The following is a 61,587-nucleotide window of genomic DNA, read 5'->3' as shown; positions in this document are numbered from 1 at the left end:
GGCTAAAAGAATATCTTTGCTTCTCTCTTTCACAAACTTCCTGCGTTCTTCATTTCTTTCCATTATTTCACGATAGAGCGGAAGGAAGACAGAAGCAGGCACAGGATTGGCTCTGAATTTCTTTTGACACTCTGCTTCTTCCTCTAGTTGTTTCTTCAATAAACTATTTTCCATTTCTATCTGTGACTTTGATTTGACATTCTGTTGTTTTTTCTTAGCTTCTCGAATAGTCATCTGGAAAGGCTTAGGCACAGTGACCTTTGGTGACCACTCTTTCTGCTTCTTTCCCATCATTCTGAACGTTGGTGAATTTGGTAAGCTACGTTTAGTGTGATAGACATAGTCCTCCACAGAAAACCCATCCCACATTTTTTCGATCTGCTCCTTAGCAAATCTCAGTGACTCAGTTTCACTACCATTTTCTTCTTCCAACTCTAATTCTGCATCAGACCCATCAGATAAACTTGAATAGGATAGATCATTTAAGTCAGGCTCAGAAAAAGATTTATGCAAATTCAGAGGCCGAAATGAGCTCTTATCCCATATTGATCTAAAAAAGGAAAAAAGAAGAAGTTTTGGGTGTAACAGGCTTCATCTTGAGACAAAAGCCAACAATAAAATCATTCCACTCTTTTTCCCATCTGTAAATTGCAAGGCACTTTACCAAAGATGGCAAGCAGCATTACTCCACTTTTTGCAAGAGTGTGGAGGCTGGGCAGCATGGGATGGACAGAAACTTGTATTTACTATGTGTGTGTACAGCACCTAGCACAACAGACCCTGACCTAGCTGAGGCATTAAGACACTACTACAATTAGTGTTTAAAAAGGAGAAGGCTGTTTTAAGATCAACAACAACAATCAGATGCATCATCTCTGGCTGGGGCTGTTAGTTCAAATACAGTAAAAGCTTTGTTATCTGGCATGTTGGGTGAATGTGGGGGCCGATAAGTCAAAAATTCCAATTAACTAAGAGGGAGGAAGTTTGGGTGCAGGAGGGGGCTCAGAGCTGGGGCATAGGAGGAGGTGCAGGGTGCAGGCTCTGGGAGAGATTTTGGGTATGGGAGGGGACTCAGGGCAGTGGATTCAGGTGCTGGATGTGGGCAGTGCTCACCTTGGACGGCTCCCTGCAAGCGGTAACATGTCCTGGCTGCTTCTAGGCGGAGGCGCGGCTAGGCGGCTCTGTGTGCTGCCTTCACCTGCAGGCGCTGCCCCCCGCAGCTCCCATTGGCCACGGTTCCCGGCCAATGGGAGCTGCGGAGCCAGTGCTCGAGGCGAGGGCAACACATGGAGCCTCCGTGGCCCTTCCTCCGCCTAGGAGCAGCAGGGACATGTTGCTGCTGCAGGAGCCACGCGGAGCCAGGTAGGGAGCCTGCCAGCCCTGCGCTAACCAGACTATAAACCAGACTTTCAATGAAGATCAGAAATGCTGGTTTATAGAGCTTTCTGGCTGGTAAAGTGCCGGGTAACGCAGCTTTTACTATATATTGAAAACAGCTTAGGACTAGGGTCATTAAGATATTTACTAGTGATCTACAACAATCAGAAGATCATTTTAGACCCAAAATCTTGTAATATCTACTCTATAAGAAGCCCAAATAAGGGGCATCCATTTTAGTCAGTTTTTGCCACAGCAGAAGACATGGTTCTAGAGAAGAGTGTTTTAGCCAAGCACTATAAGTCTATATTGAACTGTTTTAACAAAGTAGCAAGTTTCTTTTCACATTGTGTACTGGCCACAGGCAATATTTCATTCCAAAATGTATTATAGAAGAGATACTGTAAACAGCATTGTTAATAGCAGGGATGGGGTGAGGGGGAACAGTGTTCAGTGGGGTGGAGGGCAGGGAGTGAGTGCCACCCAGACCCACCCCTAACTCTCCTCCAGGCCCATCCCCAGCAACAGTTTCAGCTCCTGGCCCCACCCCCAGCCTCAGCACAGCTCTGCACCTGGCTGCAGGCCCAGCAGCTGGCTCCTACTGAAGCCCGCCTGTGGTTCTGTTTCCAGACCTGGCCACGGATCCACCCCCTAGCCCTGGCCCCCTTACCACATCTACAACCCTTCCCACCCCTGCCCCAGGAGTTGCGGCCCCCTCTTCCAGCCGGAGGGGTAGGGGGTAGGGAGGGGCAGCTGGACAGAGGTTAAGAAGGTTGCTACCCTGAAAATTTGGGGTACCACTGCTGTAAAACAAGCAAGTCCTCCATCCAGAGCCTGCATGTGGTTTAAATAGTCAAGATTAATATAACATATGGCTGTGCTTGCCAATAGAGAAGGGATATCACTTGAAAGCCAAGAATAATGTTTGATAGAATTTGGTTCTTGTTTCCTAAGAGGCAGAATTGGGGGAGAAACATGATGGCTAGACAGAGGAATGGGAGTCAGTATTCACTGTGTGCCCTTGGACAAGTCACTTTAACCTCAGGTCCTCATCTATAGAATAGGGATAATGTCTACCCTGCTAAAGGAAGTTGTGAGGCTTACTTAATACTTGCAAAGTGTTTTAAGATCTTTGGATGAAGGATGATCTGTCACTCTTACTGCATGGCCTTGAGGGAGTCACTTATACCTTGATTTTCAGATGTAAATTCAATGGAAGCTAAGGGTGTTCAGCACCTTTGAAAATTAAGTCATTAGATTTTCTGTGCCTGAAATCCATGTGTGGAATGAGCATAGTAATACTTCCCTGCTTCAAAAGAGTGAAGTGTTCATTAATATTTCCAACGTGCTTTGAGGTCATCTGAGTGTGTCTCTCACTTAACCAGATCCCTGCCATTACAGGGACTTTGGGCACTGGTGCACCTTAGTCCCCCCTGTTCTTTGCCTGTGGCTCACAATACTTTAATCTTCTGAGGATTGTAATACTTTGGTCTAATTCTGGTTGTTGCTCGTAGTGTGAAGGTGTCTGGGTGGTATTAGTGGCCTGGCATATACAGGAGATCAGACTAAATGAGCTGGTAGTCCCTTCTGGCCATGAACTCTATGACTCAGATTAAAAGCAATACAGAAGCGGAGATAATTATTACACTTACCTATAACACAAACTAGGAGCAGCATCCTTATTGTCCAGGGGCTGTACTCCTTTCAAATGCAGCTTATTCTGATACATGTTTTCCAGTTTTGCCATTGTCTCCAGGTGGGCATTCTTCAGCTCTTCCAGCTTCAAGTAATATTCCTGATTTGAGTGGCACATTTTGGGAAAGTCTATCCAGTCCTCACAGTCCCCACTTAGAGTCGGGCTTTGCTGTCTCTCAGTATTACAGTCCAAGTCAAACTCATCCTAAAAAATAAAGAATTGTATTATTTTCCTTCTAAACATAAGAAAAGAGTTAGTGACCAGCAAGCAGTTTGCTTAGGTAACAGGTGCTGCATTACTCAACAGACACAGCTCAATGGTTTAAACGTTGGCCTGCAAACCCAGGGTTGTGAGTTTAATCCTTGAGGGGGCCATTTAGGGATCTGGGGCAAAATCAGTACTTGGCCCTGCTAGTGAAGGCAGGTGCCTGGACAAGATGACCTTTTGGGGTCCCTTCCAGCTCTATGAGATAGGTATATTTTTATTTTTTTTTATTATTTTACTTCCCCCAAAGTGAGGAACAGCTTCTAACTTTTGTGCCTAAATAGCCTCTTATCACTACATCCCCCCGAATCATATGCTGAGTGCTGTGAAATGTTGTCCCAAAACAGTTATGCAGTCAGTAGCTTTTGTATAGCTTCCTCATCTTTCCTCCCCCTTGAAAATATTTTGAATCCTAATCTATAGCACATTTTATTAAAACAAGATGTTACATGGTTAAATCTTCTCTGCACTAGCCCAGGAAACAATTCTGGTTCTTTTCTAGTCAGAAAAAGTCATTGACCATAGTTCTGAGATAAAGATGCCAACACCATTTCTCTAGATAGCATAGACGGGCTGTGTGTTTCAGACAGAGATGGGCAAAAAGCAAGCCTAACATAAAATGAAGAAGCCTGGAAGAACTGTAGTCACCATTAAACTCTTTAGAGTCGCTGCTGGCAGACAGTACTGAAAATACCGTATTAATATTAGCTAACTATTAAGTGACATTGATCAGGGAAAAGGTAAAAATGTACATGTTTTGAAGTGAGGTCAATAGCAGTCAGACTCTGCGTGTATATATTTCAGAAAAGTCAAAATTACACTTACCAGTAATTTTTTCATAGAATCATAGAATATCAGGATTGGAAGGGACCTCAGGAGGTCATCTAGTCAAAGCAGGACCAATCCCCAACTAAATCATCCCAGCCAGGGATTTGTCAAGCCTGACCTTAAAAACCTCTAAGGATGGAGATTCCATCACCTCCCTAGGTAACCCATTCCAGTGCTTCACCACCCTCATAGTGAAAACGTTTTTCCTAATATCCAACCTGAACCTCTCCCACTGCAACTTGAGACCATTACTCCTTGTTCTGTCATCTGATACCACTGAGAACAGTCTAGATCCATCCTCTTTGGAACCCCCTTTCAAGTATTTGAAAGCAGCTATCAAATCCCCCCTCACTCTTCTCTTCTGCAGACTAAATAATCCCAGTTCCCTCAGCCTATTCACCTACTGGATACTGCTGTATAAACACAATAGGGTTTTTTGTTTTGTTTTTGTTTTAAACAAGAATTCCTCTGGTATAAAAATAAATGCAAAAAGACTAAACAATGCATGAGGAGCCTTACTTTCTATTACCACAAGCATTTTGAAAATAAGTAGCCATCTGACACGAAAAGATTTAAATCCCCATTTTAACAACATATTATGGAGATCAACTTTTGGAATGGTGGGGCCTACACTAGACTATCAGTTTACATGTTCTTTTGCCAACAACTACTTAGGTCCAGATAATCACGTTATCCATAACACTTTAAGGTTGTAGGAAGTTGGAGAAAGATGTACAGTAAAAACAGGGTAGTGTATATATTTTAAAAATGTTTTCTGCAATTATTTTCAATGATCCATTTTAAAGTTAAAGGGCCCATTTGTTTCTTCATCTATGAAATGGGATTCACATTTACTCTGCTTTGTAAAGCACTTTAGAGTTCTATCCACAAGTCCTAAGTTTGGGTGGGTTTGTTTTTTTTTTGTTTGGTTGGTTGGTTGGTCGGTCGATTGGTTTTTATAGAATCTTAAATTCTAACTGAAAATTCTTGTTTGGCTATATTTTTAGTTAAGTTTTCATCCCAACATTCTATTTCAAGTTTCATATAGTACAAACGACTTGACACAAACTATACAGTCACAAGGAAGTGAAGCTGCAAGGTGTCCAGATAGAGATTGCCCATGAAAGACCAAGCATAAATACTGCTTAATATTCTACTACTTGCTGGTATCTTTGTTTCTTTTGACCTTGAGTATACAAATGATGGTGATCTCAGCTTTGGATCCATGGAAGGATACTACATTATTTTCCACTGAGTTGCATATCAACTCCTAAATCCTCTCTTCAGACACTTCTGTGTAAAAAAAAAGCTCATTAAGAGATTTATGTGGGCACAAGTGATGCAGTACTGCCATCTGGCAACTGTTATTCTAAATTAGGAGATACCACATTGTGTGCTTACTACGCTGTCAATAACAGATTTTTAGAAACACTTGCTTCAAAGTCTGTATTTATTGTAAATATAAAGGACAAGTTAATCAGCCACTATGGCAATGCACACAACTTGGCTATTAAAATTAACTCTACATGAACCTATCCTTTTGCAAGGGAACTCTGGATGATTTTTGGCATTTGGCTTGCCTTATTTTAATCAGTGATGAATGAACCATTGTACAACGTTGCTGCCTCAACAGAGCATCGTTTGGAGCTTCGGGTACAAGGCTGCCATTTGATGGGCCTACAACTGAGGTGGTTTGTTGGTCCAAGACAGCTGGGCACAGTAGACAAGGTTTGCTAAGCTGCCTGCTATGGAAACAGCTGAGGCATTTGGGGGGGAAGGGAGGGGCTGTGAGTGGCACAGAATGTTTGTCCAAGGTTCCCTGCTGAACTGTGTCTTTTTGTTTTTTAATTTACACTTCACTTCTCTGCTCTCCACAGTTCACACGGTTGCCTTTTTTTGTGATTCAGTGAACGTGTGCTCTTAGGGAGAGTCACAGACACAATACACTGCTTGACTAGAAGAGCGAGCTATAAGGATTTCTTAAGAAGAAACAGCCAAATGCAAATTGTAAGAGTTCATAATCTGCATCAATACAAAAAAGGACAAACATTTTTCTTTGAATTAACAGAGAAATTGCTACCAGCCTGGAAACAGCTTAATGCCTGCTCTCTTAATGCCTCCCATTAATCAACGACAACTCGTCCTACTTCCTAGCAACTTGTCCTAGAAATCTCTGTCAGAATTCCCTGTTTCTGACCACTCCAATACCACACATTCAGATGCCTCCTTGTTTTATCTTTCATGCTTTCTCTGATCTTCAGGAAACTTGTCTGACTTCTCTGCTACTCTTGGCCCTCTCTTTTCTTCTTCCTCCAAACTCCCTGCAGCTTCGTCATCTCCTCTACTCTTGATTCCTTTGATCTTCTTTCACCATCCTGTTCATCTCCCTCATTCTCAAACTTGGCTGTCTACCTGCATTTACTGTTTCCACACTTGCTCCTGTAATGCCTAATGCCACTGGGAGAAAATCTGAGGAGTTGGACTACACCAACATCCTCCACTAAGTTGATTCTCTTCCTTCTTTCTAAAGCTTTTCTCCTCCTCCATGGTCAACTCTAGTCAATTTCTTTCTATCTTCTGTCCTAGAATTTATTTCCCATTTCCCCTTCTCTTCTGCATTGTTCTCTTCCTAGGAACTTGCATTATTCCTCTTTTAATCCATCCAGAACATTTCAGCTGAAGTCACTCAGTTCATCAGTCACAGAAGCATGGAAACGTAGGGCTGGAAGGGACCTCAAGAGGCCATCTAGTCCAGTCCCCATTTCTGAGGCAGGACCAAGTCAACCTAGACCATCCCTCATAAGAGTTTGTCCAACCTATTCTTAATAACCTCCAATGACAAGGGCTCTACAACCTCCTGTGGAAGCCTATTCCAGTGTCTAACTATCCTTGTAGTTAGAAAGTTTTTCTTAACATCTAATCTAAATCTCCCTTGCTGCAGATTAAGCCCTTTAATTCTTGTCCCACTTACAGCAGACATGGAAAACAATTGAACACAGTCCTCTTTATAACAGTCATTAAACATAGCTGAAGATTTATCAGGTCCCCTCTCAGTCTTCTTGCCTGGTGGTTTTTAATCTTTCCTCACAGGCCAGGTTTTCTAAACATTTTATCATTTTTGTGGCTCTCCCCTAGACTCACTCCAATTTAGCCACATCTTTCCTAAGGGTGGCACCCAGAACTGGACACAATACTCCAGATGAAGCCTCACCAGTGCTAAGTGGAGCAGGACAAAGATCTCCTATTCTCCTTGGTCTTACATATGACATTCCTGTTAATACACCCCAGAATGACAGTAGCCTTCTTCGCAACTGCATCACCTTGTTGACTCATTCATTCAATTTGTGATCCACTGTAACCCCAGATTCTTTTCAGCACTATTCCTGCCTAGCCAGTTACTCCCCATTATGTATTTGTGCATTTGATTTTTCTTTCCTAAGTTTAGTACTTTGCACTTGTCTTCATTGAACTTTATGATGTTGCTTTCACACCAAGTCTCTAATTATCAAGATCATTTTGAATTCTAATCCTGTCCTCCAAAGTGCTTGCAAGCCCTCCCAGTTTGGTGTCATTCTCAGATTTCATAAACATACTCTCCATTGCATTATGCAAGTCATTAATGAAAATATTCAACAATACAGGACACAGGACAGACCCCTAGATACACTCTCCCAGTTTGACAGCGAACCACTGATAACTACTCTTTGAGTATGGTCTTTCAACCAGTTACACACTCACCCTTATAGTAATTTAATACTATTTCCCTAATCTGCCTATAAGAATATCATGTTGGACAGTATCAAAAGCCTTACTAAAATCAAGATATATCACATCTACAGCTTCCTCCCCTTCCAGTAACCCCATCAAAGGAAAAGATTAGATTGGTTTGGCGTGATTTACTTGACAAATCCATGTTTATCCATGCTATTATTTATTACTCTATTATCCTCTACATGCTTACAAATTGATGTTTAATAATTTGTTCCAGTATCTTTCCAGCTATCAAAGTTAGGCTGACTGGTGTATAATTCCTCTTTGTTCCCCTTTTTAAAGATATGGGATATGTTTTCCCTTCAGTCATCTGAGACTCAGCTGTCCTCCATGAGATCTCAAAGATAACCATTAACGTTTTCGAGTCTGCTTCAGCTAGTTCCTTAAGCACCCTAAGATGAATTTCATCAGGCCATGCTCACTTGAATATGTTTAACTTATCTAAATATTCTTTAAACTGTTCTTTTCCTATATTTGCTTGCATTCCTTTCCTCTTGTTAATATTAATAAATTGTGTTATATATCTGGTTCATTAAGCTTTTTAATGATATCATCCATTACTACCTCTATTCCCCCCCAAATAGCAAACCTACACTTTCCATTGTCTTTCTCTTGCTCCTAACATATTTATAGAACCTCTCTTATGTCAATTACTAGGTGTACCTCATTTTGTGCCTTAGCCTTTCTGATTTTGTGCCTGCTTGTTCATACTATTCTTTTGTACTCATCCTTAGTAATTTGTCTCCATTTTTGTAGGATTCCTTTTTACTCTATATCCTTGAATCCCTTCCATTAGTGTCTAGTGTGTTAGTGCATCAAATTCAAGGTCATCTACTCCTATTTCTACCTCTCAATATCCACATGTCCTGTTGCTTTAAAGCTTTGCCTCCATTCTTGCCTTCATACCTTTCAACATCTTTTCCCTAAACTTGGAACCACATCCCACTTCCTGCCCATCTTTAAAACCCATTTCTTACAGGATAAATCCTTCCTTTCTTCTCATCGATAATCTCTTTATCATCTCTTACAGTTCTCATAGCATTTTGTTTTTAAAAAGTAGATTGGGAATGTAGCTGTCATTATATAGAAGAAATTACTTCTCATACCAGATAGGAAAATACTTTAAAACTAAGAGACAAAACTTACATTACTTTTGGTTTTAAAACCTCACTTGAAGACAGCATTAAAAATACACCATTAATCCAGAGGCTAATCTTCAGAAGATCATCTTGCCCTACTTAAAATATAAATCCTTTCCCCTCCAGTGTTTTGTTCCTTAGTATTATTACAGTTGCCAAGAGAATGTTATAGCAACATATTGGGGGTCAAGTGACCAGACTGGCAGTGGCCTTGGGGAACTTTCAACTTCCTCTGCAGCATGGGATGTAAGTTTCCTGACAGGATCATCTGTGTACAGCTTTCAGTCAATTTCCTGCCATTCCAGGGGCCTCAGGCATTAGTGTAACTTGGTTCCTCCTATTCTCTGCCTTGCCTGAAAGCTGAAATACCTTAGCCTAATTTTGGTTGTGGGGTTTAGCATGCAGGGTGGCACTGGTGGCCTGTGATACACTGGTGGTCAGATCAGATGATCTGGTGACCCTTTCTGGCCTTAAAATTCTATGACAAAGAGCAGCCATCTCTACACTAAACTCTGGTCTTCCTAGCAGGTCTGTATGCCTCCACGGGAGTTGATGAAACATCATAAAGCACAGCATCAGAGCCACGAAAAGGTTATTACCTGCTGGTCTGAATGCCAGCACTTCCACGTTTTCTAATGCATCGCCTCCCTTACACAACAGATATGTGAAGATACAGGAAGTGTTAGTAGTGGCCAGATGCTCACAGACAGGCTGTGCAGCTTTGCACTCCCAGGTTAGCTATTGAGCCCCAGTGATATGCTCGGCGCTGTACAGAACCCATCCTACAGCGGGCCTCTGCCCTGGCGCGCTTCGCCCAGGGGCGCAGTAGCTCTTGTTAGCTCAGGCGGGGGGGTGGGTGGCAGGCTCCCCACACAAGGCAGAGGCGAGCGGGATCTCCCTGTCCCCACCGCAGGGACCACAGGGCCAGGAGACAGCCAGTGCCAGCGCTGCCGAGCCGGCCCCCGGGCGGAGAGGGGCCCCGCAGGCTCCCAGCACACAGCCGAGCCCCCGCAGTACCTGCTGTTCCGCCGCGGCCGGCGGGCGCCTCTCCCGCTCGTACAGAGCCAGCGGCGCCCTGGTGCGCGGGTTCACGGGTGTCCTGAGGCAGGAGGCGGTGAGGAGCGCAGCTCGCTGCGCCGCGTCCATGGCTCCCGGGCTGGGGCAGGCTCGGCCGCCGCCGCCGCCGCCTCCTCCTCCCCCCCCCAGCGCCGGGCTTAGTTACCAGCTACACCCGTTACCCGGGACGCTACGGCGCCTCCATTGGGACAAACCTGCCCGGGTCGGAGCCCTGAACTGCAACTCCTCCCCCTCCACAGAGCTCACCCGGGGCACGACGGGAAGCCGCCCCCCGCCCCCAGAGCAGGCGGAGGGGGAGCCCCGGAGGCGCCTGCCCTGCCCAGTGTGGCTGTCAAGTCCCTCTGAGAGCTGAGCATGCCTAGTAACCGCTGCTCCCCCATTCTCTGGCTGTTCCCAGGAAGGCTGTCTGCAGCCCCGGGAATGCCCAGGCGGTCTCCCGTCCCATCCAAGTACCAGCATTCAGTGCAGTAGGGCTCCCGGAGATTCTGCTCAATCTGCATATGTCAAGCAGGCTGCAAACCCACCAGGCAGAGTGCATCTGGCCCATGGGCCACATGTTTGTCTAAGGGCTTGTCTACATCACAAAGTTGCAGCGCTAGTGAGGGGGTTACAGCGCTGCAACTTAGGAGGTGTACACATCTGCAGGGCATCACCAGCGCTGCAACTCCCTGTTTGCAGCGCTGGCCGTACTCCCGTTTTGTCTCGGGTGTAGAGGATCCAGCGCTGGTGATCCAGCGCTGGTAATCAAGTGTAGACACTTACCAGCGCTTTTCTTGACCTCCGTGGAATAAGCAGGTATCCCAGCATACCTGAGGAAGCCTCTGGTAATCAAGCTGGTCTCCTTCCCCGGTTTGCTCTCGCGTTCCCCGAACCCCGAGCAAGCAGGTCTCCTTCCCTGCGGTTTGCAGGGTGGTTTGGGGAACGCGAGAGCAAACCGCGGCGAAGCTGGTCTCCTTCCCCGGTTTGCTCTCGCGTTCCCCGAACCCCCGTGCAAGCAGGTCTCCTTCCCTGCGCTTTGCAGGGGGGTTCGGGGAACGCGAGAGCAAACCGCGGTGAAGCTGGTCTCCTTCCCCGGTTTGCTCTCGCATTCCCCGAACCCCCCTTGAAGCCGCCCAACAGCGCTGCAGTGTGGCCACATCTAACACCACTTGCAGCGCTGGTTGCTGTAAGTGTGGCCACTCTGCAGCGCTGGCCCTATACAGCTGTACTAATACAGCTGTAACAACCAGCGCTGCAAAATTGTAGATGTAGACATACCCTTAGAGTCCTAGTAGTACCTACTTGTGGAAGCTACCAAACTTCTCACTCCAAGGAGCACATCTTTCTCCTTGGGACCCAATTCCCAAGCTCAGATGTGTCTACATGTAATGTTTTTGGAACCATAGATAACTGACCATTAAATAAAAGGAGTGATGTCAACCTGTTACAGTCAAAATAGTCATCCTAAGGAAATAATATTGGGTGACTCACACGTTATTTAAAGTTGTACAAGGCCATGAAGAAATAAAGTGAATGGGAAAATGCTGCATTGTACAGGTCCCAATTCCCACAAGGTGAGGATGATCAAAGGGTCCAGGTGTAGAGAAATCTCTGTATTAAGTATCTTTATCTTTATGACATTGCATCTGGCATGATGTTATCTTGTATTTCATATGACTTGGCATTGTGCCTCTTTATTTTCATACAACTTTGTATTAGATCCCTATATAGAAAATTGGTAGAAAACTTTGTATCAAATGTTATAGCCCCTAAGGATAGTATAGAAAACTTTGTATCAAATGTTATAGCCCCTAAGGATAGTATAGTTAAAGTAAAAGAAACATGTGCCTTTTTGCTAGAAGTAGAATAAGATCTTCCCCCCACTCTGTAATCAATTGCCCTATTGACTGAATGAGGTGTGAATGAGTGAGGCTTGGAAGAAAGACACCCACCTCCAGACAGCTACAACAGTTGAAGAGGGAATGGGAGCCAGAGCAAAGGACAATACAACTTGTTAAGTGGGCCCAATAAAGAAGAGCAGACATATTGACGGCCTCAGGGATTAGAAGCAAGCACCTTCTTTAGAAAACACCCTCTTTGAGCAGCATTGGGACAACACCCAAAGAAAAACAGCACAAAGACCAATGGACACAGACCAACGGAAACAGACCCAGATTTTGAATCTGGTCTAGATTTGCATAAGAGGGAAACTGCTATAAATACAAGGTGCCTTGCAGAAGGACCCCGGGTCTCGTCTTGTCACCATCGGAGCATCGATCTTGATCGGCAGAAGCCCGGCTCCACCCCTCCCCCATCTAACTCACCTGGCCAGTGCAGTTAAGGGGAGCAACTAGTTGGTAACAACAGCAAGACGGAGTGTGTTTGTGTCTGTGTGTGAATGCATGACTGTGATATATATCTCATATGCATATCATAGAGTATTAATTGATATCTGTATTACTAATAAATGTGGCGTTTTGCCTTAATCCCCCTGAAAAGATCCTGTATAGTACTTTGAGTACAACACAGGTGAGGCCATAGGCGGTTGTGCAAAATAAATAAAGTGCACAAAAAATAGTATATTTTACATTATTTTAACTCTTACATAAGGATGGACATAGTGGGTGAGACCAATGGTTCATCTAGCCCGGTATCCTGTCTTCTAACAGTAACCACTGCCAGATGCTTCAAAGGGAATGAACAGAACAGGGCAGTCATCAAATGATCCATCTTGACACCCAGTCCCAGCATCTGCCAGTCAGAGGCTCAGGATTACCCAGAGCATGGCATTGCATTTCTGACCAGGTTGGCTAATAGCCATTGATGGACCATGAACTTACCTTTGACCTTTTAAAAAACTTATTCCAAATGAGCCCCAGAATAGTATGGCCTTTTAAGGCTACCAGTGTTGTAACCTGCAAAACCCACCCAGTGCTTTAGTGCTAACTAGTGTAGAATATAAGGATATGCAGCAGGCTGCTAATGCCTCTACTAAAAAAATTATTAAATATAAATGTGTATGTAGTTGGATTTACCTTATAAAAAGTGTACAAGGCTCCTTTTGAAATTTGTATAGATGCCAATGAAGTGGAAGTATGCATGCACACAGATTGTAACAAAATGTTACTGGAGTACTAGGTATCTTGAATGTAATTATTAAGGACCAAGGCAAAGGCACTGCTGAGCCTTAAAGGATGGCATGGTGGTGCGGTCCCCACTCCATATGTGATTGTGCCAGTGCTGGCAATTGCGTCTGATCACAGCTCCCTTGGTTAGAGAGCTAGCAAGAAAGTCAGTTCTGGCATCCTGCTGGCAGCTTTCATTTAATGTGGACATGGGTAGGGCCAAGCTCTTTCTCTGGAGTGACATTCCCAGCTGGGGAAGTTAATTGGCCAAAGGCCACCTGAGTAGCTCTTAAAGCTTCTTTGTGCTATATTGGTTACTAAAACCATATCTGAGGAAGGGGAAATTTGTTTTAATGCTCACTCATAATAGCAACAGGGCAGGAATATGGGTTCTAGTTGCACCTTTACCAGCCCCTTACTGCTGAGTTGGAATACTTCATTCTATTCTAAAAGTAGCAGCCCGTTGAGCAGTGACATTGTGAAGATTTTTTGAAGTAAACATTTTATACTTGATGCATGCAAGGATTTCAACTCATCTCTCTGGAGGTAGAAATGGTATACTAAAACTCCCTGTTCCTTTAAGTCCCCAGTGAACACTCAAAAGGAAAAAACCTAATTAAGAATACCGTAAAAAGAACAAAAGTAGTGGATTTGAATGTTGTTTAAAACTAAGTGTTGGAAACATACTCCTATCGGAATTCTGCACCACTGCACAATGCAGAATTTGTGCAGAATTCCATGTTTCTCCTGCAGAATTGGGGCTGCAGAGCGTCTGGCCACCACTAGGGGCTTTTAGACTCTGCAGGCCGTGATAGCTATAGAGGCTGCATGCTCTGGCTACCCGACTTGATCCTTTGTCTTGGAAACAGGAGAGGGCGCAGAAGACATCTCTGGCAAAGGGGGAGGAAGGGCAGGGCACGGTCGCACCATACCACTTCTCTCAGTAGGACAATAAAAAAAAGCTGGCGAGGAGGGAAGAGTAAGTATGGGCTCTGGGGGATGCAGTGGGGTGTGAGCGTCTGGACTCACTCCACAGCTGGGGTCTATGGGAGAGGGGTGCAGGTGTCTGGACTCTTGGGGCCCCATGCAGGCCCCGCCCCCTGCAACTGGAACTGGATTGTCATAGGGGTTTCTTTAACTCTATTCTTAGGGAAATCTTTTTTGTTCTAGTGTGTATTGTTGACAGGTATTTTGAAATAAATTATCAAAATAACTGAAACTGTGAAAAATTTTAGTCCATTTTCAATTAGCTACAAGAGGATACTCTCTAAGATAGTCATGCTTTTAATATCCTCCACATCTAGGACCAGGACTGTCCCTAGGGGGATGCAGGGCCTGGAACACAGGTGTTGAGGTTCTAATCTGCCAGAGAGTGTTCCACCCCCACTCCACTCCTTCCCCACAAGGCCCCACCCCTGCTTTTCCCCTCCCCCGAGCATGCTGTGCCCTCACCCCTCTCCCCTCCACCTCAGTGCCTCCAGATCCCACAAAATATCTAATCCACAGCAGGCAGGAAGCACTGAGAGGGATAGAAAGACCAGCTGAATGATTAGCAAGGACTAAAATCAGGCTACATTATTGTTTTCTTAGAAGAGATTATACACCAGTTAATACACTGCTGCTATTCCACAGGAGTCAGAAGCATCTTCCTATATCATGCTGCACTACAATAATGTGGGTAATAGTCCATTTGTGTAACTAATTACTACCCTCATCATTTAGTAACTATCAAATATGGAAGCTGTCTTATTAACTTATCCCCATTCAGCAAATAATGTATCAGAAACCAAGAATTGATGCTTGGTATATTTATCAACTGCTGAGCACCTACATAAAAAAAGGTGTTTAATATTAAGAAATCTAAGATTGAGCAAAGTCCTGTATAGTCAGTATGGGATTGGTTTTGGCAGCATATTTCCATAAGGTCAAAACATGAAAAATTAGAAAATATCTAAATTAGTATTTAGAAGATTAGATCAGCTTTTCAATCCTGTATTAGGCTGTGTTTGGCAGGTTTATTACCAAGATACCATGGCAACTAATGACCAAACACTAGAATGTGGCCCTGAAACTTATTGTTTAAGAATCTCAACTACTAAGTATTTCCATTTGCAGTTAATGAAGGAAACTTTAGCAATTAAAAGCTAGAAGACATTGTCCTAGGTAGCTGAACTACAATGAAGTTTATTGAAGGGCTGTGGACTGAGAGGAAATACACTTGTATATAGGCATTAATGGATGAAGAGACATTTGCAGAAAGAAATGTACATTTGAAATTACAGGGCACAGTACAATCCTATACTTGCCATGCACCCTAGTGGCTGTAGCAACTGCCTGGGTAAGAGGATGGATGTTTGTCAGGCTTTCTGGATAGGAAATATTACTCTGTTTTGGACAACCTTTGGAGGAAAACAGCTCTGAGGTACTGCAGTTACTGCTAAGATTCCATAGTAAGAGAATTATTTCAAACTAGATATTACAGAAGCTAACAACTTGCACTGAAGATTTCTTACTTATCAAAAACAGGATTAGTGTGAATGAATGTGCATGATTTAATACAGAGCAAAAGTGGTAACATTTTCATTTGTTTTAGTACTACTCTGGTGAGAGTTTTTAATGCCAAGTTTCAGTTATAGAATACTGCACCTTCATTTACAAACAAAGTTTGCCTCTTGAAACCAGAGATTTTATTAAATTAAGTTGATAAAAGTACATAAACTTAAGTGGGTTTTAGAAGAATGCTTGACATAGGTTTCTTCACAGAATCCCTTACTCCAAACTATGCTGTGGTACTCTCGCCTGTACTGCCATTTCCTTTAGTCACCTTATCGAGTGTTCACCTGCAAAGACAAGTTAACATGATCAGGCATGTGGATGGGAAACAATTATCAACATCCCTCACTTTAAAGATACAACTCCATATCTAATCCTTTTGTATTCTGTACTTTAAGTTGGCTGCTGTATTTACCAATACTTGGTTTTGGTTATTGTTTTCCCACAACGATTGTTTCATTTTTCATAGTTTCAGTAATCAGAAGACTGATGAATTACATGTAAATGGCATATAACTCCTAGGACTATAAGGGCAAGAAATACAATAATCGTAAAATATTTACTTTAAATACAAATCCTTAACGTAAGGGATATCTTAAACAGAACACGAAAGTAATAATCAAAAATATTACTTACCACGTCATCAATCTTAAGAATACTGCGGACAGTTTCTGTAGCTAGTGTCAGAGCACTGAGAGACACCAACAGAGGCTGGACCACTAACTCCTCCAGGATATTGGAAATTCCACCCTACAGAACCAGAACTGTATCCTCAGTTTGTATAAAAGCGGATGCCACAAATCTGATTTAAACATACTTGTAAATTATCCCCAGTAGCCCCCCTGCCTACCATAGTTTAAAGAGAAAAAAAAAACACTTTATGAGCAGATGGCCATGTACAGTTCATTTGAACCCATTCAGTCCCCAGCAGGAATGCTGTGGTATAAAATTTATGTTGCAATACTCAGGAAATCCACTCAACACCAGATACTTGTGAAGCTATGCCCACCCAATGCTACTGTCCGGTCCAATGCCCAGGCAAGAAACTAGATACTCCAAGCTACTAAGGAAGCAAAGGGGAGGGTGTCAAAAAACAGGCCAGCTCACAGCAGCGGACTGAGCAGATATTTTCCCTGGTGGGTACATCCTGTGCTCATGCATCTAAAAATATTGGGGGGGAAAAAAAAAAAAAAAGTGATACTCTAGTTCTTATGGCTTTGAAAAAAGAAAAAAAAAAAAAACTACTGAAAGTACCATTGCACTGGATGTCATGGCAGAGTCTGGAACTCATCCTCTCTACACACCTACACAATTTTCTGAGTGCACCTGAGACTTTTAGCAGACAAATAAATTGCTAACTAGCAAAGATGGCTGGAAAATACAATTTCTAACCCATGGAAAACTGATATTTTCCCATTGTCCCAAGATATTGTCCCATTTAGGACAAAAAATAAAAACTGTGAAATTTCTCATGGGACAGAAATTCTGAAAAATTCCATTTCAGGAGAACACAGAATTTTTTGGCTTGTTGGCTGCCCATAAAGATGACAAGAGAGGCATCCAGGTTGCAGGAGAGGTGGAGAGCTGGGTTGAAGTTTTCAGTTGAAATATTTAATTTTTGCAAAAAGGGCATTTACCATCAAAAAAAATTCTGAAAAGATTTCTAACCAGTTCTTCTGATTAGTTTTTAAAAGCACTGGTTATCTGGTGTGTCAGACTATAAAAATGCTCAATTGTTATGTTGCAATGATACAGGAGGTTGACGGAGGACAGTCTTGGGCAACCTTTATCTGTCTTTATTCTCAATTAATTTTGCCCAAAAAGAACTGAACATTTTAATTTATCATCACAGATGTATAATCCTTTTGTATATTACCTTTCTGATATTAATGCCTGCTGTTTTCTCTCCTTGTGCATGTCTGTTTCTCAGCTCTGTTACAGTAGAAATAGGGTTAAGGCCTGCATTTTCAGCCAATGTAGATGGGATGACTTCCATTGCATCTCCATATGCACGGACACAGTATGAGTCCATACCACTCAAAGTGCGAGCATACTCATTCAAGCGCAGTGCTAATTCGATCTCTGGTGCTCCACCTCCCGCAATTAGAGCTCTGAGGGAAAACAAAAAAACCTAACATTTTATTAAAAAAATACAAGCTGTGGCCTTTGACAAATGTTTAAGTGATTACAGTTTACTGTATTATTGGTATATGAAGCCACTACATAATAGAAAGCATTACCTTTTTTTTACTAAACAACGTATGACACACAGAGCATCATGAATGGAACGCTCAGCTTCTTCCATTACTAGTTTGTTGGATCCACGTACCACAATTGTAACAGTTTTTCCAGGGCTTGCACAGCCTGTAATCTAGAACATAGAAACATAGCTGGACCAAAAAAACCCCAAACCAAAACAAAAAATAGTAAGAAAACTTAAAATCTGGAATATTACCCATTATCAAGGAATGAAAGTTATATTGGATTAAGGCTCGAGACTTGACATATTCAGTTACCTAACAGAGATTGAGCTCTGGTAAACCACACTAAGTTTACAAAGTCAATACAATCAAGTCAGCCTACAGGGACAGGGACTGTCTTTTTGTTTTGCATTTGTGCAGCATCTAGCACAATGAGGGGTCCATGACTAGGGGTCCTCTGTACTACAGTAATACAAAATGATAATAGAAGTAAATACTGTTGCATACTACAGAAAAATCTAGAAGTTTCAGCTCTCATTCATTTCTAGAACAGGCAAGTTTTGAGGTACCACCCTTTAAAATTATATTATCTTATAATCAGCAAAGAAAGATGTTAATTTCTGTTCCTTACCTTTATTAGCTTCCCAGAACCATTTAGATTGACTTCCTCTGCCAATTCAGCAGATCCCAATGTATCAGCAGTGAACTGATCAATGTGAGCAACTGGCTTGGTTCCAATTGTCTACAGGAACAAGTTAAACAGGCAAAATATACAGTTTAGTGTACTTTTCTATACATTATAGTTGGTTCACAATTGCTTTAATATAGATGCCCTACTCTCCCATTACCCCCCCCCCCCCAAGAGCCTGACCATTTGCTATATTTCTTGGAGATAAAAGGGAATGAGAATATAGTTAAGTTTTTTGGAGATATTTATCCTGTTTATTCATACGTGGTGTGTGTGTGTGTGTGTGTGTGTGTGTGTGTGCGCACACACGAGCATACACACAGGGGAGGGGGAGAGAGAGAGAGAGAGAGAGGGTATGTGTCTGTATGTGTGTAGGGAGGGGAGGGTTCACAAAGTCCACTCCAATAAAACAAGGTGTTATGGTTCATTTAAGTTATATATAGCAGTGACAGGGTATAGATATCCTTCAGCACAGCTATTTAAACAAAACACTTCCTTACCTTACATATAAATTCAATGTCTTCTCTTTCGATATCTTTAATCACCATGATCTTCATTTTGTTCAAGAAATGTAGTGCTAGATCACTAAGAGCATCCCTAAAATCAAAGACAGTTCAAAAAGTGAATGCACAACACTATAAAACCAATAGTGCTAGCATGTGATTATTAGTTATAATTAGGATTTGTGTCATAGTAATAAAAATCCACTGAAGAATTTCAGTATTGGCTTATAAAAAACAAAAATTGTGAAGTCGGAGGTATGTTATTGTTCAGAGGGTGTGACACAGAATCTGCATGCTCACTGAAAGTACAGGGGCTTCAGAAGGAACCAGTTTTTGAAATTTCCTCCCTTGATGTTAATGTTACAATTCAGCTTCAGCTTATGAAGAGTACCGATGCTTTAATCTAATAGTTACTTAGGAAACAAAAGTGTTATTTTTTCAGGCAGTTAGCATACCGTAGAATAGACTTCTGAATGAGCAGAACATTGCATCCAGCCTTTTTAATTTGTTTAACTAAGTTTAGAATGTAGGCTCTCTCTTCACGTAATACTCTGTCCATTTGAGCATAGTCAGAAACAATGATCTGGTTGTCCATCTATAAAAGAGAAAAATATTTAATGTCTTCAAAAATTACTGAATGTAAGCTCAGAAGTACATTTCTTCTTGTTCACGCTGTTTCTATAATTCAGTGCAGTTGTGATGTATGGCAAACAAGACTGACTACACTATTGCATCTATACACATTTTAATGCTCCAATACAAGGACTTGTGGTTTTAAGTTACAACCTTTTACTACTACATGATTAGTTTTAAACTAATGGGGTTCTGATATAATTTGTGAAACAGGAAAGTTATGTGTGACTATAACAGACTTAGGCTTGGTCTACACTAGATTTAGGTTAACACAAGGCAGTTTACATTGACGTAATTATGCCAGTGTCTACACTAGAATGCTGCTTCCGCCAAAGTAAATGGCCAGCTAACTGACATCAGAACTCCACCTCCATGAGACATAGCACTTATGTTCCTGTAGTTAGGGTGACGCAACTTACTTGGGCTGTTGGCTGTCATTCTTGTCAGTTTCATGGCTGCTGAGCTCACACAAAACTGACAAGAATGTTAATTTCGCTGCTGGTAGGCTCAATACTGGGCTAAGCTGGCCCTCCCACAGCTGTCAGCCGGGTGCCAGGCTCAAAGCTGGAGCCCCCACCCTGGGGTGACAGCCTCAGCTGTGAGCCCAGTGTGGCTCAAATTCACAGCATAGAGCTCCAGCTGTGAGCCCTGACCTGCTGCTCTGAGCCACAGAGCACCACGAAACTGATGCCTGGCTCACCGCTCAGACTGTCATCCCGCTGGTAGGTGGGAGGCTCCTGCTGTGAGTCCCACACGTCTGTCAGTGCCCCACTTCAGTCAGTGCAAGTGCTACTGGTGAGGATGCACACCACCAGCAGAGGGAGGGCAGTGTGGACACCGAAAGCCGACTGAATTACTGCGATGGCTTCTGCAGCGTAGACAAGCTCTTAAGGAGTATTTTTTTTCTTCACTGTCTAATTACATGTAAATCCCCATGCACAAAGATGATATTAAATTCAGCAGGATCAGGCTAACTCACATCAGTCTTTGGAGCAGACAAGCAAAACTGAATGAGTCCAATCTTGGCTTTTTCCACTCTAGTTACACCAGTATTCGCCAGCTTCTGAGTGAGGACTAGTCCTTCAACCAGTTCACAATCATCAATTGTTCCACTGGAAACAAGAGTAGTAAAACATTAATTTAATGTTTTAAGGAAACAATTTTTAAAAGTTGGACAAGTTACTGTAATTAGCAGAACTGTTAGATATGGATTGCTACTTACCCAAGCTTTTTAACAATTTTAATGTCTCTAAGATCTACACTGCTAGCTGTAGTTGGATCAATCACCTTCATCACTGCATCCACACTCATTGGAGAAAGGAGACTAGAATACTGAGATACAACCTAAAGGGATTTAATTAAGATAAATAAACTTAGTGTGCGGAAGAACACTTCAACTTAGTGGCATAATCAAAATTAAGAAAATATCAATTTCAAAATTACACTAGCAAGCCATTCATAATCTCATTGCTTTTCTTTTGTGCTTATAACCCTATATAGTTTGAAAATGACATCTGATTTCTTCATATTTTCGCTTCCAATGAGCAGTTTATTACTGTAGTATTACTCGTACATGCTGGGTTATCAACAAAAGGTAGAACAATTGCTTCTGTGGTAAAAACCTATGCTCAGGCCTAGCACAGTCATTCTTAATTGGGGGGCAGGCACATCAAACTTTATAGAGGGTACAGCAAGCCTTCCCACTTACTCATGGGGTTGCAAGAGCACTTGCATTTGGCTTGTCCATCCCCCATCATGGAGGGGGTGGCCGGACCAAATTTGAGTGAGTGGTATTGCGACCTGGCACACAGAAAGAACATTGAAGGGAACCTCAGAGCTCTGCCCCACATTTTTCTGTTGGAGGAAGACCCCTCTTTGTCTTCAGTCATCCCAAGGAATTGCCTTTAAAATGAATTCCCCAATGCACAGTGACTTCTAGAGAAAAGGAAGTACAGCCTGGGTCCATATTATTCTTTTTTTGCATAGACTCTACTGGACCCATGGGGAAAGTGACCCATGTATACATCTCCTCTGCTGCCCAATGTGGACCCTTCCAAACCCCTTCCTTCTCTATAGATTCTGGTGTCGAAAAGCTCTTCCTGGGACCCTGCAGAGGAGACGGATTGTGCCACAAAGGCAACCAATATCACTTCCACAATAGAAGGGTAAGATCTGTGCATGCAGGCCCCTCCTCTGTGCTGATCAGGGGATGTCATGATCTCTGACTCTCCCCTCCCCCATTAAAAAAAGCAAATAAGAAAACATTTAACTCGACATAAAAGAACAGCATGGATTATGCAAACAGAGTCGGAGAGCAGATATGGTAGGTAAAGCTTGTAATCAACTGCAATATTATTTAGATATGGAGGAAACATTTTTTAAATAAACTTATGATTCAAAAGTGTAATAGAACTATAAGAAAATTGTGTCTTCATAGTCTTTGCATTTAAAGGCATAGTAAATGTGAAATCTCATCTTTTTAGGGAACAGAAGTAAGCTGCTTTTGGGAGCTTTCCCTGACAATTTGGGGAGTTAGGCTTAAAATGACTGTTTAAAAAAAGTTTCTCCCCAGTGCAGTATGAAAAACCCACATGGACAGAGGAAACAGTGTAATGGACTACATACAAGATGACGTTAAATGCCCAAAGTAAGCCAACTGAAAGAGGGGACAATTTTTTTCACTGTTCTTTCAGTTTTAGAGTAGCAGCTGTGTTAGTCTGTATTCAGTTTTATTAATCTTAGGTGCTACCTAAATATAGTAGATAAAAATTTCAGATTGAAATGTGACTAAGATTAAATTCAGTTAAATTTTTAGGTTGCGAGTAAATACAAATCATAGAATCCAAGAATATCAGGGTTGGAAGGAACCTCAGGAGGTCATCTGGTCCAACTATCTGCTCAATGCAGGACCAATTCCCAACTAAATCATCCCAGCCGGGGCTCTGTCAAGCCTGACCTTAAAAACCTCTAAGGAAGGAGATTCCACCACCTCCCTAGGTACTGTAACCCATTCCAGTGCCTCATCACCCTCCTAGTGAAAAAGTTTTTCTTAATATCCAACCTAAACCTCCCAAACTGCAGCTTGAGACCATTACTTCTTGTTCTGTCAGCATCAATCAACTGCAGCATCATGAAAAGTCTGCATGCTAGATGACCAGGAACAGTTACTGAAATTATCTATTGTCCCTATTAATCTGGCACATAGAAACAATAATATAAACCACACAAAAAAAGTCAGTACAAAGAAAACAGTCTAGTTCAAAGAAGATCTGAATTCAGCTAATAAATGAATGAATTACTGGATTTAAAAGAGCAGTACTTATTGTTTGTATTATGGCAGCGCCTAGAGAATTCATTTTGCTAAACACTACAGAAATATAGAACAAAGGGACAAATGACATACAAAGAGTGGGAAAATGTGTAAAACAATACCAGTGAACACATTACAGTTAATTTACGCAGTAGTTAGGCTGAATAACCCCCCCATTCACCCCCACTAATTGGATAATTACTACCTTTGAATTCAGTGAAGTAGTTGCACTATTTAGCAAGGTTTCTCTGTCGCTTAGTTCAACTGGCTGTCCCATGTCGGTCAAGACTTCAGTACTCTTATCCAAAGCTTTCTGGAATGACTCCGAAATGATGGTGGGATGGATTCCTATTAGAAGTTTAAATTCAAGTTTTCAGACTAATTGTTCACTTAACTTTATCATTTGATTTTCTTTAAATTTTAGAAGCTGGTTCATTCCACTTACAATCTCATCCCAGCTTCAACTTTTCCCAGAAGCTGGGAATGAGCTACAGGCGATGGATCACTTGATGATTACCTGTTCTGTTCATTCCCTCTGGGGCATCTGGCACTGGCCACTGTCAGAAGACAGGATACTAGGCTAGATGGACTTTTGGTCTGACCCAGTTGGGCCATTCTTATGTTCTTACAATACCATTTGATTTTTGGACTGATAGTGACAAATTATCTAAAACTAACATTTCAACAGAAACAGTTTTATTATTTGTAGTTTTCTCTACTTGAATAATGAAAGTGAACTAATCTCAATTTTACTTATTAATTCTCATTCTCTCTCTGAAGTGTTTGAAGCCCAAATACTTACATCCCACAAAACCGTATTCATCAGTTTTAAGAGTGTTATGAAAACAAATATATTCATATTATGTTTATAAAACCTTTACGAACAAAACAGGGTTCAGACCTAAGTAACCTTAACAGTTGTTCTTTATGGTGCCCCATCACCTACAAAGAGGTTTCCCAGGTGACTTTAGGATGCACCCAATATCCCTTTGCCTTGTCACAAGGAGCTGCTTTCGCTGCCAATACCAGCTGCACATCCCCTACTTCTGCTCTTGGTGTTACACACACACTTCCTGTAAAGCGTACTTCTTGCTTTTATAGCAACAGACTGGCTGCAGACAGTATTGCTGGCTAGCACCAGCAGTGGGAGAAATTTAGAGAGAATGGGCAGCTGGCAGCAGTAAAGAGGGAAGAAAAGAGAGCAGAGCCTTTGGGAAGTGGGACAAAAACTGAGGCAGGATGAACAAAAATGAGAATGTAAAAATAGAAAGAAAAGAAGGAAAAAAAGAAAAGGACAGAAACTGACAAAATAAGGCAATAACTGCAAGGAATGCTGTAAGGGTACACTGGTAATAAGTCCAGATGTCAAGCACAAAGGGAGAGTGGGTGGGTGTAAGACAAGATTGGAAATTGCTGCTATAATTGTCCACTAAACATGCAAACTCAATACTACCGAGCTTGAAAACAGATTTTGATTGGGATCCTTTTTACTATTCTATGGTAATTTCTCCCCAGTTTCAAAAGGTTTCAAGATGATAACTGAATAATTTTATTTGAAAAATGATATTGCCACATATTTATTCTGCTGTTTGAGAAATTAAGGAGAGAACAATGGGGAATTCAGCACATTACTGCAAGCTTACCTTTCAAAAAGGCCAGGTTTGTGCCGAATAACCCTGTTCCTAGCTATCTGGGTATTGCACACAAATTTATGTCAAAATTTTACAAAGAGATATCCAAGTATTACCTAGAGATATTACATTAATAAGGACCATTCTAGGCTAGGTTATATTGAATAGATTTATACACAGAGTTACAGACTTTTTGTATATTTGATCTAATCAGATATTTATATGGCCTTCCCATCAATACAGTATGCCTGTGCTTCATAGTCATTAGCGGATTTACCACTGAGGTAAGGAAGTACCAACATTCCCCAATTTATACATGTGGAACTGGGGCACAAAGAGATTCAAGTGACTTGCCCATGGTCACATGAAGTCATGACAAAAACTGGGAACTGAACCCAGATCTCTCAAGTCCCAGTCCAATGTTTTAACTACATCCTTCCTCTCAGACAGTAATGCGGTTCACTTCAGGTCTGACAAGTTAGTTCTGCCTTAATATAGGTGACTACTTATAAGTATCCCCCTTTGATAATTCCAATGTGCTTATTTAATAAAGTGACTTGCCTTGCAGACCATTCCACTGTTCAGCACCAGTATCAGTGCCTACTGTACTTTTGTGATAGTAAGGTTAAGAGCTGATAGGGCTCTCCTGCCCTGTGAGTTGACCAGCATGAGCACTGTTGTGGCAGAGAGGCACTGCATAACTGCCATGTATACAGACGGAGAGATCAAACCAATCCCTACTTGAGGCAAGCTTTTTTTGATTTAAGTTGTTCTGTTTGAAAAACAAGCCTTTAAAAAAAAAGGGGGGGGGGTAAAATAAAAAAATCTGTTGAAGCAAGGAATATAAACTGTTCTGTTCAGCCCCAATGGCTTCTTCACACAGCATCTGGTTGCTGCTGGCATGCTGTTAGCCTCACTGATTAGTACAGCAGAAATGCTAGTCCTCACAACAATTTATACTGCTTCACACATTCCAAGCCTTTTACAAACATCAATCTTCTCAACAGTCCTGATAATAATAAATAAACATCTCTGTTTTACAAAAAATAAAGACCAGGTGATCTGCTCAAAGCCCAGCAAGAGTTCCTAGCTCCAAATTGCGGGTTAATTTCTTCATACCACATTATTTCACCCATCATAAACCATTATTTAAAAAAAATTTCGGAATACCTAAATAGCTTTAATAGCTATACTTGATTGGTAATACTGGAAGCAGATTCGAGCTCAAAAACATGAAGCTAAATGATTTGAGATTGCCACCAGAAATAAGACATTAACAAGTACAGAAACAAAGCTCTTTTGAGTTACTTTTCAAATCAGTGTTTTACCACTAAGAAGTTATACAATTAATGGACTTTCATTAACCAAAAACCAATCTTATTAATATTCAGTTTTATATAATTAACTCTTCCAGGCATCTTCCCTTTTCCCCTTTAATTAAAGCCAAGCAGTAAAACGTACCCTTCTGAAGAAGTCTGGAACAGGCATCCAAGAGAGCACCAGCAATGACAACGACAGATGTGGTGCCATCACCAGCCTCAATATCTTGTGCCTTGGACAGCTCTACCAACTAAATAAAGACAGTTTGAGAACTTGTGACATGATTTATTGGAACCAGTTACTTTTATGCACCACTGGTACTTAATTAAGAAGGAAAAATATTTAATATTCCACTGGGGATTGTATAAAGAGTGGTTTTACTTATTAACTTTAAATATACAGATTGGTTCTCCTTAATTTTGTGCATATAAATCTTTTTCCATGGTCATAAAAAGGTACAAATACATATTTTAGCCCATTATATGTTCTGTATTGTTCATACACAAGTATAAGTGTCCTGTGAGGTCCATACAGCAGGAAATTCCTTGCTTCTTGACTGATCAGCAACACTGCTCATTTATACAGGCAATGTTACCAACATCTCCTTGTCCCAAGGTATAACTTTAACCCATGACATTATGACAAGGATTAGAGTAAAGATGCCCAGTGTACTGTCAGTTAATTGGAATCTAAGAATCCTCCTATAAACCACTGTTGTGCAGAGTACATAAAGCTTAATCATTGCATTGCACCCAAACCATCATTTGAAGTTTAGATTTTAGGCTGTCCCCACCCCCAAGATTCATGTAAAGAGCATCAAGGTCAGAACTTCAGTGCATTGCAGACTTGCAGTGCCACAACATCAGTGTACTTTAGTGCCCTGCAGCTTTCTAAAACCACATTTATCCTCTCCTCAGCTCCATGAACATCCTGAATTAATCTGGTACCTCCTTAGATTCTTCTGCCAACCAGGTTGGGATATACTGGTTTACAGGCTGAAAGTTACTTACCATTTTGGCTGCAGGATGTAGAACCTGCATTTGTTTCAGAATAGTTGCACCGTCATTTGTAATTGTCACATCTCCTTTACCATCTTGAATCTGAGGGAAAACAAAAAAACCCACCACATATTTATAACTAAGGCTGACAGTTTGTCAAGGAGGTCACGGATTCCATGACTTCTGCAGTGACCAGTGTACTTGGACAGGGGGCTGCCTAAGCAGCTCGGGCAGCCCCTGGGCCAGTTGCACCAGCCATTGCTGGGGCAGTATCCAGCCATCCCTCCCCCATCAGAAGCAGGAGTTTGGATGTGGGAGGAGCAGGAGGTTGGGACATGGGACAGGGCGAGGTGGGCTCTGTGCAGTGCTTACCTAGGGGGGCTCCCCAGAAGCTGCAACATTCCCCTCCCTCAGCTCCTAGGCGGAAGTGTGGCCACAGGGCCAGCTCCAGGCACCAGAGCAGCAAGCAGGTGCTCAGGGCGGCCAATGGGAAGGGACGGCATGTCCGGCTCTTTGGCAGCGGGTCCCTCACTCCCTCTCGGAGGGAAGAGCCTGCTGCCGAAGAATGAAGCGGTGGCGGTAAAGCTACTGCCGATCTTGGCTTTTTTTTTTGGGAGCCGCTTGGCGCAGCAAAAAAGCTGGAGCCAGCCTTGTGTGGCCAGACAGCTCTGCGCACTGCCACCACCTGCTGGCACTACCCCTACTGGCCACGGTTCCCAGCCAATGGGAGCTGCAGAGCCATTGCCTGGGGCAGAGACAGCATGCAGAGCTGGCTGGTCACACCTCCACCTAGGAGCTGAGCAAAGAGGCTGTTGCCGCTTCCGGGGAGGCATGGAGCTACGTAGGGAGCCCACCCAATCCCCCCAAGATTTAGTCAGGGGTATATAGTAGAAATCATGGACAGGTCATGGGCCATGAATTTTTGTTTACGGCCTATGACCTGTCCATGACTTTTAATAAAAATACTCATGACTAAAACGTAGCCTTATTTATGAGTTTAGATGCAGAAGACATTTTTTAACATTAAGATCCATAAAATATTTGATGTTCCCTTTAAACCAAAGAACTTCTTACTACTATTAAAGTATCAGTGCATTGCCTTTTCCAACAACAATCATCAATACATATTCATGTAACTACAAGTTATCTTAATGATTAGCGAATATAAAAACACAACTAGGAAACTATTCTTGTAAAAAACCGTTGAAATTTGCTTAAGTATTTATAATTGGTTTAAAAATAATTAGACACTTGTCTCAAAGCTTACCATTTTATCCATTCCTTTTGGTCCAAGGCTTGTTCTAATAGCATCAGCAACCGCTGAAGAGGAAGTGAAAATGAGATGCTTTTATGCAACACTCACTGACATTCAGCTTTAAATTAAAGCTGGTAAATGCTAAGGAAATTTACAAAAAACTTTAACAATCTGAACATAATCAGTTCTTTTATACAGAAAAGGACAAACAACTCTGATAAACTCTCACATGGAGCCATTTAGTTCCACTTCATTAAAAGTCTTACTGGTTTATTAAAAAAGTCTGAAAACTTACTGATACGGCATAAATACACTTAGGAAAAAATAAGGGGTATGGCATTCATGGTTGATTCTAACACTTGGGCCTTGTCTACACTACAAAGTTTTGTCACCAAAAGCTGCCTTTTGCCTACAAAACGGGTGTACACACTACAAAGCTATTTTGGTGGCAAAACTCTGCTGTCTTGCCAACAAATTAAAGTCACCTCAATGAGAAGTATAAACCTTTTTGCCGCAAAGTTAAAGTGACAAAGCATTAGTGTAGACACTGCTGTTTGTTTTGTCCACATAACTGGCTTCTGCCAGTATCCCACAATGCCTGCCCTGACCACTCTGCTCACTGTTTTGATCTTTGCTGCCCTGCAGGCATGCGCTCCTCCCCTTTCAAAGCTCTGGGAAGTATCTGAGAGCTGAGCATGCTGCTGCATTTGGGGAACAAAGAGCAAATCATTACCATGAATGCTTCTGTTCTGCCCTGCACTAGTAACACAGGGGCAGGCGGACTGCTGCTGCAAGGAGCAAGGTGCGGAGGGAGATGGGGCAGACTGCTGTGCTGCTTTGACATTCCTCAGCAGAGAGAGCTCACAGAGCTGCTCCCAGCAGCTGAGGAGGCTGTGGAAGAGCTCAAAGGGAATCAGAACCACAGGCAGGCAGAAGGAGTTGCTTCAGACAGCTGTGCATAGGTGGGGCTGATGAGGGGGGTTCCTGTCCCCCAGGACAGGTTGGCCAGCCTGCTGTCTTCCATGCCTCAGACACAGCACTCTCCTCTCCCTACACTTCCATTGAAAAAGCAGCTCACAATCTACGAGGGCATCCCTGGAACCATGGGATTGAGAAACAGGGATCATGTGAAGCTGTACCTGCCCCAAGAGGCATTGCAAATCCTTCCCAAAGCACCCTGCGGCCAGTTGCACAGTGGGATAGGTACCATGGTGCACTGCTCTGTGTCGATGCCACAGCTGTTAGTGTGGCTCTCTGTCGACACAAGCAGATAGTATGGACATGCAACGGTACTTTTAATTAAAGTGCTTTAATTAAAGTGGCATAACTTTTGCTGACAAACCTTTGTAGCGTAGACCAGACCCTGGGATGTAATAAACACAATCAACACTTGATTTGTATGAAGTATTTTAAAATCCAGTGGGGGTACTAATGATATTACATGACACATAGGCTTAAAAATACTGAAGGGTTTCACTCATCTAGCAGTGGGTTACAATACTTTTTCTCCAGATACTCTGACCAGGACTTGTGTCAATAGCCACCTATAGCCTTTCCCTCCCAACAGCTTCTGATCCTGGCACCACAAAATTACATTTAAATAAAAACATCACACTAGCAAAAAACAACAATAAAACAAACCACGAACAAGTCTAGCGGAGTGGGAAGAAGACTCTTCCCAACAGAAACGGCCCATGCCCTGTTCACTAAAGGGAAGAACTGGCCCAGCGGCTGTGCCTGAAGCTGTCAGGCCCACGTGAACAGGAAAACCGTACACAATGATGGAGCAAAACTGACCCGCCGCCTTCAAACGCCTGGGGAGCGCCGAGCCAGCCTGACAGCGAAGGGCCCCGACTGCCCCAGAATTCACTCACAACAAGTGGGGGGAGGGGAGGGGGGCAGGGTCCGTGCGATGGGAGCTCCTCCCGCCCCCCTCCCCGACTATGGGGCTGAGGGGGATCAGCGATTTTAGGAAAAAGCTGCAGCATCCTCATATTCCCCACACAGAGACAGGAGGAGGAAAAGGACAGCGAGCGAGCCGATCCCCGGGACCCTCCCCCGCCCTGAGCTGGGGGAGAAAGATTCCCTCATTCCCCTTCCTTGGCCGAGCCAGGCCAGACCAGGCCACCCCGCCCCCCCAGACCCGCCACAGCCCCTCCCGGCCCAGGCCGCTCTTCCCCTACCCCAGCTCCGCTACAGCCCCTCCCGGCCCAGGCCGCTCTTCCCCTTCCCCCGCCCCGCCACAGCCCCTCCCGACAGGCCGCTCTTCCCCTCCCCCCGCTCCGCCACAGCCCCTCCCGGGCAGGCCGCACCTTTGCCGGCGGAGATGTTGCTGAAGCGGATCTGCGCGGGCTTGTCCCGGTCCTGGTAGGCGCTTCTTTTGCGGCCCCCGTTGCCGCCCGCGAAAGCTCTGGACCCCGCGTTCTCCGGCATGGCGACTGCTCCGCGCCCCGCTGCTGCTAAGCTCCGGATGGAGACGGATCAGCCTGACTCGCCCGCGCTAACGATCCCCGCCGCGAAGCTTCCAGAACGCGCCGCCTCAGCCTCCCCGCACTCCAGGGCCTACAGGAGAAAGGGGGCGGGGCCGGGCCGGCGCGGCGCGTGACGTCACTGGAGACCGCCTCTCCCGCGCGTGCTCGTCGGCCTGGGCCAAAGGCAATGTCTGCGCGAGGGGAGGGGGGCTGGAGCCGCCATCTTGCGAGGCGGGGCTTTCGCTACTAGCAACGTTCGCTCCAAGTCTGCTACGTTACAGCGAGCGCAGCCTGCCGGCTGCCAGCAGCAGCGGCTCGCGCGGAGTGGTGGCTCTCAGGAGCGGTCCGAGCCTGGTCCGTGCGGAGCGGGACTGGGAGGGCGGGTCTGTCAAGAGTCAGACGCTGCCTGGACCTGGTGCAGTGATTTCTCTACACTCACCCCCCCCCCCGAATTTCCCCAACACCCCCTCCAGTTTTGGGAACTAGTTATATGCCAAACACGGGGGCTGGATTTTGTCCTCACAACTATTTCACACCTTGGGACAATATATGCCTTCAAGTCAGCAGCACTGCTGTGGGTACCCGCATGGCCCACAGTCTGCCAACATTTTTATGGCTGACTTAGAACAACGCTTCCTTAGCTCTCATCCCCGAATGTCCCTACTCTGCTTGCCCTATGTTGATGACATCATCATGTCGACCCACGGAAAAGAAACCCTTGAGTAATCCCAGACTCTGGGCACCCTAGATGCCCAGTTTAAAATATACATTGAAGTAAAAATGTACCTTCAATTATGAACAGAGCACAATATCTCACTATATGCTGGGGATTATAGCCAATGCACCAGCCAGGAAAGGTGGACTCCCCCTCCATACAACAACACAGTTCTACTTAGTACTTCCATTAATGAAGATGCAAAGCAACCCATAACAGTATCACCAGCCCATAGAGGTATCAGCTCTCTCCCCAGCCAAGGCTTCCCCCACAACCAGCTCCTGGTCCCTGTAGATATCTTTCTCAGGCTTTTCCAGCTAAGAAGTGCAGAAAGCCAAGCCTGGGGCTCCCTTGTCTGTTGCCTTGAAGCCATCTGTGCAATTTGCAATAAGGCACATGACTAGGAGCAGGCATGTGACCTAAAACTAAATATCTGAAGTTTAAAAGACTAAAAGGGACAATAGGCACACTCGGCCTATTTGAAACTCCATGAAGCCGTTGGAGCATTTAAAGGGGGTCCACAGAAGCAAAGCCTAAACATGTCCGTTTTTTAAAACTTTTTCTCATAGATCAGGTTTTCTAAACCTTTTATCATTTTTGTTGCTCTCCTCTGGACATTTCAGTTCATCCACATTTGTCCTACAGTGTAGCATCCAGAATCAGACATAGTACTGCAGCTGGGGCTGCCCTAGTGCCAGTAGAGCAGGACATGTCCTACATTCAACACGCCTGCTGAAACACCTCCGAGTGACATCAGCCCTTTTCACAGCAGCACCACGGGCAGGCTGGCTCCTGTTCACCCTGGCTCGTTCCAGTAGCGCTACCCTGGCCTGTTCTTCCACACCTGGTGGCTGTGCATGTCTAAACCGGCTTCTCTAGGGACCTGCCCGCGACCTCCCTGGCAGCCCTAGTAGCAGCGACGCTGTGCCCTGATGGGGCTGAAGGGCAGGTGATAGGCGAGGTCTGGGTAGGCAGGGAGCAACGCCACCCATAAGGCCCACCCGGAGGCAGAGCCTGGGCCGGCAACAGGCCCCTACTGGCCCTGACGGCTTGGGGGCTTGCTACACCCAAGCCTTGCCCATGTGAGCCCCACAGGCACGCGTGGAAACAAAGGAACCGCCACCGCGCTCAGGCCTCTCCCGGCCCGCCCCTGTTAACGCGCACACGTGCGACGGGGGGAGGGAGAAGAGCGCATCGATCATCGGGTGCGCGATGTGTCGATTATGCCTGAGCTCGGCTCTTCTGCCTGAGTACGTGAGGTCCCGCGTCAGGGTGCGGCGTGCGGCGCTGGGAACGCGCGCGGGCAGCGAGTGCAGCCGGGTGAGGGAGGGGTTTGTCCCCCGTCTGCCGGGCGATGCGGGGCGGGGGACCCCGTGCCTGTGTCCGGGGAGGTATCTGGGGCTCTCCCCTCTGGGGGCAGGAGCGCTGAGCCTGCCTCGGCCGGCGGGCGGACGGGCTCACCCGGCCGCGGTCGGGATTGGCCCAGACTAGCCACGAGCTGTGAATTCCTCACAGCCGGGTGTGGGGCAGCTGGGGCCAAGGTGGCTGGGCGCGTGGTCGGGCTGCGCTTGGAGGGGCTGGCTGTGGGGTATGGGGGGGCTGCGCTTGGAGGGGCTGGCTGTGGGGTATGGGGGGCTGTGGTGTATGGGGGGGCTGCGCTTGGAGGGGCTGGCTGTGGGGTATGGGGGAGCTGCGCTTGGAGGGGCTGGCTGTGGTGTATGGGGGGGGGTGTGTTGTATGGGGGAGCTGCGCTTGGAGGGGCTGGCTGTGGTGTATGGGGGAGCTGCGCTTGGAGGGGCTGGCTGTGGTGTATGGGGGGGGTGTGTTGTATGGGGGGGCTGCGCTTGGAGGGGCTGGCTGTGGGGTATGGGGGAGCTGCGCTTGGAGGGGCTGGCTGTGGTGTATGGGGGGGGTGTGTTGTATGGGGGGGCTGCGCTTGGAGGGGCTGGCTGTGGGGTATGGGGGGGCTGCGCTTGGAGGGGCTGGCTGTGGGGTATGGGGGGGCTGCGCTTGGAGGGGCTGGCTGTGGGGTATGGGGGGGCTGCGCTTGGAGGGGCTGGCTGTGGGGTATGGGGGGGCTGCGCTTGGAGGGGCTGGCTGTGGGGTATGGGGGGGCTGCGCTTGGAGGGGCTGGCTGTGGGGTATGGGGGGGCTGCGCTTGGAGGGGCTGGCTGTGGGGTATGGGGGGGGCTGCGCTTGGAGGGGCTGGCTGTGGGGTATGGGGGGGGCTGCGCTTGGAGGGGCTGGCTGTGGGGTATGGGGGGGGCTGCGCTTGGAGGGGCTGGCTGTGGGGTATGGGGGGGCTGCGCTTGGAGGGGCTGGCTGTGGGGTATGGGGGGGGTGTGTTGTATGGGGGGGGCTGCGCTTGGAGGGGCTGGCTGTGGGGTATGGGGGGGGCTGCGCTTGGAGGGGCTGGCTGTGGGGTATGGGGGGGCTGCGCTTGGAGGGGCTGGCTGTGGGGTATGGGGGGGGCTGCGCTTGGAGGGGCTGGCTGTGGGGTATGGGGGGGGTTGCGCTTGGAGGGGCTGGCTGTGGGGTATGGGGGGGGCTGCGCTTGGAGGGGCTGGCTGTGGGGTATGGGGGGGGCTGCGCTTGGAGGGGCTGGCTGTGGGGTATGGGGGGGGGGTGTGTTGTATGGGGGGGCCTGCGCTTGGAGGGGCTGGCTGTGGGGTATGGGGGGGGCTGCGCTTGGAGGGGCTGGCTGTGGGGTATGGGGGGGCTGCGCTTGGAGGGGCTGGCTGTGGGGTATGGGGGGCTGCGCTTGGAGGGGCTGGCTGTGGGGTATGGGGGGCCTGCGCTTGGAGGGGCTGGCTGTGGGGTATGGGGGGGTGTGTTGTATGGGGGGCCTGCGCTTGGAGGGGCTGGCTGTGGGGTATGGGGGGGGCTGCGCTTGGAGGGGCTGGCTGTGGGGTATGGGGGGGCTGCGCTTGGAGGGGCTGGCTGTGGGGTATGGGGGGGCTGCGCTTGGAGGGGCTGGCTGTGGGGTATGGGGGGGCTGGCTGTGGTGTACGGGGGGCTGCGCTTGGAGGGTCTGGCTGTGGGGTATGGGGGGCTGTGGTGTATGGGGGGGCTGCGCTTGGAGGAGCTGGCTGTGGTGTATGGGGGGCTGCGCTTGGAGGAGCTGGCTGTGGTGTATGGGGGGCTGCGCTTGGAGGGGGCTGGCTGTGGTGTATGGGGAGCTGCGCTTGGAGGGGCTGGCTGTGGTGTATGGGGGGCTGTGGTGTATGGGGGGGCTGCGCTTGGAGGGGCTGGCTGTGGTGTATGGGGGGGCTGCGCTTGGAGGGGCTGGCTGTGGGGTATGGGGGGCTGTGGTGTATGGGGGGGCTGCGCTTGGAGGGGCTGGCTGTGGTGTATGGGGGGCTGCGCTTGGAGGGGCTGGCTGTGGGGTATGGGGGGGGCTGCGCTTGGAGGGGCTGGCTGTGGTGTGTGGGGGGGCTGCGCTTGGAGGGGCTGGCTGTGGTGTATGGGGGGCTGCGCTTGGAGGGGCTGGCTGTGGTGTATGGGGGGGTGTGTTGTATGGGGGGGGCTGCGCTTGGAGGGGCTGGCTGTGGTGTATGGGGGGGCTGCGCTTGGAGGGGCTGGCTGTGGGGTATGGGGGGCTGTGGTGTATGGGGGGGCTGCGCTTGGAGGGGCTGGCTGTGGGGTATGGGGGGGCTGCGCTTGGAGGGGCTGGCTGTGGGGTATGGGGGGGGCTGCGCTTGGAGGGGCTGGCTGTGGGGTATGGGGGGCTGTGGGGTATGGGGGGGCTGCGCTTGGAGGGGCTGGCTGTGGTGCATGGGGGGGCTGCGCTTGGAGAGGCTGGCTGTGGTGTATGGGGGGGCTGCGCTTGGAGAGGTTGGCTGTGGGGTATGGGGGGGCTGTGGTGTATGGGGGGGCTGCGCTTGGAGGGGCTGGCTGTGGTGCATGGGGGGCTGCGCTTGGAGGGGCTGGCTGTGGTGCATGGGGGGCTGTGGTGCATGAGAGGGTCTGTGCTTGGAGGAGCTGGCAGTGTGAGTGCAGTGGTGGGTGGGTCCGTGCGGATGGTGGAGGGCATCGATGTTTATATATGACGATGATAGGGGCCATAAACACCTCAGAGTGTTATTGATGAAAAGGGCAGTGAAAGAACTGTTTGGGGATGATCGTGGAACAACTCCTGCCCATGCAGAGCTTGGTGCTTTCTCAGTGATTTGGGCCCCTGTAGTAGTCTATATCTTTCTGTACCTTGAGAGGTGATGGACCTTTGTTAGTATATGAAAAGTGCATAGTTTTAAAACCTGTGTACTAGAAAGTGCTTCCTTTTTTACTGTTGAGTGAGACAGTTCTGATCCTGTTTTATATAGGCTGATTCTGGCAACACCTCTTTGACCTTAACAAACTCAATAATTATTATTATTAATTAATCTTCATAAATGTAAGTATTTTTAACACATTGTGCTTGTTTCTCTTTTTCTAGGCTCTTGTATAAGCAAGTTAGAAGATGGATATCAGACCAAACCATACCATTTATATCAATAATATAAATGACAGCATTAAAAAAGAGGGTATGAATAATTTAAAGTTCATGTTTTTCATCAGTGTGTTGGTAAAGCTATCTCAGTAAAAATATACTATTCTGTCTTCTAGAAGAATAATCTAGACATAAAATGCACTAGCAATCTTGTAATGTTAGCATGTTTATGCTATGCCTAGCCCAATAAAATCCCAGTCTGTTTTGATCTCTAGGTACTACTGTAATACAAATAAATAATTACAACCAAAGCAGTCAGAAACTATAAATTTAAGATATCTATGCTTAACTACTGCCAAAGGGGAAGAAGTTAAAATTGGTAAATTCAGAACAAAGTGTAAGTCTTAATGCACATTTGGGTGGTTTTTGTTTTGTTTTTTAACCTTTCTGGCTTTCTTCTGTTTATCATCTTACGGTCCAATTCTACAAACCCTTATAAATGTAAGTAATTTAGTTGTGTGGGTAGTCCCACTGAATCTTGTGTTTATCTTCAGATTGAGATTCATGGCTCTAGTCTTGCAAACCCATACTTACATGAATAGTCTTTCAGAATACAAGTGATTCTACTGACTTTATTGATACTGCAGTACTTGTGAGTAGTCGGTTATCAGATCAGGCTCTGGTGGTGGTCTGGATGTGCTTTTCCAAGAGTGGTGATAATTTCTTTTTTCATAAACACACTCCCTGATGGGATGTAAACAGTGTGGAATTATTGTGTAACTAAACCCAGTGAAATAAGTGGTAATTGATTACCACCTGGGTTTCTATATAATGGAACCTGGCAGCCAGGTGATGTGTTTTGGGATCCTCCATATGGAGATGTGTATTGGTATAAAATCATAAATGAAACTAAAAGCATTTTAGAGTTGATAGCAACCAGTGTAACTAGTTACCATTATACATTCAAATTTAATACTACTGTAAAGTGGTGCTCTAAATGTCTGAAAATTTGAGTCCTGAAGATTGCCTCACAGTAATGCGAGGATCAGAGAGTGGATTAAAAAAAACCAACCCTCAGACAAACATAGTGCAAGTCTCCATGGTTCTTAAATCTCCCAGTGGGATATTGAACATATTGATGTATGTCAGGAAAGCCAAGTAGGAAAAACTAGAGAAACAGGACAATGGGGACACACAATGTGCTGCCAAAAGCCAGTTAGAGAAACAATCCTTAATCTCGAGTAAAGGGGAAAAGTGGTCTGGTCAAGCATGCATGATCAGCAGAGATCTTAGAAATCTGCTTGCCCCTGAAAACCACATAATTTGTGGGTTTTTTACAGAGTTTTTAGTTTTGATGTTTTGTAAAAATAAATCAAATAAAAACATGCTCAGTGGAACCTTTGATTATCCGATCTTGCCCCAGTACCAATTAGATCAGACAATAGGTAGGGCTTTGGCTGTCAGCCTTGGGCAGCGGGGCTCTGGTTGTCAGCTTAAAAATTGTGAATATATCAATGAAACATTGTGTTCAACTGATACCTATTTATATTGTAGCTAGGAAAACTAAAGTTCAGCGTTTAATTTTAATTGTAGAAAAACACAGATTACTTAAAAAATCAAACTTTTTAATCACTGGAAAACTAGGATCCCTGGTCTTCGATGTGTGAGAAGTGGTAATTAACTAATTACAAAAGAGAAATAACATGAAAATAGCAAGGGCAGCAAAAGTTATGCCCTTTTACACATGCATATTGTATGAGTTGCATAAGATATGTGATAGTCATAACACTTCATTAATTCTCTTCCAATCATCATAAATATGTAATTTAGATATGTATAATATGTTGGAGATTATGAGCGATAGAGCTTCATAGAAGAAATCCATTGTGATTGCCTGTGCCCCAGAGGGTAACTGGCCATTTCCTTTTTCTGTATATGTCTGTCTTTAATAGTAATTGTAATAAAAAAGCATGCTTTAGGTTCAAATAAAGGTTTGAATTAATAAACCTGAGTGTCTCAGACCTGAGCATGTAGCATTCTCGCACAAGAAATGCTCCAGGTTGTGAGGCACCTAACCATTACCTGCCCTTAGTGTGAAGCAGTCCTGTTTGGGCCTGCTATGGCTCGGCTCCATGAAACCAACTGCCTCTGGCAGCACGAGCACTAACTTCCAGTGCCTCCACCAACCCCCCTGCCCACCGTGAAGACCTTGCTCTCTCTGTATGTATAGCTATAGGCACATACCAGGCCCAAAGTCCTTGGAGTGTTCCCTGCAGTGTCTAGTCCGGGATAGTCAATAGATGGACCATGGGCCAAATCCAGACCACCAGACGCTTTTGAACGGACTCAAATCTTTTTATTTTCTTATTGTGGGTTTTTAAAAAAAAATTTCTGGACTCTGGACTTGACTATATCTTGACCAAGAAATGTGGACTTTGACAAAAAATAGCCTCCCCCAGTCTAGCCTCTTATCCATTGAACACTCACAAAATTACCAGGCCTGCTATTCCCAAGGAACAGTACATCCCAGCTTGTAAAATTCAACAGAAGACCATCACTTTGCTTAACACCATAGACCTTAGATCAATGATTCTCAAACTTTTTTGCACTGGTGACCCCTTTCACACAGCAAGCCTCTGAGTGGACTCCCTCCCTCATAAAGTAAACACTTTTAAAAATATTTAACACTAGGGGTTCTCAAACTGGGCATTATTACATGGGAGTTTGCGAGCTATCAGCCTCCCACTCCCCAAACCCTCCTATATCTCCAGCATTTATAATAGTGTTAATTTTTTAAAAATATTTAACACTATTATAAATGCTGGAGATATAGCAGGGTTTGGGGAGTGGAGGCTGATAGCTCGCAAACTCCCATGTAATAATCCCCAGTTTGAGAACCTCTGCCTTAAATATACTTCTAGTGGTGGTGGGGATAAGTTTATTATCACAACAAATTTGAGTAATAGTAAGAATATTGGAAACAAATGGTTATTTATAAAACAAAACAAAATCATGACATGCTTTCTAGAGACTAATCTAACAAGTTACTCTCGTATCTATAGAAGCTGATCTGATGCAGGATTCTCTCCAGTATTTTTTAGCCAACCCTACTTGAGACCCCTTTTTCATAGAGCAAGAGTGCTGTTCTTTTTTCTTCCTTAATGAAGGATGCATGGGTGTCTTTCCTACCCCAAAATATAATAAAGCAAACCCCTTTGTGCCCCTACTGTGTTTCTCTTCCTTTTTAGTTTTCTGAAATTCTTTCTTACAATCCTTCATTTGTATTCAGTGATGTAGCTGGGTTGGTCCCTGGATATATTAGAGAGACAAGGAGAGTGAGTAATATGTTTTATTGGAGCTGTTGGTGAGAGAGACAAGCTTTCAAGCCCTGCCAGAGCTCTTGTACATCTCCCAGACATGAACTAAGGCCAGGTCCTTACTACATACCTGTATTGGCAGAACTATGTTTCTCAAGCATGTGAAAAATCAAGAATGTCTCCCACTGACATAGCTATTACCTCCACCGGTGAGGTGGATTAACTACGCTGCCGGGAGAAGCTCTTACGTCAGTGTTCCTCACTAAAGTGCTGTAGCACTGTACATGAAGACAAGCCCTAAGAGTGGCACAGCTAAATACAAGGTGGAACAGATGGTTTTAGTGTAAACGATTAACATGTATCAAGAGACTGTTCAACGTGAAGTAACTCTTTAGCACCTCTCCAGCACCTCACTAATCATAGGGGGAAAAGGAAGAGAAGAGGAGGCAGGTAGGGGAGTTGTTAGTGGGTTATAGATTGTTGGAATAAGCCATAAATCCAGTGTCTTTATTCAGTCCATGATTTTTAGTGTCTAGCAAAGTTGTGAATTTAAGCTCCTGGGCTTGTCTTTTGAAAGTGTGCAGGTTTCTTTTGAGGATAAAGTCAGAGTTTTCACAAAGTGTTCACCCACACGTGACATGATGTTTGTCTTTTATCATTTTCCTGTGTGAGTTCATTCAAGAGCCTAGTGGTCGTCTAGCTTCACACACACAGTCGCTGTTGAGGCAATTAGTGCACCAGAGAGAGAACACCACGTGTTGTGATAGGTGTGTAGTGGGGGACATTGATCACTCTGGCAGTGGAGGTATGTCTGAAGGTTTTGCATCTGTTGCCCTGACAGGGTCTGGTGCCGCTTTGAGTTGGCATGCCCTTGTTTGTGGGGAGCTTGCTTCTGATGATAAGCTTGAAGAGGAGGGTTCGGGAAAGTGTTTTTTCCAGGATGCGGTTCCCATAAAGCAGGGGTCGGCAACCTGCGGCATATGTGCCAAATGCGGCACGTGAGCCGATTCTGAGTGGCACGCAGCTGCCTGCCACGGTCCCAGCCCTCAGCCCCACCGCTCTCCCCTGCAAGGGCAGGAGGCAGAAGCTTGGTTCTATGGCAGCCAAGCTTCCCCATCCCCCGCTTCTTCCCCCAGCATGGTGCTTTCCTGCCCCTCCCCCTCTCCTTCCCTGTGGCATCAACTGATGGCCCTAGCAAGAGGGAGGGGGAAGAGTGGCAGCATGCACACAGCTCCGTAGAGGACACAGAGAGAGGTAGGAACGGAGCCTTGGGGAAGGGGGTGAAACAGGGCATATCCCTTCCAGTCCCCTGCCCTGAGTGGCTCAGGGCAGGAGGCTGGGAGCACCTGTATGAGCCGAGCACCCCAACCCTCTGCCCTGACCCCTTATACACACTCAGCTTTCTGCCCTGCAGCCCCCATACTCCCAGCCCTCTGCCCTGAACCCCTCCGCTCCAACACACACACCCAGTCCTCTGCCCTGAACCCCCCCACACACTCAGTCTTCTGCCCCACATCCCCACACACCCCCAGTCCTCTGCCCTGACCCTTGAACTCCTCCCCACACACCCCAGCCTTCTGCCCTGTCCCTCCCTCTCTGTCCCCCCAGTTCTGAGGTCCTGGCCGCAGGCCCTGCTCAGCCTGCTGCCGGCCTAGGTGAACAGAACCCCAGGCTGGCAGCGAGCTGAGCAGGCTGGCGGTGTAAGATCAGCATTTTTAATTTAATTTTAAATGATGCATCTTAAACATTTTGAAAACCTTGGTTACTTTATTGTATAACTAAACTATTGCATGTATAGACTTATAGAAAGAGACCTTCTAAAAATGTTAACATGTATTACCGGCATGTGAAACCTTAAATTAGTGAATAAATGAAGACTAGACACACCGCTTCTGAAAGGTTGCCAACCCCTGCCATAAAGTATAGGTTGTAGTTGTTTGATACCCTGTATGGGTTCAAGTGTGGGGTGCTAGGTGGCAAGTAGGGGTGTACAGTGAGAGGGGGTTTTATATCTGTATTGAAGCAGATTCTCCTGGGGTGTCTGGGTGGCCCATTTATATGATGCTATCTGCTTCTCTGGTGGAGCATCCTTGTTTGGTGAAGCTGGTTCTGAAAGTGTTCAGATGTATGTTCTGGACTTTTCTTGGAGCATATTCTGTGGTATCTGAGTGCCTGGCTGTAGGTAAAAGATTTTTTTGGTGTATTTTTGGAGTGGTTTTATACACACACACCCACACACACACACCCACACACACTCCTTCCGTGACATCTATATTTTCACAATATCGATGACCAGCATGACACTGGCTTTCACTTGAGACCCCATGTGACATTCTTTCAGAGTTGTAACTTCCTGTTTGAGAATAGGATAACTTTTATAAAAGCACAGTGACCATGTCCAACCTATATGCAGTAATGGCTTTTCTGTGCTTTCAACAGAACTGAAGAGATCCTTGTATGCGCTGTTCTCACAGTTTGGTCATGTAGTAGACATTGTGGCTTTAAAGACGATGAAAATGAGAGGACAGGCCTTTGTTATATTTAAAGAACTTGGCTCATCCACCAATGCTTTGAGACAGTTACAAGGCTTTCCATTTTACGGCAAACCAATGGTAAGTCTCTCTCTTTTTTTTTTTTTTTAATGGCACTAGGACAGTACAGTATTTTGCAATTGGGAATCAGATTTTTGTATTTTTCTATCTAGGGTGTGTCTGTTAATTTTTTCATTGATGTCATGTTTTTCTCTGTTAACATATATTCATGCATATTTGAGGGGCAATATGCTTAGCTTTCAGATAAGACTGCTTTATTCCAACATCATACTACTTTACATTTATAAATTAGAAGTCTAAATTTTGTATGTTTTCTAAATAAAGGCTTTCAATAATTTTTCTATGGTGGAATAAAATTGTATGACATTTAAATGCCTCTAGTTTACCTTTTTGTTTTTTGTCTTGTATAAGTCAAGTTTTTTTGTAGTGATGCCATAACATTTGGCTGCATTCATTTATGTTGAAGTTAAGCATTTTTAATTGTTCAGTGTTGTCATAGTATTTCTACTTCACAATGAATATTGCTAATACTGAAAATGTTACCCTCTTCAGGATTACAAAATAAAGTTCAGAGCAATTTATATGAGATGATAATGCTAGATTCTGAATTGCCTTATACTACAAGTATTTACACATTGTATAACTATGCACATGAGTAGTCCTGTTGAATTTGGTGGCTTTGTGTGCGAGAGAGCGCTTTTTTCCTATGCTGGTGAGCCTAGAAATCTTGATTTGCATGCGTCTTCCACCCATTTTTTTTATAGTGTGGAGGAACACGCAAACAGGAAAAGTCTGTACAGAGACATTTTAATATAGTGCACACAAACAGTTGTCTTTGCTGTGTGTGGAATACTTTCCAATAGCTTCCCACTCTATCTGCATCTACCTTCTCCATATGTGAGAGAGAACCAGCAGAATTCATCTGTGTGTGGTGTGGGAATAGCCAGATATTTATGAAATTTTATAGTCTAGCAGAAAAAACAGATGCTTAGACACCTGTGGTACAGCTCTGAATTCTCCAAACTAAAAAGATAAAAAATCTAAGAGATACTTCATCCCATCCTGTTCAGCTGAACGCTTCAGTTCAAAAATTCATGTGTTGAGAAATGCTTCAGTGCTGATGACGGGTTCTGCTCAATAACTATCCAAAGCTCTGTGGACCAATGGCATGTTCATTTTCATCATCTGAGTCAGATGCCAGCAGAAGGTTGATTTTCTTTTTTGATGGTTCAGGTTCTGCATGTCTTCATCAGAGTGTTCCTTTTTTAAGACTTTGGACCATATTTTCCACATTTCATCTCTCTCAGATTTTTGGAAGGCACTTAAGTTTCTTAAACCTCGGGTTAAATGCTCTTGCTATCTTTAGAAATCTCCTATTGGTTCCTTCTCTCACTGCAGATTTGACAAAACGCAAAGAGTTTTTAAATCAAACAACATATACTGGGTCATCCTCTGAGACCACCCATAACATGAAATATATGGCAGAATGTGGGGTAAAACCATGGAGCGGGGAGACATACAATTATTCCCCATGGAGTTTAGTCACAAATGTAATTAATTAACACATTTTTAACGCGTATCATCAGCATGGGAATATGTCCTGTGGAATGGTGGTCAAAGCAAGAAGGGGCATACGGATGTTGAGCACATTTGGCATGTAAATATCTTGCAACTCTGGCTACAACAGTGTAGTGCGAATGCCTGTAATCACTTTCAGATGACATTGTAAGTAAGAATTGGGCAGCATTATCTCGTGTAAATGTAAGTAAACTTGTTTTGTCTTAGTGATCGACTGAACAAGAAGTAGGACTGAGTGGACTTGTAGGTGCTACAGTTCTACATTGTTTTGTTTTTGAGTGTAGTAGTTGTGTGTTTTAAAAACATTCTGCATATGGAAGAGCAACTTACAAGTATTGGAGTTCAATCTCTATCTTGTATGAGGTATTTTTCAATTCTTTCTTTTTTTTTCTTTCTTTCTGTGAAAGTATTTGTAATATAAAGTGAGCACTGTGCTCACTTTATATTACAAATACTATGTATTGTGTTGTAATTGAAATAAATATTTGAAAACGTAGAAAAAATCCAAATATATTTATAATGAATACCAATTTGCATTTAACAGTGCGATTAAAACTGTAATTAATCATGACAATTTTTTTTAATTTGTTTTGCGTTACTCTCGAGTTAACTGTCACCAGAAAGTGAGAACAGGCATTTGCATGGTACTTTTGTAGCCAGCATTGCAAGGTATTTACGTGCTGGATATGCTAAACATTTGATGCCCCTTCATGCTTTGTCCACCATTCCAGAGGACATGCTTTCATGCTGATGACACTTGGGTTTGTTTGTTTTTTTTAAACAACCAAAAAAGTTAGTTAAATTTGTGACTGAACTCTTTGAGGAGAATTATGTCCTCTGCTCTGTTTTACCTGTATTTTGCCATACATTTCATGTTATAGGAGTCTTGGATGATCACCCAGCACATGTTGTTCATTTTAAGAACACTTGTCACTGCAGATCTCACAAAATGCAAAGAAGATATCTTTAGAAATCTCACATTGGTAGCTATAGCACTCGACCCAGGTTTAAGAATCTGAAATGCCTTCCAAAATCTGAGAGGGACAAGGTGTGGTGCATGCTTTCAGAAGTTTTAAAAGAGCAACGCTCGGGTGTGGAAACTACAGAACCCGAACAACCAAAAAGAAGAATCAACCTTCTGCTGGTGATATCTGACTAAGATAATGAAAATGAACATGCATCAGTCCGCACTGCTTTGGATTGTTAACAAGTAGAACTCATCATCAGCATGGATGCATGTCCTCTGTAATGGTGGTTGAAGCATGAAGGGACATATGAATCTTTATCACATTTGGCACGTAAATAGCTTGTGACGCTGGCTACAACAGTGCCATGAGAATGCATATTCTCACTTTCAGGTGACATTGTAAACAAGAAACAGGCAGCATTATCTCCTGTAAATGTAAACAAACTTGTTTGTTTGAGCGATTGGCTGAAGTAGGGCTGAGTGGACTTCTAAAACTTCAGAGCCCACACTTTGTTTTTGAGTGCAGTTATGTAACAATTCTACATTTGTAAGTTGCACTCTCACGACAAAGATTGTACTACAGTACTTGTATGAGGTGAATTGAAAAATACTATTTATGTCGCAAATATTTGTAATAAAAAATATACACTTTGATTTCAATTAGAACACAGAATACAATATATATATGAAAAGGTAGAAAAAATAAAAACCCAAAATATTTAATACGTTTCAATTGGTATTCTATTGTTTAACAGCACAATTAAAACTGCGATTAATCACAATTTTTGAGTTAATCGTGTGAGTTAACAGCGATTAATCGACAGCCCTAGTCTTTTTTTATAATTACTTTTCCAAGTACTTGCTTTGATTGCCAGAGGGATGTTCAGTATTTTGGAATGGGATGGGAACTGGTCTACATGACTGCATAGAAGAGAGGAAGTTATCACAGGAACCATCTCTCTACTAAAATGGTATTGATTCCCCCTTTCTCTTGCACCTTTTTCAATGTCTTGCATCCTCAGTGGTGGCTTTGCCTCCCTTTTACTGCCTCTGCTGCTAGTTTCTTGCCTCAAGAGTTTCCTCTCCTTCTTAACTGGCAGTAAAGAAAGTTATGTCATAGTGACTGTCTCCTTCCAGTTGCTCTAATCCAGTGGTTCTCAGCATGCAGCCTGTGGGCTGCTTGCAGCCCAGTCAGCATACAGCTGTGGCCCATGTGACATGCTCAGGGCCATATAGGCAGTACTGGATGTGGCCACAATGGTAAATAAGTTGAGAACCACTGCTCTAATCCATGCCTGGGGATATGAATTTGAACTGATTACAACATAGTAGCTTTCATATAAAAGGGAATGTCCTATAGTTCGCACTATTCCTGTATTTCATTCTTATTCTTTTTTGTTCCCTTAAAGTTCCACTGTGACTAGTTTATAAACCTTTTTGGATACTCTTTAAGTGTTTGTTTGTTTAAAAACATCCTTTTCAGCTGAGTCATTTAACCATCCTCCATCAACCTCTTCTATCTTTTGCATGTTTTAAACAAAAGGCAGTTGGTGAATTCAGCATATTCTGTGGGTAGTTTCTATTACAGTGAAGTTTTTAATGTGAGAAATTCTTGTAGGAATTCCAGGGTCTGCTAGGTGTTTTGGGGCCTTAATGAGGCTAGTGCAAGCTGTTCAACATAGTGAAATATAAAATGTTCTGTTTTCTTGTTTAAACAGCGTATTCAGTATGCAAAAACAGATTCTGATGTGATTTCCAAAATGCGCGGTACATTTGCTGACAAGGAAAAGAGGAAAGAAAAGAAAAAGGCTAAATCCCTGGAGCAGTCGGCTAATGCAGCAAATAAAAAACTCGGTCAGGTAAGTGGACTGTGTAAACCAAAACAAGATTCCTGACTTGTAGAACAAGTTCGAAGGGTTTTTTCTGCATGGAACAAACTCCTTTAATGTAATAGTTACCTATAGTTTTAACAAGGAGGATTGTATTTTGGGGGAATGTATGTAAGAAGAGACTAATTCTGGCCTTCCTTTGGCTATTGGCAGCACCTTGGGTTGTCAGAAAAGGCATGATGGTGATGGCAGCCTTCCTCGGAAGGCAAGGCGTTCGAGTCTACCCTTACCTCGACGACTGGTTGGTCCAAGGCCCAGATGAAAGCCAGTATCAGTCTGGTCCAACCTACCTTCTGAGTCCTGGGCTGTTGATAAATGAGCAAAAGTAAACTCGTCATCCCAATACAGAGGATAGAGTTTATTGGTGCAGTGCTCGATTCAACCTAAGCCAGAGTCTTCCTCGCAGAGACTAGCGTCTAGACAATGTTGGCTCTGATATCAAAGATCAAGGCCAACCCTGTCATGACAGCCCATTTTTTGCCTCAAACTTTTAGGTCACATTTACGTGTGCAAGACTTTGCATCAGACCCCTTCAGGTTTGGCTGGCCTCAGTGTACTTGGCTGGACTCAATGCTTACAGTTCCTGCCCCAGTTGTTGCCTCTCTCGACTGGTGGAGGGATCCGTGATCAGGGGGTGTGGGCGTTCCCTTTGTCACTCCCCAACCAGCAGTATCCTTATTTTCAGACATGTCCAGTCTAGGTTGGGGGCTTACTTCAAGCACCTTGGGGCCTGTGGTCCCAGGAGTAGCTGCTCTTGCATATAAACGTCGGAGCTCAGAGCGGCCCGCCTAGTGTGCCAGGTGTTTTTACCGCAGAACGCAGGCAGAATTATATGAGTGCTCATGGACAACATGGCAGCCACGTTTTACATCAACAGAGAGGAGTGCGTTGCGCCACCCTGTCAAGAGGCCTTTCATCTGTGGGACTTCCGACTAAAACCCTCCGTCCACCTTGAAGCTTCCTACCTTCCGGGAGCCTGGAACACTCTGTGAGATCATCTCAGCAGGTCTTTCTCCTCTCACCATGAGTGGTCGCTTCACCCTAGCATAACCATATCCATCTTCCAGCTGGGGTGTTTCCTCATGTAGACCTGATCGCAACCAAGCAGAGCAGGAAATGTCAGCAGTTTTGGTCTCTGCGTGGTCACAGCCCGGGTGCTCTCTCAGATGCCTTCCTACTCCTGTAGACAAAGCTTCTGTTCTATGCATTTTCCTCCTCATTCCTCTGGTACACAAGGTCCTTCTGAAAGTCAAGCAAGATAAAGCAAGGGTTATTCTTATTAGCCCCTGCATGGCTGCATCAGCACTGGTTCGGCACACTACTGGATCTTTAAGTAGCAACCCTATTGCTGCTCCTGCCCCTCCCAGACATGATCTTGCAAGATCATGGCTGTTGGCTCCACCTGAACCTCAGGACCCTCCACCTGACTGCATGGATGATCCATGGCTGAATCCAGCAGTGATAGCCTGTTCTAGCAAGACCTGCTGGACTTTTTCTGGTAGTAGGAAACCACTACTACAGTGACTTACCTAGCCAAGTAGAATCGTTTCTCGGTGTGCTCTTCCCAGTGAGGCCTCTCACCAACTCAGTCACTCCTCCAGTCAGTACTAGAATACCTGCTTTACCTGAAACAGGGCCTAGCCATTTCATCGGTCAAGGTGCATCTAATAGCAATCTCAGCCTTCCATCCTCTCATGGACAGTAGGTTGGTCTTCTCACACGAGATATCCATTCACTTCTTCAAGAGATTAGGGAGACTTTACCCTCAAATTCGTGAACCAATCCCACCCTAAATCTGGTCCTGTCAAGGTTCCTGAGCCTGCCCTTAGAGCCTCTGGCATCGTGCCCTCTGTCGTATCTCTCCTGGAAGGTCACCTTCCTGGTAGCAGTTACCTTGGCCAGGAGGATCTCAAGTCAGGACCCTTACGTTAGAGAACACTGTATACAGGGGTTCTACGGACAAGGTTCAACTGTGCTTTCACCTAGCGTTTCTCCCAAAGGTGGTTCTGCAGTTTCATCGTAACCAGGCTATTTTCCTCCCTGTTTTCTTCCCAAAACTGCACAAGAATATGGAGGAGCGGAGTCTCCTGGCCTTTTACATTGAGAGAACCAAACTGTTCCATAAATCTACACAGCTCTTGTTGTCAGTAGCAGACAGGATGAAAGGCTTAATGGTTTCGGTCCAGATGGTTTTTCATACTGGATTACTTCCTGCATTCATAGGGCAGCTATGAGCAGGCAGGTGTCGTACCTCCTGTCATCTTGACAGCCCATTCATGAGAGCTCAGGCTTCATGAGTGGTGGTTCTGGCTCAGATCCCAATCCAAGACATCCGCAGAGCAGAGACCTGGTCATGGGTACATACGTTCTTCTCCCACTGGCAGGCTAGGGATGACGCCAAGTTTGGTAGAGCAGGGTTGCAATCTGCATGTCCATGAACTCCAAGCCCACCTCTGCAGGTAATGCTTGGGAGTCACCTAATGGGGGATAGAAATGATCAAACACTCAAGGGCAGGGGGGTGGGGGCAGTTACTAACCTTTCTGTAACTGTTTTCTCTGAGATTTGTTGCTCATGTCCATTCTATGACCCACCCTTTTGCGCCTCTGTCAGTTAGCCAGTAAGAAGGAACTGAGAAGGTGCAGGACAAACTGGACCCCTCATACCAGTGCATAGTCAGATCAACAGTGTAACAATCAATTCTTTATCTCCTGATATAGAAAACAAATAACAAGTAATTTCTCCCCAACTACCCTAAAATTGGATCCAACTCTGATTACATAAATATGTCTAGATGATCATGATGTTCCCTTCTGGGCTTAAAGTCTGAGTTTATAAGCAGTAGTACTACTAGCAGTACCCAAAACGTAGTCTGCGGACTGCTAGTGATCCCTAGACCTCTTCCTAGTGGTCTGTGGAGAAGTGGCTGGTCACATGGTGCTGCTTGTCTTCTGTTTCTCTCAGCTGGAAAGTAAGATATCTGAGAGAAGACAAAATGAACAAAAGTAGGAAGTGTGATTAACTTTTTTTTCAGAAATCACTTGCTGATCTTTAAGTAAAAATACACAAATACTTTCACAGTATTACTCTGCAGTGTGTAATAGTTGCACCTAAGCACTATGCAATAGCAAATGGGAGGGGAGCTGGTCCATGCAATGGCAGATAGGAATGGAGTTGGCCCATAAGATATTATCTCCATTGAAATGTGGTCTGCACTGGAGAAGTTGACTAATGCCTGTATAACAGAAAACACCAACATTAAAAATAAACAGTAAATTCTGTATGTCAAGGTTTTTTCCCCCACTTTGAACTTTAGGGTACAAACATGGAGACCTGCATGAACACTTCTAAGCCTAATTACTAGCTTAGATCTGGTAACATTGCCACCACCCAGAATTTCAGTGTCTGGGGCGCTTTTTGTCCCCCCAAAACTTTCTCCTCCCTGGGTTGCCTTGAGGGACTTCACCAATCCCCTTGGATCTTAAAACAAGGAAAAATCAATCTGGTTCTTAAAAAGAGAGCTTTTAATTAAAGAAAGAAAAGGTAAAAATTATCTCTGTAAAATCAGGATGGAAAATGCTTTACAGGATCATCATATTCCTATAGACTAGAGGGTCTCCCCCCCATCGCAGCCTTAGGTTCAAAGTTATAGCAAACAGAGGTAAAATCCTTCCAGCAAACAGAAACATTTACAAGTTGAGAAAATAAACATAAGACTAACACGCTTTGCCTGGCTAATTACTTACAAGTTTGAAACATGAGAGACTGATTCAGAAAGATTTGGAGAGCCTGGATGTATGTCTGGTCCCTTAGTCCCAAGAGCGAACAACACCACCATAAAGAGCACAAACAAAGACTTCCCTCCACTAAGATTTGAAAGTATCTTGTCCCCCTATTGATCCTCTAGTCAGGTGTCAGCCAGGTTTACTGAGCTTCTTAACCCTTTACAGGTGAAAGAGACATTAACCCTTAACTATCTTTATGACACTGTAGGTAGGAGTTTTGGTAGGTGTTGTAGAGCTATTGTTGCCTTAACTTCACCACCACTTTGAAATCACTTAAAGAACTCAAATACTGATTTTGAATTTGTGCTGGAGGAGTCTATGTGGATTTATCTGTTCCTCAGTCAGAAAGCACATAATGCTGTCTTCAACAGAGCCATATTTAGAAACACCTCTAAAATTGCCTTTCCCTGTCTGTAGAATCCATCTTTTCAGGAGGCAGATGGAATACAATAATTTGCCATATCTACAGATTCACCTTAGAATCTATTCTCACCTAATGGCTGTGTCTTCTCCAGCAGTCTGGTGGGGCTTTAAAACCCAGTGGCTTCATGTTTCCTACCAGCAACTATTCTGCAAACTATGAACGGTCCATGGACCACAGTTTAGGAAACAATGCCTTAAGATTGAAGGGTTGGTTAGGATTAAGATGCTCTCTCAGGCTCCTTGAAAACCAAACTGGTATGGATATGTGCTTTCAAATTGAAAATTCTAGAAAACTTTTCAGTGCTGTTGTGTGTTTTTTTTTTTTTTTTTGTGGTAAAATCGTGTTTTTTCTAACTGTGCATAATCTCCCAGGGAACAACACAGAATTCTTTGAATGTCCAAGGGACTTCGTCACAGAATCAACAGGTAATTCTTACTAGTTTGTTTATGCCTGCCATTACATTTTCTGTTTTAAGAATTAGCAGGAAGAGAAAGCACTAAACAAACATCATTTAATATTTGTATTATACAGTAGAACTCCAGTATTTAAAAAAAGTGTATTTGACTAGTTTAGAATTGTTTTAAATTGGAATTTGGTGGGGAATTTCTGCAGTATATAGAAGGAGTTCATTGTACATGCTCTGAATTTTGTTATATCCTCCCCTCTTCTCCCTTAACTGACATGTATGGAGAGACAGCTGCTGTTATAAACTTCAGGCCTGACGTTTAGTTTTTTCCCCAGCTTCTTTATTTCACAATTCCCGTGACATAAAGGGGGCAGAAACAGCATCTGGAGAATATCCCCAGTATATGGGATTTTATTGGATGCCGTAGAACTGTCAGAACACCTATATGTTGTCCTCTGGATAGTCCCCTAATGTAGAGGGTGTATTGGAGGATAGAGGAAGTGTGGCCAGAGCACCCCTATATGACCTCGGGCAGCTGTATGTGTTTGAGCTACCTCAAGGCTGCTCTCACATAGATTGGGAGTTGAGTAGGCCCCTTAACATGGCCAAGAATTTAAAGAAGCCAGAAAATTGCGTAAAGCTATTTTTGTGCTCTTCCCCCCGGCCCCTCTTCCCCCCTGTTTTTGTGCCAATTGCAAGGATCGAGAATTGGACCCAGTGTCTTTCTGTGGGAACAAATGGAGACAGCTGCCTGAGTTCATCTAAGGGTGATCTGGCAGTTGAGACTAGCTGGAGCACAGCATGCTCCAGACCCAGCGTCTGTGTAGGAATTGTCCCCTCTGCTGTTGAGGAATTTAATATATATCTTCATAAGAAGCATGGCCAGAAAAGTGTGACAGACAATACTGAATGTTCAGGTCTCTGTACAGCCTTCTCCCTTCAAAGTTGATGACTTTTTGTAACTAGTTGTAATACCTGGCTTATTCTTCTCAGCTGAAGGGAATTACCTAATTATACTAAAGCCAAGTAAAGTAGAGAGACTTTGCTGATCCCTGACATTGAGACACCTCCCTGTTCACTTGAGAAGGTACTGAACTGCTATATGCAAAGCATCAGCAAATCTCTCGATAGTACTGAATATTCAGTGGGCCACTGAAGCAACTTCAGGAAGTATACATACCTTCAAATGGAATGGTTACTCCCTCGACTTTACTACAGCACGCTGTTCAAAGCTGGTAAATTCTATGGAAGTGACAACTGATGTGGTCAACTATCTTTTTAGATATTTATGCCTTTTTAAAATTAGCACTTCTACATGCTTACAGTGAATGAATTTGAAATACCTCTGTCCCCCAACTTACTGCATCTCTTCATATTATACTAATAACATACTAACACTCATAGCAGAGAAAATGGACCAATTAAAAACTGTACTAAAGGGATTGTGAAAGATACAGTTTAGCCAATCAGTGACTGAAGTCTAAACCAGTCTTATGAGGAACATTAACAGTACGTTAGTTTCTTTCCAGTAGTTTCAGTGGAAGTATAAAGAAAGTAGATGAGTGCTACTTATATTTTGCATGACTTGTTGAATTATGTTCTGTTGTTGTAGGTGCCTGATAATCCACCAAACTATATACTCTTCCTTAATAACTTGCCAGAAGAGACAAATGAGATGATGCTGTCTATGCTATTTAATCAGTAAGTTGTGTGTATAGAACATTTTTTCTCCTTTCATTCTCCATTATATGCGCGCGCAAACACATTTTCCTCAGCCCTGACCTGTAGGGGATACTTAAAAATATGAAAGTTCAGTCTTGGATCCATTTAATCCTTGGCCTTACTGCTGAAAATACAGCCATGTAAATTGTGGTGGCTCTTTAATATGAACACCTGCCCATTAGGAACTAGAGAGACAAGGTGGATGAGGTAATATCTTTTATTGGACTAGCCTCTCTTGGTGAGAGGGACAAGTTTTCAGGTCAGACCTGAAGAAGAGCTCTGTATAAGCCCAAAAGTTTGTGTCCCTCACCAGTAGCAGTTGGTCCAATAAAAGATATTACCTCATCCACCTTGTCGCTAATATCCTGGGACCCACACAGCTACAACAGCACAGCATACAGCATTAGGAACTAGCTCAAGTCATGTAGGCCACCTACACCCATCAGATGGTTATGACTTGCAACCAATCTGGGTTAGAGTTCAAGCTAGTGACTTTGCAGTGAAAGACTCCAGTCACAGAAATGACTACAGAATGTATATGATTTTAAGTCAATCTCAAACTTTTGGAAGCTCAGCTCCCCCTTTGGGATGATGAAACCCACTTTCATCCTCCTTGCAACCATCATTTGTTTTTAAGGTCCACTTATCTTACCAGATGCATCTTCCTCATACTGACTAGTCTTTCATGTGGTCCCAGGAATATGCAACCCACTGTCGTGGGCATGTTATAGAGCTTCATAATATGATCCTCCTCCTTTCTTATACAATAAATTGTCATTGGTATCTGAGTTAGCATTCAGTGAAATTAATGGGGAATTTCACATCTTGGTGCTCTTATTTCAGGCTCTCTGCAAACGCAGGCAGATGTTGCTGCATCATTTTAATTTGCTGCTTGTTTTTGAAGGCTTTCTTTACAACCGTAACAGCTAAACACTTCATTTAAAAAAAAAAAAGAAAACTGAGCCAATTGAAAGTATTGTACATGCTTTCTGAGACTTGGGGTGTGCTCGAAACTTTGTTTTGCTCATGAATAATTTGTCTGTTTTCCATTTTCATTTGTCTTATAGTGACACTGTTTGTTTCTTCTTCCCCTGAATTTCCTCACTTTCTAAATAACTTAAATGGCTACATGAATTTACTCCATCTGCTCAGAAAATTCACTACTGGGTTGAGATTGATTTAGGAAAGTTTTAGCAATTAAGGGACAATTTACAGTTATAAGTACTTGCAATGGAGTTATAATCTATATGAAATTGTAGTGGTGATCTTTTGCTGTACTGTGTTCTAGGAATAGGAAATGTTACTTTAAAGGATTAATCTACTATAGCAATGATACTCCACATATGCTGCTTTGGGCCTGGATATGTAGCTCTTGGGGAATCTTTGGTTCCACTGAAATTCATTCTTGGTCTCATCCAATGCAGCATAGGGATCAAAGAGAATGGAAGTGCCACGTTCCCTCAGGTGAAGCAGGAAAGTGTGGAGAGTGGGGAGGAGATGGGGGGGGGGGCGGGAATCTCTCCTGGGATCCCTGTGTCATGGGGAGAAAGCTCCATTTGATGGTCTATCAGAATAGTATGACATCCTGACTTTGCTTGCTTGATGTTTTTGCCATAATGCCCCACACATAATGGAGCAATGACCATGTAACCTCATGCTGCGGCAGATATAACAACTGCAGTGTGGAGAATGAGTTTCTCTCCCACTTCATTCACTAATCAAGTAGCTTCTCATTTCCTTAAAGATGAGAACTACTGTGCTACTTTTAAATGTATTACTAGTAGTGACTGTTATAGTATTGGGTCCTTATGATAAGGCTTAACAGTTGCTTGAGAGATTTACCGTCAGATATAATCAATGTCATTTTATCTGGCTGACTTCTCCTTTATTTTAAAGGTTCCCTGGCTTCAAAGAAGTACGTTTAGTGCCTGGGAGACATGACATTGCTTTTGTGGAGTTTGAAAATGAAGGACAGGCGGGAGCTGCTCGTGATGCTCTCCAAGGGTTCAAGATTACTCCATCCCATGCAATGAAAATCACTTATGCTAAGAAATAACCATGCATATTATCTTAAAAGGACTGTTTTGTATAACATACCACCTTTTTTAGCCAACTAAAATTTTCTTTTCTCTTTTTTTGTTTTTTGAAGAGTAAGGAGACATTTGTGTAAAACTGTAAGAGTTACTCAAGTAGGACAACTGTAGATTTCCACATCTGGTGGATAGTAACTTGCTGTGCTGAAATTCTGACTTGGTAAAAATAAATGCTATTTTTATTTTGTTGAAGCTATGGTTTTGCATCTGTTTTATTGGCTAACGATTTTCCTACTAATGTTTCACTGTCTCAGAAGACTGTTTTTAAAAAAGCATAACTTTGGAACAAGAATGATGGAGACAGGAATACCAATATGTTTGGATTAAATACAGCATCATATTTACACTGTTTTCAGTTTGATTGAAAAACAATCCTTTCTTTGATTCATAGACTCTAGGACTGGAAGGGACCTCGAGAGGTCATCGAGTCCAGTCCCCTGCCCTCATGGCAGGACCAAATACTGTCTAGACCATCCCTGATAGATATTTATCTAACTTACTTCTAAATATCTCCAGAGATGGAGATTCCACAACCTCCCTAGGCAATTTATTCCAGTATAACTACCCTGACAGTTAGGAACTTTTTCCTAATGTCCAACCTAAATCTCCTTTGCTGCAGTTTAAGCCCATAGCTTCTTGTTCTATCATTAGAGGCTAAAGTGAACAAGTTTTCTCCCTCCTCCTGATGACACCCTTTTAGATACCTGAAAACTGCTATCATGTCCCCTCTCAGTCTTCTCTTTTCCAAACTAAACAAACCCAATTCTTTCAGCCTTCCTTCATAGGTCATGTTCTCAAGACCTTTAATCATTCTTGTTGCTCTTCTCTGGACCCTCTCCAATTTCTCCACATCTTTCTTGAAATGCAGCACCCAGAACAGGACACAATACTCCAGTTGAGGCCTAACCAGCGCAGAGTAGAGCGGAAGAATGACTTCTCGTGTCTTGTTTACAACACACCTGTTAATGCATCCCAGAATCACGTTTTGCTTTTTTTGCAACAGTATCACACTGACTCATATTAAGCTTGTGGTCCACTATGACCCCTAGATCTCTTTCTGCCATACTCCTTCCTAGACGGTCTCTTTCCATTCTTTATGTGTGAAACTGATTGTTCCTTCCTAAGTGGAGCACTTTGCATTTGTCTTTATTGAACTTCATCCGGTTTACCTCAGACCATTTCTCCAGTTTGTCCAGATCATTTTGAATTTTGACCCTGTCTTCCAAAGCAGTTGCAATCCCACCCGGTTTGGTATCGTCTGCAAACTTAATAAGCGTACTTTCTATGCCAACATCTAAGTCGTTGATGAAGATATTGAACAGAGCCGGTCCCAAAACGGACCCCTGCAGAACCCCACTTGTTATACCTTTCCAGCAGGATTGGGAGCCATTAATAACTACTCTCTGAGTACGGTTATCCAGCCAGTTATGCACCCACCTTATAGTAGCCCCATCTAAATTGCATTTGCCTAGTTTATTTGATAAGGATATCATGCAAGACCGTATCAAATGCCTTACTAAAGTCTAGGTATACCACATCCACTGCTTCTCCCTTATCCACAAGGCTCGTTATAAGGAGGTCAGGCTCTTGTAGCCAAAGGAAGCAAGAGGGGAGTGGTGGTTCTCCAGTCCCTGAGAGTAGGAAGTGAAGCATGTCACTGGTGGCTTCATCCCCTGAAACTAAGATAGACGTAGAAAAGGAATTTGTGGGCTGGGTGGGGCAGGGGAAGGTGTGCAGGTGATAGTTTGGGTCTCTTTCTTGCTTTCCTATTCTTGTCTCTGATCTCTATATCTTGTTTCTAATGATCCTAGAGTCTTTAATGGCAAGGTGGTTTAGGGGACCTTTCTGGTACTCTACAAAACTGCTGCAGGATAGCTTGATGGTGCATGCAGCCTCGTCTCTTGTTAGGTAGGATTTCCTGAATCTCATTTTATTTCAAACCATTGTGACTAAAATAGGAACTTGAATTCAATTTTTTTAATACATGACATTAAGGGCTTGTCTTCACTACCAGGGTAAATTGACCTAAATTATACTACTCCAGCTATGTAAATGTAGCTGAATCGATGTAGCTTAGGTCGACTATCATGGTGTCTTCACTGCTCTTCGTCAACAAGAGACACTTTCTGGTTGACTTACCTTACTCTTCTGGAGTACCAGAGTTGACCGGAGAGCACTCTGCCATCGATTTTAGCAGGTCTTCAGTAGACCCGCTAAATCAACACCCACTGCATCGATCACAACAGTGTGACTTCAAGCCCCTATACACCATCAGTGTAAGGTCCTAAATGAACTGCATGTTAAAGTGCAATCCTGGGTCTTGGGAGACCCAGGTTCAATAAGTTGATTTGTCACAGACTTTGACCCTTGGGCAAGTCACTTAGCATCTTTATGCCTCAGTTCCACATCTGTAAATTGGGGTAACAGCACTTCTGTATCTCATGGGAATGTTGTGAGGGTAAATGCATTGAAGACTGTGAGGTGTTTAGATAAATGCTGCATGATCCCCATTCATGCTAATGCATTTTTATAGACCAAGTGAATAAAGAAACCCAATTAAAATACACATTCTGGATGAAACCTGCACTGGAACTGTTGGGAATTCATACTGCAGGCTTTCCTGGACATTCAGACCTTGTCAATGTAGATCTGGACAAACAGGTGTCAGACTTGCCTTGAGCTCTCCCCACATCTTTAATGTCGGGACCTGTTAGGCCACTAAAATACTTTGGATAAGGGTGAGGTGTGGTTGAGTGAGTCTGGTGTGGGTTTTTCATGGGATTTTTTGCAGGGAGGAGGGGGCAGCCCAGGTCTGTGCCATTGTTTCTGATCGAGGCACCAGCTACTCTGAAGACTATGCCCTTAACCAAAGTTAACATGGTACCTTTAGTGAATAGACTGAACCTGCCTGCTCCCAAAGCAAATCTGCACCATAATTGCTAGTTGGACCAACACTTAGCATCTTCAGGAGAGCATGAAGCCACTTTAGAACAAGACACATTCACTCCTTTTGTATGCTTCTTGATTTGATACTGGTATATAAAAATTGTTGTGGAGTAGGAGACTGTGCTATATTTCAGTAGGACATATAGTGATATGTATATAAAATCTCATTTTATTAAAGGAGACTTCAATGGGAGGATTTTTCACTTTCCACCCCAAAATAAATTGCAAAATTCCTCTTCTAATAGTGTATTCATACTTCCCATATCTTTTGCAGTAATTTACTTGAGCACACACGATTTGAAAGTTGCACTTAGCAGTTACTGACCTAAGACAACTGGTCAGATGCATATTTGCCTTGAATGTCCGAATAACTCTTGTTTTTTCTGATGTAGTGTTTTTGTGTTTGTTTTTAAAAAGGGTGGGAGGACATTTTTGTAGGTGCCCTAATTCTGAACTAGGGATTCCACCACCTTTTTGATGCATGTAATGGAGTATCCCATATGGTTTAGCATTTAGACCAATCCATGGTACATAATTTGGTAAAGAGTGTGCTGAGGTACAACAAAGAGCAGCTAGATGTCAACTTCACGTTGAGATGGAGAGCAAGGCAATGGCCTGAAGATCAGGGAGAATGTAATTAACATAATCAGAATGTGACCAGGACAATGTTAGAGACACAAGGTGGGTGAGATTATATTGTTTATTGGATCAACCTCTATTGGTGTGAGAGAGAAGCTTTTGTGTGTGGCTCGAAAGCTTGTCTCCCATCAACAGAAGCTTATCCAGTAAAATATATTAACTCACCCACCTTGTGTGTCTAATATTGACACAGCTATAATCACGCTGCAAGGAGACAGTGTTAACATTCCTACTTTATGAAGAATCCAATAGGATTTGTAATAACTAGCTGACAGTCACTGCTGTTTTGTTCCTTACCTGAAAAATGGCACGTTTATCAGCATGGGGGGGCACTTAGGCATTGATTCAGAACTGACTCTCCCAAGAGTGCCACGTAATCACTTGCCAAACTGCTATCAGGTATACCTAGGTCAGCGGTCTCCCCTGCAAGTACTGAGCCACCTTAGCCTTCTATTACTTGTGAGAATGGTGGGGATCATAGAAATAGGTGGTATGACTGAAGGCCACTGTTCTCTTCATTATCACCTTTTTCTTCCTGTGTAACATACTGGATTTTAAATGTGCTGACCTTTAAAATGCTGTCATCAAAGAGTAGAGTTCAATCCGTTACAACATATGCAGTTCAGTGCCTCAAGTGTACAACTTCTCCAATGAGAGTCCAATTATGCAACAGCATGCTGTGAGATTTTCAGGGAGGAATGTGATTCTACGGTCACATGCAAGACATGACCTCACACATTCGGTGCGTGCAAGGTCATGCTGTGAGGATACTGCAGTTATGTAAACTAGGATGGAATGGAGGGTTGTTCTGGCATAAGCTGTTAAATATGTTTGCTTTTTAACTGGAGCGCCCAATGAAATTAAAGCTTTGTCCATGCTATGAATGTGCAGTGCCTAAATTTCAAATGTAATTTGCTGATACGCAAAGCCTTTCACTGAGATTCAACTACCTGTGTCACAGACTAGGTTTATTTATATTTGCAGTAGTGCCTAAGGGCTCTGTAGAAACATGACACAGAGACAGTCTGCCCCAGAAAGCTCTGACTTTATTGTTTTTGTACATTTCATGAGAATAAAGGATTTATGGACTTTAAGGGATGTTATTTCATTTGCTGCTTAACAGGGACTGATTTATTTTTTTCATCTTCAGACAAATTTTGCCTGAGGTGGTGATAAGAATATTACACTTAACAAAGGCCTACAGGAAAGTATAGAATGTCTCTGTAATACAGCAGTTTATTGAATAAATGGTACAAAAAGGCTTTGGAAAGGAATTGTATTTGATAAATAAAACCTGAGGGTCCCCTGGGGCCCTGTGGTTCCTCTTAAAGTAGTGGAATGTTAACTTAATCTCTTCCCATTGGTCAGGGATGTTTGTCCAGATGTCTAGCTTTTCAATAAAAGATAAGTATTACCAGACGTAACATGCATTTGAGAGAGAAGTGCTAGCAAAGAACACCGATAGAAAAATGACACTAACTATTGATTTGGTTATACTATTTTTATGCCTTGGAGTTGCATATCCTGGCGTGACTGGAATTTTTATGGACAAACTTGCCAGCAAAAAGCTCTGTGCTGATGAGGAGTGTGTTTGTAAGTATTTTTGTTTAAACTTTAGTAGAGCATATGATCAAAATTTAAATGTGTTTTTTATACGAAGTAGTGGCTAGCTTTGAAACGTAAGAACGAGCTGCTGGTTAGCTTTGCTGTATTAAATCGGTCTCTTGACATTTTTTTTTTAAAAGGTACAATGTGGCAAAACCACATGTGAAATTAATTTATATTCCACATACTGCTTTTTCAAGGATTTTGTTTCAAAATCCATTATAATCAAAGGTAGGTGTAGTTAAAAACATTTTTCTGAGCACACCGTTGTAGCTAATGTTTTGATAAAGTGAGTGTCTCTGGCTTTACTTTACTTTGCTTAGTACAGGCTAAAAATAGTGTAAGATGAAATCTGGCAGCCTTTTCTCTGATTACTTTCTTCAGAGAGAGTCTAATATATACCCTTTATCCACTTCCTTTTTTTCCTTTGCAGACACCATTTCCCTTGCCAGAGCAGAAGATGATTACAACGCACCAGACTGCAGGTTTATTAATATTAAAAAAGGGCAGTTGATTTATGTTTATTCAAAACTAGTGAAAGAGAGAGAAGCTGGAGAGTTCTGGGCTGGAAGTGTAAGATGGAATTCTTCTTTATACAAGAATTAATTTACCTCTAGTTGGCTCGTAATGTTTCTTTGTCAACATCCACTTTTCAAAAAGCAGATTTTAGCAGCGAAAATAAATCTTGTGGCTTTTTTAAAGACTGCATCTGAGAATTTTAAAAAGTGAATATTCAAAACTCTCCAATCCAAACTTCACAAGCATTTATAAGAATCTCTCTCGTATTGAGAAACCATATAACCTATTAAAATATAGATAATAGTATAATGGAACTAAATGCACTGAACCAATCAAAATAAAATCCAATGATCTTCCGCTGCTGCCATTTATTCAAAGAATCAGGTGCAAAGATTTTACAGCAACCTAAATCTGGGAAGAGACACTTTGATGACAATGGATCATTAAATCTTAACTCCAACCTTTCATTTAAAGGAAAATAAAACTGCCACTCCACTTTTAGCTGGAAGATCTTACAAATAATATGTCCTAAATATAACTTATTGGAGTCGTGTGTGTCTGTGTTCTGGCTTATACTCATGCCTCCTTTCAAAAAAAATCTTGTCCTAATTAATCAAGTAGCATGAAAACCAAAAGACCACGAGAGAGAGAGAGAGAGAGAGAGTATGATTGCTGCTTTTGATAAAAACTTGAACTAGTTTAATTTAGATATGGGTTGCTTTATTGCGTCTAATTATAGCTTTTCTTGCTCTAAGGTGTATGGTGAGCAGTATGAAGACCAGATGGGAACCGTTGGCTACTTCCCTAGCAATTTAGTCTTGGAGCAGCATGTTTATCAAGAAGCTAATAAAACAATCCCTACAACGGTAAGGAATCTGCAAAAGGCCATTGGGTTACATAAATATACTCAACTGTGTAATGCTAATTTGCTATAAGAACAAATCATCGCCATGCACTACACCATCCCACTGTTGACTGTAAGAGTGCCGAGCCACACACAGTACCTGGGGCCCGATCCTGTTTCCAGTACTTTGTCACGGAGCCCCACTAAACTCATAATTTAGGTCCTGATCTTGCTAAGATTTAGGCACCACTGAGAGCTGCATGTAGAGTTTGATCCTGCTCCCCATTTGAGTCAATTGAAAAACTCTCTTATTGACTTGAATGATGTAGATTTAAGCCCA

The 61,587-nt window shown here is 43.7% G+C and overlaps 4 protein-coding genes across 5 annotated transcripts in view; 2 read left to right on the top strand and 2 right to left on the bottom strand.

Moving 5' to 3' along the window:
• The window catches only part of FAM161A (FAM161 centrosomal protein A), a 20,036-nt gene extending 9,801 nt beyond the window's left edge, over nt 1-10,235 (bottom strand). The window contains exons 1-3 of the mRNA XM_050952083.1: nt 10,093-10,235; nt 3,030-3,277; nt 1-550 (exon numbers count right to left, since the gene is read on the bottom strand). The exon at nt 1-550 is cut by the window's left edge and continues 626 nt beyond it. Coding sequence (XP_050808040.1) covers nt 1-550; nt 3,030-3,277; nt 10,093-10,221 — 927 coding nt within the window. The 5' untranslated portion in view covers nt 10,222-10,235. The remainder of the gene's footprint in view (nt 551-3,029; nt 3,278-10,092) is intronic.
• Nucleotides 10,236-15,920: 5,685 nt separating this feature from the next.
• On the bottom strand, nt 15,921-30,934 carry CCT4 (chaperonin containing TCP1 subunit 4). The gene is made up of 14 exons (XM_050952143.1): nt 30,661-30,934; nt 28,361-28,413; nt 27,106-27,195; nt 26,237-26,345; nt 23,350-23,492; nt 21,057-21,178; nt 20,814-20,946; nt 19,657-19,796; nt 19,199-19,295; nt 18,642-18,752; nt 18,050-18,180; nt 17,686-17,920; nt 16,446-16,559; nt 15,921-16,096 (listed from the first exon to the last, which is right to left on the bottom strand). The coding sequence occupies exons 1-14, from the start codon at nt 30,779-30,781 to the stop codon at nt 16,082-16,084; spliced, it is 1,614 nt and encodes a 537-aa protein (XP_050808100.1). The 5' UTR covers nt 30,782-30,934; the 3' UTR covers nt 15,921-16,081.
• Nucleotides 30,935-32,770: 1,836 nt separating this feature from the next.
• Nucleotides 32,771-54,886, top strand: SNRPB2 (small nuclear ribonucleoprotein polypeptide B2). Of its 2 annotated transcripts, none has more exons than XM_050952234.1 (7): nt 32,771-32,854; nt 35,970-36,057; nt 41,720-41,892; nt 46,096-46,236; nt 50,845-50,898; nt 52,492-52,580; nt 54,498-54,886. In XM_050952234.1, exons 2-7 carry the CDS (start codon nt 35,994-35,996, stop codon nt 54,655-54,657), a joined length of 681 nt encoding a protein of 226 aa, XP_050808191.1. In that variant the 5' UTR covers nt 32,771-32,854; nt 35,970-35,993; the 3' UTR covers nt 54,658-54,886. The 2 variants fall into 2 exon arrangements, with proteins under 2 accessions (XP_050808191.1, XP_050808192.1); XM_050952235.1 differs by lacking the exon at nt 32,771-32,854 and adding an exon at nt 32,904-33,075.
• Nucleotides 54,887-59,308: 4,422 nt separating this feature from the next.
• OTOR (otoraplin) overlaps nt 59,309-61,587 on the top strand; it is a 4,134-nt gene continuing 1,855 nt past the window's right edge. Inside the window, exons 1-3 of the mRNA XM_050952255.1 lie at nt 59,309-59,872; nt 60,318-60,457; nt 61,159-61,269. Of these exons, the coding sequence (XP_050808212.1) occupies nt 59,749-59,872; nt 60,318-60,457; nt 61,159-61,269 (375 nt within the window). The 5' untranslated portion in view covers nt 59,309-59,748. The remainder of the gene's footprint in view (nt 59,873-60,317; nt 60,458-61,158; nt 61,270-61,587) is intronic.

Source organism: Gopherus flavomarginatus, chromosome 4, assembly GCF_025201925.1.
Source record: "Gopherus flavomarginatus isolate rGopFla2 chromosome 4, rGopFla2.mat.asm, whole genome shotgun sequence".
Taxonomy (NCBI): domain Eukaryota; kingdom Metazoa; phylum Chordata; order Testudines; family Testudinidae; genus Gopherus; species Gopherus flavomarginatus.
This window is presented reverse-complemented; position numbering and strand designations above follow the sequence as displayed.

Excerpts from the sequence above, each read along its gene's own strand:
- SNRPB2 (XM_050952234.1), top strand. The coding sequence starts at position 35,994 with ATGGATATCAGACCAAACCATACCATTTATATCAATAATATAAATGAC. Across the intron at positions 46,237-50,844 it reads CAAATAAAAAACTCGGTCAG|GGAACAACACAGAATTCTTT; the intron begins GTAAGTGGACTG and ends ATAATCTCCCAG. Across the intron at positions 52,581-54,497 it reads CTGTCTATGCTATTTAATCA|GTTCCCTGGCTTCAAAGAAG; the intron begins GTAAGTTGTGTG and ends TTTATTTTAAAG.
- CCT4 (XM_050952143.1), bottom strand. The coding sequence starts at position 30,781 with ATGCCGGAGAACGCGGGGTCCAGAGCTTTCGCGGGCGGCAACGGGGGC. Across the intron at positions 21,179-23,349 it reads CTACTTCACTGAATTCAAAG|GTTGTATCTCAGTATTCTAG; the intron begins GTAGTAATTATC and ends AAATCCCTTTAG. Across the intron at positions 16,560-17,685 it reads CAGGCATTAATATCAGAAAG|GGTGGAATTTCCAATATCCT; the intron begins GTAATATACAAA and ends CTGGTTCTGTAG.